At 45.0% G+C, this 72,089-nt stretch overlaps 1 protein-coding gene across 2 annotated transcripts; it reads left to right on the forward strand.

The window, feature by feature from the left end:
* The first annotated feature begins 19,154 nt into the window (after window positions 1-19,154).
* Window positions 19,155-45,440, forward strand: midn (midnolin). 2 transcript variants are annotated; one of them, XM_042056116.1, is made up of 8 exons: window positions 19,155-19,736; window positions 21,831-22,059; window positions 23,615-23,702; window positions 23,842-23,904; window positions 32,378-33,022; window positions 33,618-33,744; window positions 33,961-34,284; window positions 42,992-45,440. In XM_042056116.1, the coding sequence occupies exons 1-8, from the start codon at window positions 19,661-19,663 to the stop codon at window positions 43,252-43,254; spliced, it is 1,815 nt and encodes a 604-aa protein (XP_041912050.1). In that variant the 5' UTR covers window positions 19,155-19,660; the 3' UTR covers window positions 43,255-45,440. The 2 variants fall into 2 exon arrangements, with proteins under 2 accessions (XP_041912050.1, XP_041912051.1); XM_042056117.1 differs by lacking the exon at window positions 19,155-19,736 and adding an exon at window positions 21,286-21,489.
* The last annotated feature ends 26,649 nt before the right edge of the window (window positions 45,441-72,089 follow it).

Below are 72,089 nucleotides of genomic sequence, written 5' to 3' on the forward strand. Positions count from 1 at the left end.
AGTTGTCTTTACCGAAAAGAGGTAGTCATAAACCTCAGCTGACACTCAACAACGGCCGTCTCACCACCAGGGTACTGTACATTTTCAGTTTAGTGCTACGTGACATTTTTACTCAACTTTACTCAAACACTTCCTTACGTAAGTGTCTTCTTCGGCATGCAGTTTGCTCTGCAGGTGAGCAGCTGTAGCTTTTCAACAAGTTATGAAACATGAACAAATCTGGAGAATACAGAAGGCCCAAACATTCAGTTTCTTAGAAAACTGTACAAACTAAATGTATTATTATCTAATTGGGCAGAAAGTGAGTCATGGTGCATGTTGGCATTATTTACACACAGTCGAACTGAATGATGGCAACTTGTGAGATGTCAGATTGTGTGGGTACCTGACGCGACGCGGCTGTGTGGTTTTTGATCCATTTCACTGCACTGCCAAGGCGTGTTACGTATGCAGGTACATGGCATAAGCATGCGTGTGTGTGTGTGTGTGTGCGGTGGGAGGGGGAGACGAGATATGCCTCATAAAACCCTTTTTACGTGCGACACACAGCATCAGCGTTCGCTCAACCAGTCAGGTGGGTGAGCTGCGAGGAGCTGTGGGCAGCCTGACGCGGCGCCGCGGTCCTCCAAGTAGCTGGTGACGCATGCTTGTATTTATGTTTTGCATGAAATGCTATATTTCACCTGCTGTCACGGCGTGTCATCCCTTGTGGATATGTAACTGGATGTGTAACCAGCTCCTCCATTCCAATCTGGACTGCTTGGACAACCAGACACCTCAAGAACAGAGAATTAGCATGTAGGTGAAAGGTGATTTTCAGGGGCCACAAAATTTGTCCACTTGTCAAACTGGGCAGCACACCCCAAAATGGCTCCCTCTCACATAATATAAATGTGCAATTTAAACCCCCACCATCCTCCAGCTAAGGCTGATCAAGTGCAGCAAAATGTTTTATCTTCACATAGCGGTTTACAAATGTGCAATTGAAACCCCCAACCGACCCCCCCCCCCGCCTGAAGCTTGCCAAGTGCATCCCGAAGTGCAGGCTGAAGTGGAGGAGCCACTGGTGTGGAGAGTGGCACAGGGCCAGCTGATTGAAGTGCTGACCTTTTGGGTTCCTGCGTGTGAGGGGAGAGAGAGAGGGATGGAGGCTGCAGATTCTCAGTCAGCTGTTAGATACTGCATCTAGGCTGCGAGTGGGAGTTGGGCCTTGACACCGCAGCCTACGCCTCCCAACCCCATTTGTGTGTGTCATCCTCCTCGCAAACGGCTCCAATACACACACACACACACAAAAGCCAGCCAGCCAGCCAGCCAGCCAGGTACGACTCCACAAATAGATGTGTGGGAGATTTTCTGAGAAAATGGCAAATCCATGCGCACACACACACACACTCGCACTCACACACTTACTCTCCTCCTCGGCAGAAGGGGAGGATAATCAGCTTTGCTCTCCGAGTAAATTACACCGAATTGCTCTTCAGGTAATCACAAGTGTTGGTCTTGCACGCACCCCTGCCGGGTTTTAAATGGCATTCTTCATTGTGCCGGTCCTGCTTCAACTGAAAGCCGGGGACAGACTGTATTACTTTCTGTTGTGATACTCACAATCTCTACTTTAAACATATCTTGTTCTTATAATTTCCAACATGGCCACAATATTCCAGGCTCACCTTACACCTTACATGGAATTTTGGAATCACCCCCGACCCCACACATACGCACCATGTTGTGCAGTGCACACAAACTGTGTGTCTGTGTGTGTGTCATGCCATATCTATTTGGTAATTGGTACAAATCACCTCCCCTGTTGCTGCCTCAGACTGGGCTGCTTTTCTGGACAGACCCAAAATGTAAAATATCCTCCTCTGCTCATGTGTAGACACTTAACAATGAAGTTTGTGGTCCGTCTTCGCATTCCAAAGAGCGGAGTGCCACATTCCGGGCGGGTGAGGAGGTGGGAAGAGGCCAGGGAGGGAACAGGAGGCCGTGGGTGGCATGGGGCGTGGGTGGTGGGGGTCGGGGTTAGAGGGGATACTCAGCCGAGTTAACTTCATGCCATGACACAGTTGCACAACAGCTCTCTCTCTCTCTCTATCTTTCTTTCTCTCTCTCTTTCTCTTTCTGTCTCTCCACACTCTCTGTGGCCTGTGGTGTCAGAGACCGGCAGTGAGCCACTGGAATGACATACCATTTTCTGTGCTGTCTTTGTGATGCTGATTAAGAAAGGAGGGGGGAAAAAAGACACCCTCAAAATTCCTGCCTGATTTTTTTAAAACTAAAAAATTTCCTGAAAGAGGGCTATTGTCTACAATTAGCTAGAACAGTGAGTGGCTGCTTTGTGCCATTCAGTGTGTGGAATTACTGATGGTGAAACCTAAGGCTCTGAATCTTACCATGCTTTCTCAAAAAAAACGTATGTATACTTATTTGGAAATCTCTTCTTTAGAACATTACAAGAAGCATATACTACACTTTAACACTGAGTACTTTTGCAATATCAAAACTCACAGGGAGGCACAGCGTTTTAGATCTGCCAAGCTTCTTGGTTTTCAAGTCTTAAACCACTTAAGAACACTCAATAATACAAGTGTTGGTGAAGACACCTGGTTTGTTCAAATAGCTCTTCAAGTTTAGGCAAGAGCATCAATGATAGTATCTCTGTATAGAAACACTTGCAGATTTTTTTTTTACTTCTAAAAGCAACTTCCTGCCAAATGTAGGATGAATGTGGGATGGGTTAGGAAACCAATTATAGACATGAGGGAAGAAATCATTGACACTTTACTTTCGTCTGCTTTAGTATGATGGTTGGTTGCAGAGATCTGTCTGTACACTGTAGTTTATGCTTTAAGAGATCACAAAGGTGGCGTGGTAATATAGGCTTTGTCATGAGTTTCAGATGACCTTGGAGTATTTCTCGGTGTATGTTCCCAGTGGAACATGTTGGAAAGAGTCTACACATGACAGTCTTATTTTAACATGACCAAGGATAGCTTGGACTGCCTCTCTCGCTGCAGTGTGTGTGTGTGTGTGTGTGTGTGTGTGTGTGTGTGTGCGTGCACGCTCGCATCTCAGCAGTTTCCTAATCGCATGTCTCTGCGCTGAAGCACTTGGAAAATATGCCATCAGGCTAGTTTCCATCAAGAACAACCAAGGCTCACATAGCTTGCTTTACACGCTTCCTCCCGGGCTGGCAGGGCAGAGGGCAGATTCCAGCTCAGCCGCCGCGCACGCCTGCCCACAATTGCCCTCCCCACCTCATAGGGCTGCGGCGACACTGGCACAGGTCGATCAAAACCTTGTCATGCGGCTGCAATCATGCTTACTGGAATGCATCTCATCTTGTTTTTCATTGAGATCCTCTTCTCTCTTTTTTCATTCAGTAAGCCTGATGCGAGGGATGGGGTGGGCTGGGTGTTGAATGACAAAAACAAACTCAATGACAAAAACAAACTCGATGACAGGTTTGCAAGGTTTCAACTGATCGCACCAGTCTCTGTGGTGATGATGTACCAGTCTCAGCCTGTGGTACCACCAGTGGATTTCGGCCTGGGCTTGTGCAACCCCTCGATCAGCCATTCCCAGTGAATTATACCCCCCCGACAACCCCCAGGGGAGAGGGAACGTTCCAAAGGATTCACGGTGAAAACCGACCCTGCTCTGAGTAGCCCTCTCTTGCTCACTACTACATGCGTCACCAATGGTGCCCCCCCCCCCCCCCCCCCCACGCACGCGCCACCTCACTCCCGACCACCCACCAACTTTCCACTCACTGCAATGACAGGGAGGGTGATCCCCCTACGATCATGTCACTCTTGACTGTCGCTCTTACATATATGACCCAATGTCTAAAACGACTGAACTTGGGGCCACCGGATCTAAAGATTATACACTGAAAAAAGACTAAATGTCATCCAAAGTTTGTTGTTGGATTTGTTTAAAATGGCTCCCCTCTGTTTTGCCCTCTTTGGCCGAGTGAGACTTGCAAAGGTATGTCCAGAATGTTGACACAGATCAGGTACACCATGTGCACTTCGGAAAAGACAGTTTATACCAGTACTGGCTTCAAATAGAAGCCCAAGATTTTCCCAGGTATGATAAAAAGATGTTATTCCAGTAGTCTAAATGATTCAAAAGCTGTTATCATTGGTGTGTTACACAATTGATATTTTAGTTCGAACAACAGATAGTCTGGACTGTTGTCTTTTGAATACTAAGGAAATTCATATTCGGTAGCCTATATTGGTAGATGTCCATATTTTTGTTGGTTATCGTGTAATTGACATATGATGACGTGATGATGACCTCTTTGGACTATTGCAGACGTATGAAGACTGTAAACTATTTTAATAACTGCAGAACTAATATTAGGTGTATGAACACGTACTTTATGAAGTTAGCAGCCAGTATGTCAACTGGAGAGCAAAAATAAGCACGTCTGAGTAATTACCTGTGAAATGACAGCTGATCTTCGGTCCATATCAAATAACAGAAACAGAGTTCCTACACTGCCTTGACTAAACATAGACTTACTGTGAAATGCAATTCTTGGGAGCATGACTTATTAACTCTTCATTAAGTTTGACCTGAAAGAAAATCATTGCCATAGGCCCAAATTAAGACCTAACAGCACCTGTTATCCCACAGATGGTAACGCTGTGGAAGGGATCCAGCATTAGTCAGGGGCAGATCCATTCCACACAGCTGAGCATAGGATATTTTATACTTATACCTCATCCTCTACCCCCAGCATTATTAAGTGTGCCTGCAAAGCAGCACACTTATTGTTCTTCTAAAGTTTTCTTATTATTCCTGTAAGCCCGATTTTTGTCCAGCTCCTGCTCTGAGACCTTTTGAGATATCGCCACCGGTCCAACTCTGGAACGTCCGGCCGGAACCGGTGTAGTGTGGAAATTCAAAATGATGTCACTGACCCTTGTCATTCTTCCGCCATATTGGATTGAATAGAAAGCGAAACTAAAGTTTCACAGGTCACAAATTTGGTCCGAACTTCACGAAACTTGACGTACATGATCCTTGGACCAAGCCTCACAAAAGTTACAGAAAGGATTTTTGATTTTCAGAAGCGTTTGCCCGTCACAGACAAACGAAATCGGCGGCGAAGCTCCGAAACAGGAAGTTGTCCATATCTCAGGAACACTGTCACTTATCGATACCAAATTTTGTATATGAACTCGGGACTCCATGGGGTAGTATGGACTGACTTACAAACTGAAGTAGCAAGGAGAACATTAGCTATTTATAGCTGACGTAGTACAGTTGACAGCTTAAAAGAAGTGGCGAGGACTCCTAACGCGATGTTTTGAAATGCGTCTACTATTGTCTACAGGAGCTTCCAATCGCGAGGAAACTTGCATTGTAGGCATGACTAAGGGATGCAATAACACCACCAACAACCAAAACTAGCCTACTCATTGTCAACATGTAGGCCTACATTAAATGTAACGTTTTATGTGAATCAAATTAAAAAGTTTTCTTTGCAAACGTAGGCATAGGCATATGGTGACAGATTAATTTAATAATGCTGCTGTGTGAATCACGGTAAGCGCGAATGAAGTGGCCACTTCTTAATGGGACCCACTGTATGGAAGTGGGCTAAGTAAAATAGAGATGTTTCAAATAAGATAAGGTTTATCAGAATTCTACGATATGCCCTCTTGACAACGGCAGAGATAGAACTGGCCTTTGGCCATAGCAACCATCCATTTAGAACGATTGGCCTTCATAGCAACCAAAGATCTGAGCTGTGTTGCAATGTGAGGCACAGTATAGAAAGGTGATGAAATATACAGAGACAGGTCAAAAAATATAGTGCAATGTAGACAGTAGTATTCAGTTGATTTACAGACAGTGGTTTAGAGTAATATGAAGTATTCCTTTATTCTGAGATACATCTGAGATAGGCTACATCAATAGGCTCTCAAAACAACCCCAGGTTCACCAAACAATCCTAAACAGACATAAGGTCTTTATAGATCAAATCCATATAGATTATTTGTCAAATAAACCAGTAAAACATAATTTGTGGGATGGAATATATAACATTCACACTTATAGCTCATATTTTTTTTTTAATAAATCAGTGAAAAAGTATCCTGACAAACAAGCAGCTTTTTAATGCCTTGGTCATATTTCATAATTTCAATTCCTCTGTAGGTTACCTGATAGCCCAGTTTGAGAGGCGCAAGACGTGTGACATTATTTATTTTTGCAGCCAATCACTGCTGTCATTTTATTTTATTGATTTGATCTCAGTCATAGAAGCTAAATTCGAAGGCAGGCCAAAGGTAAAATCCAACAAACCGCATTCAACCCGCAAGCCAATAGTTGAATAGCCCTCTCCTAGAGCTTTTGAGATATTGCCACTGCTCCAACACTGAAAGGCACTGTTAGAATGCTTGGATCAAGCCAGGTTCAGCATAGCGTATGCCACTGTCTGCTCACGTTGGTGACCGGACCAGGCAAGCACACTTTCGCAGTTCCCGCCGGAAATGCAGTCTAGTTGGGGGCCAAGCAGCGAAGCTGCGAAGGTACCCATTGTGTTTCTATGTTTTTGGGGGCCAAGCAGCGAAGCTGCGAAGGCACCCATTGTGTTGTGTTTCTATGTTTTCTTATTATTACGCTTCCGCCATTGAAGTTTGTGGCCATTGAGGTCACAAATTTTGTCCGAATGACACCAAACTTAACAGATATCATCTACAGACCATGCCTCATTAATGCATTGCTTTTTGTCTTCGGAACTAAAACCATTCACGCGTAACAGCCAATCGAAGTTTGCGGCGAAGCCGCCAAACAGGAAGTGAGCTCATATCTCAGCAACCCATTCATCTATCATAACCAAACTTAATACATGGCCTCAGGACCCAATCAGGGGGAGGCTCAAGAAATCTGGTGACCTTTGACCTATAGGAAGCGCTGTAATTAAGAAACATGCCTTTTGGCCTGTAGCTGCAGTTGTGCTTAGAATTAAAACACACTAGTGGTGTCTGGTAATACTGTTGGAGATCCTTAGGCCGACCTAAGCCAACTTGTGATGTCATCGTAATTGATTCGGCCGCCATATTGGATTTAATCAAAAACACGTACAAGTTTTCGCAGGTCACAAATTTCAGCGGATCCTCACCAAAATTGGCAGAGACCATCTTCAGACCATGCCTTATCAGTGCATTGCTTTTTGGAACAATTGACAGAAGCATTCAACTGTAACAGCACATTGAAATTTGTGGCGAAGCCGCCAAACAGGAAGTGAGCTCATATCTCAGCAACCCTGCCATGTATCATAACCAAACTTACTACATGGATTCATTAGGAGGACGCTCAAAAACTTTGGTGACCTTTGACCTGTAGGGGGTGTTGCAATTATCAATATTGCATTTTGATCTGTAGTTGCTGATGTGTTTTATAGATCTTTTGTTTTTTGATGTGAAACTGAAGACAACATGTTCCATCCAGTTCATTCTAATGCGTGCGTGCGTGCAAGGGCAGGGCGGGGCGGGGCGGGGCAGGACGGGGTGGGACGGGCAGGGGTGATTAGGTGGGGGGGGGGGGGGGGGCTGGCTGGCGGTGGCAATACTCAGCCCTGTTTCAGCCCTACAAAATCAGCTATGTTTTGATGTGACACTTGTTGAAAGTGTTGCTCACAGGTGTCTGCTGAGTTCTATCTTGTCGCCGTGGCTACTCCGGCCTATTCTGCTTGGCCCCCTCATTGCTGCTTGCAGCTATATTCCTATTAGGGTAAGGCTATTTGCACCCCTGGTACAATTAGCAGTGTATGCTATTCGTACCCTGGTGCAATAAGAAGTGAATTCTATTCGTACCCCGGTGCACACAGCAATGTGTCCTATTAGTACCCCGTCTGGTACTAATATCAATGTATGCTATTCGTACCCCGGTGCACACAGCAATGTGTTCTATTAGTACCTTGTCTGGTACAAATATCAGTGTATGCTATTTGCACCCCTGTGCATTTAATCTTGCATATTGATCACACAATGTAATAATATATATATATATTTTTTTTTAAAACAAGCAACATGTTTTTTTGTTGTTACATAACAGAGTGCTCAGCTGTGTAATAGACACTCTGAATAAGGTATGCTGTTTGCATCAATGTACAATTAGAAGTGGATGCTATACGTACCCTGATGTTTATAGTACTGCATGCTATTTACACCCTGGTGCATGAACTAGCTAATTGTTGCAATCAAAACTTCAGTTTGAGAACCGATTTCTTGTTCAAATTGCGCGCCTTTTCTCCAGAGACGTTGGTACACATGCACACTCACTCTGCCAAAACGCATCACACAGGGTTCGAACCCCGGTCTCACACGTGCCAGCCCTTGCCTGTGACCACTGCACTATCTGCTTCCACAAGGAGTTAAGGTTTGCAGGTAAAATTATAGTTTATAGGCCTGAACGTCATCTTCACGAAATTTCTGTTAGCTAACAAACTGACGGTTGTATGTGTTCACTGAACAAAGATTATGAAAATAAAACACAAGTTTTCCATCTCAAGTTTAATTTGAACAGATATTAGTGCTGAAACCGTTCAGAATTCTTCACTTTCTGCTGACGAAAAAACGAATGTCGGCCATGTTTTTTGGGCACGCAAGCAACATTTTTGTTGTTATGTAACAGGGTGTGAATAGCCCAGTTGTGTGGCCAAGGCTATTCATACCAGGGGTACGAATAGACACTCCGTTCCTATTATTATTATTCCACCATGGAAGTCAATGGCAGCCCATAGAACCGTCTGGTGAAAAGTTGTAAAATGGCACACTGATTGGGGACAGTCCAATGATTAATTTCACCAAGTTTCAAGTCGGCATCTCGAGCACTCTAGCGCCACCAACAGGCCAAAGTTGGACGTGCGTTCATGCAAGTAACTTTTGACCCGTTGGCCCGATTGTCAAATATGAGGTATCGTTGGAATCCTTGGACCAAGCCAAGTTCAACGCACCCTATGACATCATTTTCCGCCATGATGGATTTTCCGCCATTTTGGATTTTGTCAAAAACCTTTAAAAAGTTTCACGCCTCACATAAATTGTTCGATTTTCATGAAACTTAGTACATACGATCTTCAGACCAAGCCGCACAAAAGTTATCCCTTTTCGTCTTCGGAACTAAAACCGTTGTCTCGTAACAGCCAATCCAAATTTGTGGCAAAGCCGCCAAACAGGAAGTGAGCTCATATCTCCGCAACCATTTCATGTATCATAACCAAAGTTAGTACGGGGACTCATATCTCCATCAGGAGGATGTTCAAAAACTTTGGTGACCTTTCACCTCTAGGGGGTGCTGCAATTACAAAAAATGTGTTTTGGCCTGTAGCTGCTGTTGTGTTTGGAATTAAAATGTACTAGTGGGGTCTGTTAGTACTGTTGGAGGTCCATAGGCTGACCCAAGCCAAATTGTGATGTCATCGTAATTGATTCGGCCGCCATATTGGATTTAATCAAAAACACCTAAAAGTTTTCACAGGTCACAAAGTTTGTCCGATTTTCACGAAACTTGGAGCAGATGATCTTCAGACCAAGCCTCAAAAAAGTTATCCCTTTTTGTCTTCAAATCTAAAACCGTTCGCCCGTAACATCCAATTAAAATTGTCGTCAAAGCCGCCAAACAGAAAGTGAAGTGATATCTCAACAAGGTTTTCTCGTGTCAAGACTAAACTTACTACATGTGCTTAGGACCCAATCAGGAGGAGGCTCAAGAAATTTGGTACATTTTGACCACAGTGTGGCGCTATAATCACAGGAAGTAGGCTCATATCTCAGCAATGCTTACACATATTGAAACCAAACTTGGTACATGGACTTGAGACCCCATCCTGAAGACGCACAATAAATTTAGAGTCTTTTACCCACTAGGGGGGCGCTATAATTACAGGAAGTAGGGTCATATCTCAGCAATGCTTTCACATATAGAAACCAAACTTGGTATATGGACTTAGGACCCCATCCTGAGGACACACAATACATTTGGTGACCTTCGTCCACTAGGGGGGCGCTAGAGATACAGGAAATTAGCTCATATCAAGAAGAGTTCAAATCCCACTTGAAGCATAAGTGTTTGAATGCTGTTGGGTTGTGGAGGTTAGCATACTAGAATAGAATGCTGTTGGGTTGTGGAGGTTAGCACACTATAACATTACAGCTACTTGTCAATATGGACTTGTAGTGCAAGGCAAGTATAACTGTATAAATATAGGCTATTTATCTTATTGACTCCAACACAGAATACTATTGGGTTGTAGAGATTAGCACACTAGAATAGAGTACTGTTAGAATACTGTTGGGTTGTGGTGGTTAGCATACTACAATAGAGTATTATTGTAGTATAGATTATGTAGTATAGTATTATGTAGTACAGTTAGAATACTGTTGGTGAAAAGACTCCCTAAGTTTATATATATATATATATATATATATATATATATATATATATATATATATATTATTATATTGTTTCTCATTTTCGAATGTACACTTAAATCTGCACAAAGTCCTTGAGGTGAAAGTGCTGTGGAGAAATTGCAGGATTGTTTGGCTCTGCCACCTAACCACGCCCAGTTTACCTGCTGGAAAACCCTGTAGCTCCGGAGCAGGGGCTCAGACCAGGATAAATTGTTTGCTCACCCTCAGTTCACTCTTTTGTTCATCTCAACCCAGCAATCCAGTGTGTCCTGCTTTGTGTGCGTCTTTAAGTTAACATAAGTCATCACTTTAATGACCCTCACTATGACTTTTGTGATGTTTATCAGTTTGTAGAGTAGCTCTGCCATCATGTGTAAAGTTAAGGTCTTTGTTTGTTGGTTTGGTGTGTTGGAGTCCCGATGATTAGATGATGTTGGTTGACTAGGGATGTCAAGTATTGTTTAGTTGTACCTTATATAGCCATATGATTTCAGTTTATTGTTGTGAGTTGGGATCTGTACTGATTTACCCAATTTCACTGATTACTCCATTTTCTGTTTGTTTCCTCTTTGATGCAGCACACATACAAGTAAAGAACAAAAGAACAGATGAATTGAAACTCAAATAAAGTTCACTTGTGCACCGAAACCTGCCATCTCCGTGTCATCACTCCATACCATTGAGCCTGCTGACCGAGGCTCTGCCTGTTCGCCACACACTCACTCTACCTCAACCCACATCGCCCCCTACAGTTCCTTCAGTTGGGTTGTGGAGGTTAGCATACTAGAATAAAATACTGTTGGGTAGTGCAGGTTAGCACACTATAACGTTACAGTTACTAGTCAGGACTTGTCGTGCAAGGCAAGTATAACTGTATAATTATAGGCTGTTCATCTTATTGACTCCAACACAGAACCCACCCCACCCCCCTTCACCTACCACCACAAATACAATTCAATTCTGTGGGAAACACTGCCTTCCATTATCAGACCCTTCATCTTATCCACGACAAATGCATAGTGCTGTAGAATAGAGTATTGTTAGAATAATATTAGGTTGTAGAGATTAGCACACTAGAATAGAGTATTGTTAGAATACTATTGGGTTGTGGAGATTAGCACACTAGAATGGGGTACTGTTAGAATACTGTTGGGTTGTGGAGGTTAGCACACTATAACGTTACAGCACAGGGTAATCCTAATTTTATGGAACTTGCATTGTAGGCATAACTAAGGGATGCAATAACACCACCAACAACCAAAACTAGCCTACTCATTGTCAACATGTACATTAAATGTAACGTTTCATGTGAATCAAATTAAAATGTTTTCTTTGCAAACGTAGGCATAGGCATATGGTGAAAGATTAATTAAGTGTGCTTGCAAAGCAGCACACTTATTAAGTGTGCTTGCAAAGCACACTTATTGTTCTTCTTAAGTTTTATTATTTTTCCCGTCTCCCTAATTTTTGTCAGCTTTAGCGCCTAGGCCCTTTGAGACAGAGACACCGTTCCAACTTTAAAACGTCCGGTCAGTACCGGTGTAAGTTGCTCTCGAAGATGACGTCAGGTGGGCGTGTCGTTCGTCCGCCATATTGGATTGAACAGAAAGCGAAACTAAATTTTCACAGGTCACAAATTTGGTCCGAACACCACAAAACTTGACGTACATTATCCTTGGACCAAGCCTCACAAAAGTTACCAGAAGGATTTTTGATTTTCGAAAGCATTTTGCCCGTCACAGCCAAACGAAATCGGCGGCGAAGCTCCGAAACAGGAAGTCGTCCATATCTCAGGAACACTGTCACATATTGATACCAAATTTTGTATTTGAACTCGGGACTCCAATGTGAGGGTGCATAAGCTAAAAAAAAATGATAAAAAGATTGTTTTCCTCAAAGCATATAGTTGACGACACAAGCAAGAAATGTCACGTTAAATACATCTGAACGCTAGGTGGCAACGTTGTATTACATTTCACATACATACGGTGACATCATTAGAATTATGTGAGCTTCACAAGTAAGGAAGGTGCAAATATTATGTAATTTATAATGGGAAATTATTGGAAATGTTATTTCTTGTTTATTCTAATTGCAAACCACACACATCCATTCGGAATCACACGTACACATTTAATACTGAAAGACTCTCATTTCGTTTTGATTTGATGTTGCCTAGCAACGCTAACCTGACCCTAGCCAGATGAATGTCGTTCCGCTTAGCTCCGCCTAGCTTCACTCACATCCATCTGGGACCTCTTCCATTGAGAGTGATTTCTCCAACCAACTTTATGGTTTAGCCAATCAGGACGCAGGGTGGGAGTTTCATAGATGTGACATAGCGTAGAAGCGACTGTGAGTCTGTTATTAGCGTCACAGGTTGGCTTCGATGTGAGTGGTTGAAGTAGCACGTCAATAGATGACGGACAAGTGGCTTATTCAATCATATGCAAGCATTTTTTGATTAGGCCCAGCCTTCTGAAGCAACACTTCAATGGATCGGTTCCAGATGGATGAGTGGAGCTAGGCAGAGCGAAATTCATCTGGCTATTGCCAGGTTATAGCAACGCAGCCTTCAAAGCAAAGATTCTAGAACAGGGCTTCAGAGAGACATGTTTTGAGTTTGTGACCAAGAACCTAAAATATCGGTTTCCATGTGTATGTGCTGGATGGTGTGCGTCCTTTATGAAAGTAAGTGTTTCATACAGTTAACGTTACAGACATAATGAGTCATGTTGTAGTGGTCAACATAAATGTGCCCCTTCTGTTATTAGAATGCTAAGCGGAGAAGCATGCTAAGCAGAGATTTAGTATCATTAATTTCTTGTGTGGCTAGCTATAGGGAGGAGATGTAGGCCTATGTTGCTAATTGGGATTTATGTTGTTCAGTAGTGTTAATTTTGTCACCTATTTTTAATTTAGTCTTAGTCTTAGTCTTGTGACGAAATGTCTTTTTTAGTCTTTGTCATATTTAGTCATTCAAATATAATTTTTGTTAGTCAAGTTTTAGTCGACTAAAAGTCTCGTCATTTTAGTCTAGTTTTAGTCAAAAGAAAACTAAAGGTATCTTAGTCTTAGTCAGTTTTAGTCAACACATTTTAGTCTTTTTTTTATAACAAATTATTTCTGATTACCATTTAAGTCAAATAGTGTTTCACACATCTCAATTTTCCAACAATATTGTGTGTCCACAGGGCTACTCGTCTGTTATAATTACTCATTCTGATTTTTTGTCAGTCAGTATGTTTACATGCACAGGTAAGTCGAGCTACAGTTATAGCTCGGCTGGGATTTGACAATAGACAGTAAAAGATTTGACTGGACCACTGTCATATTCGTAGACCAGTGTTTCTCAAAGTGTGGTCCGGGAATCACTGGTGGTCTGCAAGCTATCCCAAGTGGTCCGCGAGCAGACGTGGTAAAATATAATATAGATGAGTTGTTTGCAATATTGAACCAACTTGTATGTAAAAACAGTTCTGCAACACTGTCTATGTAAGATATGCCAGTTTAAATCATACAGTATGAATCCACACAATAAGCAAAGTGCAAAGACAATAAGCAAGGTGGTTCAGTGAGTAGGCCTATAGTGTAGACTAATTATAGGCTACTGTTGAAGTAGGTCTAATCTTTTTTTTTTTTTAGCTAGGGTTAGTTAAGTGGTCCTGAAACTGAAAAAGTGTGAAAAACACTGTCGTAGACCAAAGTATTAATGTTTTACTCCGCCTCGCTAGATGGCGATATGCGCCCAAACACAACACATTCCCCAAACAGACTCTCCATCTTAGCCATAGCTAACTTGCTAGTGAACTTTCCATATTAGCTTACTTGATAGCAAACTTTGCATCATCAGTCTAACTAGTTAAATAGTTGACATTACATGATGAACATTTTCGTAAGGACATTCTGGTGGATGTTAATTTGTATGAGAGAAGCTTCAACTTCTGGGTATGTAGCATTGTGGCATAAAGCTTAGGTAGTTAGTTTGCTAACTCTGGCAGAAATCTCCAGTGTTCTTGTTCCATGTAGTTTCGTGTTGCAGCCACAGGGTTGCAGCAACAGCACGTAGACTAGCCTACAGGAAAGCTGTTGCGTATGAACTCATTCGGAATATTTTGAAAACGTAACAGCTAGATATTCTGTCTTCTCATTTTGTAGATGAAAATGAAGAGAGATTTTATCTTAGTTTTTATTTCATGCAAAACATTTTAGTTTCGTCTTTTTTCGTCAACAATAATGCATCTTAAGATAGTCTTAGTCAGTGTTTCAGGACAATACTGCCGTCTCGTCTTAGTCATGAAAAAAAAGGTCGTTGACGAACATATTTCCTCTCGTCTCGTCTGACGAAATTAACACTATTGTTCAGCGTAATGCCATGGTCATTTGATATGAGATGCTTGCACTCGTAACTTCGTCACTTGTAACTTTAGGACTGCTATTTTTTTTACTAACAGTAATTCACGAAACACTTTAGCCCTAAAAGTAGCACCTAAGTCTGTGACAGCTTAAAAGAAGTGGCGAGGACTCCTAACGCGATGTTTTGAAATGTGTCTACTATTGTCTACAGGAGCTTCCAATCGCGAGGAAACTTGCATTGTAGGCATAACTAAGGGATGCAATAACACCACCAACAACCAAAACTAGCCTACTCATTGTCAACATGTAGGCCTACATTAAATGTAACATTTCATGTGAATCAAATTAAAAAGTTTTCTTTGCAAACGTAGGCATAGGCATATGGTGACAGATTAATTTAATAATGCTGCTGTGTAAATCACGGTAAGCGCGAATGAAGTGGCCACTTCTTAATGGGACCCACTGTATGGAAATGGGCTAAGTAAAATAGAGATGTTTCAAATAAGATAAGGTTAATCAGAATTCTACGATATGCCCGCTTGACAACGGCAGAGATAGAACTGGCCTTTGGCCATAGCAACCATCCATTTAGAACGATTGGCCTTCATAGCAACCAAAGATCTGAGCTGTATTGCAATGTGAGGCACAGTATAGAAAGATGATGAAATATACAGAGACAGGTCAAAAAATATAGTGCAATGTAGACAGTAGTATACAGTTGATTTACAGACGGTGGTTTAGAGTAATATGAAGTATTCCTTTATTCTGAGATACATCTGAGATAGGCTACATCAATAGGCTCTTAAAACAACCCCAGGCTCACAAAACAATCCCAAACAGACATAAGGTCTTTATAGAGCAAATCCATATAGATTATTTGTCAAATAAACCAGTAAAACATAATTTGTGGGATGGAATATATAACATTCACACTCATAGCTCATATTTTCTTAAATTAATCAGTGAAAAATTATCCTAACAAACAAGCAGCTTTTTAATGCCTTGGTCATATTTCATAATTTCAATTCCTCTGTAGGTTACCTAATAGCCCAGTTTGAGAGGCGCAAGACGCGTTTTGCAGCCAATCACTGCTGTCATTTTATTTTATTGATTTGATCTCAGTCATAGAAGCTAAATTCGAAGGCAGGCCTAAAGGTAAAATCCAACGAACCGCATTCAACCCGCAAGCCAATAGTTGAATAGCCCTATCCTAGAGCTTTTGAGATATTGCCACTGCTCCAACACTGAAAGGCACTGTTACAATTCCTGGATCAAGCCAGGTTCAGCATAACGTATGCCACTATCTGCTCACGTTGGTGACTGGACCAGGGCAAGCACACTTTTGCAGTTCCCGCTGGAAATGCAGTCTAGTTATATTAGTCATTGGCTATTCTTATGGTCTAGTGTAGACTAGTGTATTCTGCCCACTCCTTGTCTGGTTTTGACAGGGGTTGGTTACAAACCTAAAGGTGTTAAAGATCTCATTTGCATTGATAAAAAGGATACCTCGTTTTTAACAGCAGGGGCAACCCTCCTGTGAATCGAGCAAAGAGGAAACAAAATGTTGTGTCTGACTGGCTCCAGGGCACGGACTAAACCTGCTCATGTTCAGTGAGTCCGGCAAGCTTGTGTGGGAGACAGAGAGGGGGAGAGAGAGAGATATTCAAAGAGACAGAGAGGTACGGCAGTCTATGGGAGGAAAAGTCAGGGGGTGGATGAGGGGGAGGACAAGCTAGAGGGAGGCAGGAATTAGTCCAGTGACGTAGCCATCGAGGATGGAGAGCTATTTTAAGCGCCTGATAGGGAGCCAGGCTAGTGCGCTCTCTGCTCTGCCTACGTCACAGATGAAATCAGTCTCTCGGTTGGCCTTGGCAGAGTGGCCCATGTGACTGATAATGATTAGATTATACTGCAGTCGGCAGAGGAGCGGATACAGGTGAAATGTCAGCAGGCTGGACCGCAGCAGAGGCCGGGCTGCCCCCGCGCTAACGTCAAACCAAAGGCCCCAGTTGCGATTACATTTGCCAAACGTGGGATGCTCCTAATCTCAGGCATCACAGGATTACACCAAACTGGAGTACAGTGTGTGTGTGTGTGTGAATGAAAGATAGTTTACACACACACAAATACAGTTGTGCTCATAAGTTTACACACCCATACTAAAGTTGACTAAAAAGAGGAATAAAAAAATCATCTATTGGAAATTAATTAATGCCTTAATGAAAGAAAAAAAAAAGGAAAAAGCCAACCTTTAAGGACACCAACCTTTAAGGGTACTTTCCATAAGATCATCTCTCAATGCAAAGCAAACCAAGCTACTAGGCCAACTGAAATAAAACCATGCCAATCTTTAGCTATGCTTAAGGGTATGTGATGTGGGGCTTTTTTAATTCCAAAGGCCAATTTTATCAGGACACATAATATCCTGGATCCATGAAATAACTGGCCTTTAAAAATAAAAATCTGCCTGCCTCTATGGGAATTTAACAAAGGGGTGTGTATACTTATGGCTCCTGCATTTTAAGGAAGAACATTTATTTATTTATTATTTTATATACATTATTCATTCACAAAGAAAATGGGTGTCCTTAAAGGTTGGATTTTCCCTCGTTTTTTTTTTTTTTTTTTAAATTAAGGCATTAAGATCAATTTCCAAAAGATGTTTTTTTTTATTCCTATTTAGCATGGGTGTGTAAACTTATGAGCACAACTGTACATACATAGGTGTGCATGCAAACAGCATATTGGTGTTTGGTGTGTGTACACACCAATAAGGAAAGCATGCCTAGAAAATGTATCACCTAGCCTACACATTCAGTTAAGTCTTTTTCCAGAATCCACTTAATGCTGCCAATTCTTCCTAAAAGCCCTGGAGGCCCATAGAGTTTCATGTGAACCTGTAGGTGTGAAAACGAAATGGTTAATAATTGACAGGAAGGTCTATGTACACTGAGAGCAGGGATGGATTACTGCACGGGCCTACCGGGCCCAGGGGCCCAAGGGGTCAGGGGGCCCTGAAGCCCAAGCCTTTGCATGATATCATTGCCTCAATATAAACAAATCAGGATTTAGGCTATGAATCTGATTGAATTTAGTATTGACCATCCCCAAAATGCACCAGAATACAGGAAATCACATCAAACTAATTAATTTTTTTCTGGGGGAGGACCCCCAAACCCCCCCTCCCACATATACGACAATTAGTGGGGGGGGGGCTTAATACATCTGGGCCCAGGGGCCCAAAAGTTCATAATCCGCCCATGACAGTGCAGATGATCATCTGCCATGCCCATGCCATTCCCTTGAATACAGCCCTTGGCTGCCCATAAAATACATCAAGCCCAAGCACAACAGTCATTATCAAAGTTCTCATCAAGGCTGCTGCACTGGCAGATGTGTTTTCAGTCGGATTCCTTCATTACAAAAAAAAAAAACTCAGATCATACCATAAAAGGGTTTATTGTTTTGCTCCCAAGTGATAGGTCACTGATGTTGACTTTATATAATGTCAGTGTAATGATGAAATCTTAACGAATTCTCTTTTTGTCTTACTCAAAGAACACTAAAGTATGACAATATGTTTTGACCGAAGCAGGTGCACCAGTGGTAGATCAATAGCCGCCCACATGCACAAAGTGACACAGGTAATGATTCACTCAAGCTTCTTCACCCGCTCTGTACCCATACCCGGTTTCCTTGTGGTTGCAGTTGACTTGGACGTGACTTGCAGGTGTGTCGCACCCGTCTCTATTCTGTGATTGAAGAGGAAATTGTTACTTAGAAAACCCCAGCTGAAAGCTGCTTGTTTATGGCAGACAACATTTTAAATGTGCTGTACGTTGTTATCATGAATTTGATGGATTGGAATGCAGTTCACCCACACAGCCTCCTCCGCACGTCCCACACACGCGTTCGAAGCCGGTTGTTTACAACCCACCCACGCCGCTCCCAAGCCATATCCCCAGCCTCAAAGAGGATGGGCCTCATACACTTTTTTACAAATGGAAACGGCTGTGTGAGCTGCACTTGAACCTGAAAGCCAGACTGATTTGCGTTATGCGTAATGCGATGTGCTGTTTTGCGAATGTTACAAATCTCACGATAAAAAGATAGAATACTAGCGTGGTTCATTTTATGAACATCAAATTAATCAATAGCCTCTGCAAAGCCGTTATATATTACCTTTATGTATGCTTTTGCATGGATATGATTCCTCTCATATGGCTCAATCAAATATACGACTACCAGTAATTGTTATTATGTATGCGCTTGTTTCCAAGCAGTGTATCCGTTGCCCGGTGACTTGGATTTGTTTTTTGTTCACATGGCGTCATTGGAGTCCACACCCCTTCCAACCCAAAAGCGTATGTTTCATTTGCTGACTGTTAAGGTCGTTTGACTACGCCGCATATTTAGTCTTTTACTCCGTTTGTTATCGTTCCGCGGATCTTGACAGACAAAATGCAACATAGCCCAATCTTATGGGGCACATGTATACCTACAGTCTTTGCCAAATGTAAACAGAACCACTGAAGAAAGGTGCTGTGTAACCCGGGCAGCTGGACGTGATCTGCCACCTTAAATCAGATGCTGACCGCGCAAGAAACGTATTCTCCGCCTACTATGAAGGGAGCTTAGTTAAGAGTTGTGTCACCTACAGCTTTGCGATTAGAGTGCGTCAAAGATCCTCACGCGCGCGTCATGTTAAAGAATATGGACTAATTTGGACTTTGACCAATTGCAGTTGCGCCTGAGTTGAAGTATTGCCGAAGCACCGAAGGATTCATTGAGAGATACATCCCCGCACACATCTGTGGATATACTGTCACATTTGGATACATTTTGTTAACAGTTTAACTTATATGCCAAAACTGGCTGGACCTTGGAGAGAATCACAAACTTTGTCGCGAGGCGTTAAGGTTTTCGCAACAATTATTGGTAAGTGTCATTCATGCTCATCTTGTAATACGTATATTTAAGTATAAGTTGCCTGTAATTAGATGTATACAAGTGTGCTAATAACGTCACCCCAAACTCAAATCAGACAACAGAACTCGACAGTTCCATTATTCGTTCTTGTAGCAACATGAGTAGGCTGTAGCCGATATCCTAAATGTGTTTTTGCGTTAAACTGCGTAGGCGTTGGTAAGCCTATAGTTAGCCCACAGAACGCAACGGATTTATAAAAAAGATGTACTCAGCCACACAAGTAGAATAGCCTACGCCTACACCAAGCTATCATGCCTATTTGCTACATGCCATCATCATGTTTTACGTCATCTCGTTATCTTGTGGAGCTGAATGGCGAAACACTGAGCATCTTTATTTGTGGAACAACATAAATGATGAACGATAGGCTACGTGTTACCTGATGCCATCCTCCTTTTCCATCTGGTGATGTTTTAGGTTTTCTGAAAAACTACCGAGTGTCTCTCTGCCTACATGCTAGAGTTCAACAAGACCCTTACTTTTGACGTGGCTTTTACAGCCCACGGGTCATCCTGATTATTGTTGCATTTTAGTGTCCGACTCCGACTTCTGGGTAGAAAAGGAGTTGTGATTCCTGCCAAAATGTAACCTATTCGACCCATGTTACCAGTGAGTGACAGATCTCACCTGTCAAATGCACTGTGCGCCCTGCAGCCACTGGACGGCGGTAAAGCACCTGAGTTTGTGCAGGGGTCGTGGGTCTCTGTTGCCTACCTCCGGTGATCCTATAGTGTCACAGGAATCGTTATTATCAGTAGAACGATCGTGTCTTGTGCTTAAACAGAATGGACAGTATTGTATTCTGTAAAGTTATGTTATGTTTGAATCAGTCAGCATTTAAATAGCTGGGAATGCCTTATATCTCTACAAGATGTGGCAAAAAGTATATTCTTGCATAGGCCCTAAGAAGGGATCCAGACCATTAGGCGTACCTGGAATATCTTTATAGCAAGCTTCATAGAACTACATTTACATATTCTACACCTATATGACAAACTCTGTTATGTGCCCAGGTCTAGATTGGTTTTGTTACGATATGCTGGAATGATCAGCTAATCATACATTATTGATGTTAAAATGTGCACAACAATAACAGAAAGAACCAAAGTCAGACTAATAGAATCGCCTATCATACATTTAAAACCATACACAAAGGATATACTCAAAAGCATGCAACATTAGGCTGCATACACGATCTGCAAGAAAATAGAGAAAGATCTCCATTTGGTATGGACTTCTATTGTGATTGTAATATATTATGAATGGTTTGGAGCTGGCTTAGTGGGATGGAACTATCGTGTTTCTTGGTGTTGTCAGCCTCGCCCACTTAAATTGGATTGGTTCTTGATGGCCAAATATGGTATGTGGGGGTGGAAAGGTGGACCTTACCCTCCACGTGGGTGTGATGCTATTCCTCCTATTGGCCAGAAACGAGAGCGTCTACAAATACCCCTCCCAGGATTGGACCGAAGGCTGTACTGTAGGCGTAATCTCAGCCCTGTGGAAGTAAGATACCTTGCATCAGCATTCATTGTCGGTTTCACTGGAGCTACTTTGAGCGTGTATGCGCTACAGGGCTAAGCTGTATTAATCTTCTCAGGCTTCTGCACCTTCCAGTTCCGCCTGATGCTTTCAGCTCCGTATACTGATGAACAATAGAAACAAAGAACACATATAATGCGACATCTAATCAAGAAAGAAGGCACGTATTTTGCGCTCCTGTTTTTTTGAAGACTTAGTTCATTGTAGATACCTTTCATTGGTCTACTTGAAATTTACTGGAATTGTTACAGCGTAGCGTTTTCAGAACCTGAAACGAGGCTTGATCAAATTGCACCTAGCGGAATAACATTAGTCAACAGAAACCATCCATATTAACCTGGGAATACATTCCGAGTCTAAAGCGTATCGTCCGGGACGGGTGGCTTTAAATGTGTCCACTGAAAGATAACGGTTTCTCGCTGTGAGATTAAGACGGACGTTAGTCCAGACACTTCCATTCAACCAAACCACCAGACTCGACGTGTCTCTCCTTGAATACAGGCTATCGAATGGACCAGCATCCAAGTGCCCGGAGCTGTACCAGCCGCGGAGCTCCGTCTTGCGAGGCCGTTCCCAGTGAGCCCTCCATGAATTTGTACATCCATTCTACTACCGGCACCCGCTTCGAGCTCTCCCTTCCACTGGAGGAGACGGTAGAGGGTTTGAAGAGAAGATTGTCCCAAAGACTTAAAGTTCCTAAAGAAAGACTCGCACTGCTACACAAAGAAACGTGAGTATCCGCACGAACGAACACTGGCGCTTTAACTCACCAGAGCAGCTTCTCGTTGATGCCCTTTAAACCGACAGAATCCTTAATAGCATACTATGTGAATCAATGATGCACAGCTCATGTCCATGCATTTTAGAAATTTCGGTTGTTTTATTGTATGTGTTTTTTGTATAATAGTTAACACAGTAACTTGAACGACTGATGCGTATTAAAATGTCTGCTTGGTTGCGCGATATGGCGATATTCACAAATGCACACGCTTTCGTTTCAGTTGCTCCTTATCTGTAGTTTACGACATCCGAGTAACCTGCACTGTCACAATCTAGATATCCACTTTTTGGTAGAGATGATTGTTCTAGTCGTGGATGAAGTTATGACCGGTGAGGGGACTCTTAGCGCTTTGTGACAAATTAACATCACTGTGGATCTGATGAGTGTAATGATGAGACGTTGGCTATGCACGCACCAAGATAAGCAATCAAGGACATCTGCCTTGAGTAAAATGATATGACTCTGAGGCCAGACAAAAGCACAGATCCCATTATTAGGATATGTGATAGGCAAGGCTGTATACGAAAGCATAGCCTACTATCGCTCAGATAAAACGCACGGAGTCCGTTTGGTTTTTTTGGCCTATACCGTAGTGCTTGCACTGTTCGGAGCAGACTACTGAAGTATGCAGGTCTTCCTCCGTTGCCACGTAAGAAATCACAGAGGCAGGTCACTTCCTCACTACTCTGCCATTACTAGGAATTTGCTCAGTGACAGTTTCTTATAAACATGCAGGCCAGATGCAATGTTCCGCGTGGTTTCTAGTTGTCATTTAAAGCAGGCGGGGTGCTGTGTAAACGCTGGGAGCACCAAGGGCTGTATCCACACTGGGTACTTCCTCTTCATATTGTTTAAAAAGAATTGAAAAACGTGTTTAGTTTCGCCTCACCTTTTCACATTAACTAGCAGCGATGCATGAGAGATCGCACTGTATAGTGAAGGGTTCGTCTTTTGTCACTTGCAAATGACCCCGGCAGTCTCATTGTTTTTGTTTCAAACGGGGGCCCTTTCAAACGTCGCTCATCTAATTACCTCTAAATGACATCATCCTATAAAACCTAGAACACTGTTTAATCCTCTCTCTTTCTCTCTCTCTCTCTCTCTCAATAGCTCTCTCTAAATAGCTGCCTTTAGGCAAGGAGTTGAATCCCTTTGTTTAGTTGGGGATGGCATTTAATGAAAGTGCATGTCTTAAGTGGTTCACCCGTGGTCCAATCAAAACTGATAAGCTATTTGCTGAGGAAATGTTGAACTCTTTTGAAGCTGTCACACAGATGTGTTTTGTTTCATCCCTGCCACGATGTCAGTTTAATGTGTGTTATCAGATGTTTTGATTTATCGTGTGATTCAGATTAAGTCCAACTTCAAAGTGAAAGCTGTCACATCTGTAGTTTGACTGTATAGGAAATCTTTCACCCAAGAGTGAAGTCATTCAATTGCTGAACTGGCAGAATGTGCATTGTGATGCTTTAGTTGCTGATAAAGAAAGTATCTCCTGTCTTAGGCGGCTGAGCACAGGAAAACTCCAAGACCTGGGTATCACTGATGGGAGCAAGTTAACACTTGTCCCCACCGTCGAAGCAGGCTTAATGGTAATAATATTGATTATTTCTTTCACATCTAACACTGCCTGTAGCTATTCCACTGATGTTTCAAGAGATTTCATTACAGTTGCAGAGATACAGTGCCTTTTTTGTACCCTAACCTATCCTCTTCCTCCTCCCTCTCAAGTCTCAAGCATCCAGACCAGAGCAGTCAGTAATGCAAGCTTTGGAGAGTTTAACAGAAACTCAGGTAAGATCTTTTTTCTGTTAAACTCTACATTTTTGGCTACTTCATCTTACCAAAGTCCTTGTGATACATGACTTAAACCTGTAGTGAAATCTGCTGGGCTTGTTAGAGGGACTCACATGCACAGCCGAATGCTGAGGCCTTATTTTTTTCTTTTTGTTCTCTTGAGGAGGTGTAGTGGATGGTGATATTCCCCATAGCAGCTGCCCAGGAGTCAGTAATCACTCTGTGTGTATATTAAAGAAAAGGCCCTGGGGTCTCTTAGCATCATAGTCTGTGTGTTTTTTAAGCAAGCCTAGACAAGCCCTCAGTCAGCGACCTTTCCTTTAGATCCCCACCCCCAAGGCTTCTTCATCTGCTCTCGTGGGGGTGGATTTAGCCTGATCTGAGGAGGTGCATGTTTGGAATGGGATACATTGACCAAAAATGATTGGTTATTGTGCAGATATTCATTATGTCATAATGATGATCAATATTGGTGTTGGTAACATGTAATAACTACAGTAATTTAGTATCCATATTCGACAGTGGGAAATGCAGCTTTAGAATCATCAAAATATTACTGCGTTTTTAGTAAAATATGTGGTATTTACTGTTTGCACACTGATTCTCATGATGAAGCCTATTTTTTGTGTGTGTGTGTGTGTGCACAGTGTAATGTGTCTGTGTGTGTGTGTGTTCGTGTGTGTGTGTGAGAGATAGTGTGTGTGTCTGTGTCTGTGTGTGTGTGTAGTGTAGTGTAGTGTAAGCTAAGAGGTCTATAGCGGTGGCGCAGTAGCAAGGACAGATGAGGCAGGTTTTGTGCGTGGGGGAAGGGTTGGCAGTAAGCACGCCTCTTCCATCATGTGCTACGCCTTCTCCAGGCAGATGCAGTCAGTGTTATTTCCAGGAGAAAGAGCAAGAGAAATGCCTGCCCGCCCGCACTACCGAGCAGACGCTCCTCTCTCCCTCTCTCTCTCTCTCTCTCTTCCTCCCTCTTGTTGAGATTGACTTGTTTTGTGGAAAGGGTGTGCGAGGAAAGTGCCATGCCAATTAGATGCTACTTCTCGTGGAGGACTGCTTGATGTCACTCAAGGATACACTGGACGGTCTGAGGGGGCCTGTATTATTAGCTTCCTGGTAACTCATTTAGACGCTGGGAAGGAATGTTGTGCACCGTGGGGTGGGAAAAGCTGACCATCAGGCCCTTTCTCTAACCCTACTGAACCCAATGCTTTTATTGTCCAGGGTTGCAGAAAGATTTATCTTTAAATGCAACATTGACATTAATATAGTTGATGTTGATCCCCATTTGCGATTGGACCTTAGTTTTTTTTTTTTAAACCAAAGTCACCAGATATACGCAGACAGGCCGTGAGGTGACATTTGGGAATGTAAATCCTGATATTTCAGCTTTGTGTTAATGAATGAATCAGTCAATCAATCAGTAATCAATAATAGGCATAAAGTGCCTGACACAAGCTATTCTCATTTTCTGTGGTCAAAAGGTCCTCAGTGAAGGACCAGAGTAGGCTCAGTGCTTGAGACTACATGTCATAAACTACACCTTCCAAGCCATAGCTTCCAAGCTGGGTTCCAAGGACTAACCCAGTGATGGAACAGGGCTCTGGGATGGAGTCTATTTCAGATATCTGCGTAGCCAGATAGAGGGTGTTTTATGGAAGAGGAAGCCTGGCAATTATTGGCGTGGTGTTTTTCCCTTGTTACCTCAGCCTAACAGCCCTCTCTGGCCCATAATTTGAAGCTGCTGTGGTTTCCATGTTTCAACACAGCCCCTATTTTGCCCGTAACATCATATTCTTATACAGCAGAAGGGAGTTTATGAAAATTTTAATCACTACTTTCATTTAAGTTGACATTTTTTTTTATCTTCTTCAAACATGGGCTCATATATGTGAAGCAGCAGCATCCACTTACTCTCAGCATGGGGAAAAAAAGAGAATTCTTGTGTTTTGCTGAAAAGGAAAATCGTCTCTAGCTTTTACTGTTCCTCAAGCAGAAATAATAACTAGTGTCTCGTTCTCCTGAACCACAGAGCTAATTGGGAGAAAGGCTCACCACAAAGACGATTTACTTTTAATCCTTCGAGTAAAGATTTTTTTTTTTTGCCCTGCCATCGTTCTAATATTGTTGCATATGTGGTGCTCTAAGACTACCATGCACCTTCCTTAGCACACACACACACACACACACACACACACAGACGTATTACTTCAAATCTGCATTGGAACGAGCCTGTTCACTGCCATTGTGTCTGAACATGGACAGATGCAGATAGCTGAATCTCAACAATATAGGCAGGTCACCTCTGTCTCTTTTTCCCTCTGTCTCTGTCAGTGTCCCTCCTCCTTCTCCCCGGCACAGCCGCTCACTCCCCTCCCCCAAAGAGAGAGGCAGACTAGGGGGGAGGGGAGCCAGGCAGGCAGCTCTGCTGGGCAGGCTTTGCCACGCACAGGCATGGAGGGGCTCTGGTGAATCACACAGTCCTATTTTGTGCTATGTCTGAACTGGTGATGGGCTCATCCTTTGTGTGCCGTCGTAGCCTGAAAAACAGCCAAAGACACACACACACACACACATATATATATATATATATATATATATATATATATATATATATATATATATATATATATATATATATATATATATATATATATCGCCCTCTCTGTGTCTGTGTCTGTCTTTATCTCTCTCTTTCTTTCTCTCTTTTTCTCTCTCTCTCTGGTCAACAAAGGTTGTTCTGTTGCATTCTTCACCATCCTCTCTGGGATGTGCGCTGAGGGTGATTGTAATTGCTAGGTGGAATCATGACACTGTGAGGACCTCATCTAACAAACAGCTGTGATTTAGTTCTCAGCTTGGGTCATATGTTAATGAAGGCTGTTAGATTACTGATCGCTTGTTTCTGATTGGAGATTGTTGTTTGTCATCACAACCCTTCCATGCAGACATCTCCACTGCTGCATGGCGCTTTTATAGACCTTGTTGTTCCACAGTTGAATACTGTGATGAAGAACCATCATGAGTGTGACCTTGTTTGTAATTATTGGCTGCTGATTGCTTTTGGTATTGGCTGCTTTAATGAAGTGAGCTGTACAAGGCTGCCTTGGTCACAGGGCTGAGACACTCAAAGCGGTTTAAGGTGGAGATGTAATTGTGCTGATTATTGATGAGGAGGTAAGAGGCTTGTGTACCATGGTGTGTGTGTGTGTGTGTGTGTGTGTGTGTGTGTGTGTGTGTTTTTGTACACACAGCCCAGCTTCATTGAGTTTACACAGCCAAGCGCCTCTGTGTCGTGACAGTTGTTGTTTTTCATCCTCGCGCTTCCTTTTGTGATTCAAGTGGTAGGCATCGTGACTGGACTGAAGTGATGCGGCGAGGGGGTTGGTGTGTGTTTGTCTGTGTGTGTGTGTGTCGGCCTCTGTCCGTGTCTGTGTATGTGTGTGTGTGTGTGTGTGGAAAGTACATCTGAATGACCCTGATGTTTGACAAAGGCAGTCGTAATGAGGCTTTTCAGCAGGTGTGAATGTAATGATGGGGTGTTAACCTAAAGCCAATGGGCAGTATGGGTCATGTGGAGTGCAAAACCACAATTACCAAGTCTCCTCAGTCTTCATTGTGCGTTTCCTTCTCCTCCTACGACAGCTGGATGCATCTATTTGTGTGCTTTCCTCTGAAGTATGGAATTGGTCAGATTACAAGTGCATCTTCTTGTGCAACATGGGTGACAAAAAATATATAATTTGCAGTATTGCTTGCATGGCTGCACTGTGGTAAGGTTACTATGCATTTCTCCCCTTGAAGCGTTGTGTGTGAGCAGGCCATCGGAGCTGGGGAGAGGGCTCTCTGTTCACTTCCCCTCCTTGTCATCCATTTAAAGGATGTTCATTACTCTGAATCAAAGGTGTTGTCCTTTCGCATCGCACACCTTTTGATGATCACACGCGGCTGAGGGCATGAGTGCTGGGAAAGAAACAGCAGGTGCTGCCATCCTGTGAGCATTATTGAAGTGGATTGGCTCTTTGTAAACCCTAGGTACCTTCAAAGAGCCACACGCGCTACAGGAACCAGAGGTAATGTAGAGGGAGGGAGGTAGGGGGATATGAGTGGAGGGGGGGTTGGGAGTTCATTCAGCCTTCTGCTGATTGACACCGCACATTTTCTTTCTCTTTCTTCTCCTACCTCCTCCTCTCCTTTCCGCTCAGCTGATCTGATTTAGCGATCACGGGCCGACTCTTCCACCCATGTTGTGATGCGTGTGACTGATAGGTCCAAGGACTAATGACATCTAGGAAGATGCAAGTCATTGATCCGCCCCCCCAGCCCTCCTTCCACCCTCCACTCTTTCCAAAAGGGGCCAGAAATTGTCTTTTCCATCCTGCCTACTGTGTGTGTTCATGTACACCGTATTGATACCACCCCAAGCGAGTAGGGGTGTCACGATTCTCCAAATCCTCGATTCGATGCAATTTTCGATTTTAAAGTCACGATTCGATTCGATTTTTTATCTTTTTTTCCACACCGGTGATTTCAAAGTAGCAAGAGGGGCTTTGATTTCGGTAGGTTGATGTGTATATTTTAACTGGCTGCAGCCTAAAATTAGAGGAGTGTTGATGCTGCAGTTCAGCACGTGCATTTGTGCGTCTTGGCATACATGCTGGATGTGACATTGGGGGTGTGGCTGCATCGTCGATTCTACTTTTAAATTCGAAGTTTGAGATTTAGATGTAATTTCGAACGATTTCGATGTAAAATCGAAATCGTGACACCCTTACAAGCGAGATCAAACGCTGTTCATATCAAGGGTAATAACACGGTCTTGAGCCTTGAGCACCACCGCCTTCCTATCCGCGCCCCCTCGCCCAGCTAGCAGCCCCTCAAAAGGCCTTAAAAAGGTGAGTTTTTTTCCCTTTCTTTTTTTATTCTGATGGCACTCCTCCGTGACCCTCCCGAGCTCTTATGTTGAAATCAAGCGGCTCAGCTGTTCATGAATGTCAGCCCAACCCCTGCATGCCACGTCGCTCCACGCCACGCCACTCTACTCCTTAGTGTGCTAAGGAAGAATGCCTGCAAATGAGTTCCTTGAACCACAGGGACCCCAATAAATAAAACTGTCAGCCACTGAGATCAGAGAGGAGAGAGAGAGAGAGAGAGATAGAGAGAGAGTGAGAGGAAAAGAAGTGAGAGAGAGGGAGAGCGCGAGAAAGGGGAAAAAAAACGAGAAGCCAGAGGCATACTCTCACTGAATATTTCATCACCATCACCCACCACCATGCCTTCTCTGACACCCCACCCCCACTTACAGAGCACCCCCACCACCACCACCTCCATCGCCACAACCACCCCACCCCCCTTGTCTTCCCTTATCATATTCTCTCTTCACTGCATAGCAACTGCAGCTTGCTACAGTGTAAAATGCCACCCCGGTTCTGTACACAACAAAAACAAAATGGATGGTAGTTGTGGTGTTAGGACCTCACAGTAATAGATATACAGGCTATGAATGGATTTCCACCCTAAGGTACTGTGACCAGGCATTGCTAGTGTTCCTTAATGTTGAGCGCTTTGTGTACTTGTTTGACTGTTGTACACCTTCCGTTTGCCCTTGGTGTGTGTGTTCCGTTTGCCCCTTGGTGTGTGTGTGTGAAGGGAGTGTAGAATATGTGTCAGTGAGGCCCTGATGGAAGATTTGGGAGCAGTCTTTTTTTTCGTAGCCAAAGTTTGAGAGGTTTCTTTGTCAATGAGGCTGACAAGTACAAGCTGTCTGCGCTGACATGACCAGCAGAGATGCGGTTCCAGGAGAACAAAGAGGCATGTTTGAACAAGGACGAGCAAGCACAAGCGCAAGCCCAAGAGCCTGCCGCTTCCCCCCCCCCCCCCACACACATCATCCTTGAGGAGGGGCGTCTGACCCACTTCAGGTGTTCCAGACAGAATGTTCCCTCTCAGTGTGTCCGCATGTTTGTGTGCGTGTGTGACATGTGACGATGGCTGAGGTCACATGAGATGTGTGTGTGAAAAACATCACCAAGCCCCGACTCCCTCGCTCACGAGGAATGATGAACTTTCATGGCGATGATGTAACGAGCGACGTAGAACAAGGTCCAGAGAGGGATTCTTTTGTCTGTTTAATTTGATGGGCGTATGGTCTCTCTCTCTTTTTCTCTTTCTCTCTCTCTCTCTCTCTCTTTCTCTCTCTCCCACCCCCTTTCTTCTCCCTCTCCTCCTCATTTTCTCTCTCTGTATTTTACATAAAGAGAGGGTGTAGTGGGTGGAGTGTTGATGGATCCTTTGTGACTCAGACAGATGGAAGTGGTGGGTAAAAGTCTCCTCGGTCTCCACAGCCTCTGCGTTACAGAGCCACCCCCCCCCCTCCCCAGCCTGGTGAGACACTCTCCCTCTCGTTACTCTCACTCTCGCTGTTCCCTCACTCACTGGCTCGCTGGTGCTGGCTGCTCGCTGGTTTCTGAGGTTTTGGAGCTGAAGCTGGCCTTCTCATTATGTGGGCTGGGTGCCTGGGTGCACTGTGTGACTCACTGAGACACTTTGGCCAGACGTGACAACTCCATTTGAGGGGGGGGTTGGGGACGGGGGTGGCTGCAGGGAGGTATGGAGGTTGCTGGTTGGTTGGTGGGGAGGGGGTGACGAAGAAGCTCATCAGTGAGTCTAATGTGGAGTCAGACATGTGGGGCAGGGGGTGTTGGATGGAGGGGGGTTGTGTGTGTGTGTATGTGGGAGGGTGGGATGGAAGGGGGTTCAGTGTGTTTGAATAAATATCCTCTCAGCCTGAGCAGCTAACACCACACACTCAGGGGATGGGGGGGGGGGGGGGGGGGGGGGGGGGTGCGGGCGTTCATCACACCAGCTTGAACAAACATGCTACTGTTTCATCCATTGTGCAATGTGCAAGCCAGATTTAAGACCGCCAAGGGTGTTTTTTGTGGTTAGTGGACTGCGGAGGAGAAGAGAAGAGAAGGGAACAACACAACACAACACAACACAACACAACACAACACAACACAACACAACACAACACAACACAACACACCTAGCTACTTGTGGATAACCTACCCCGGTTGCCTTCAGCTGTCAAGCAGCCGTGATGAGCAGTGTGACAGCTGCCAGTCCACAGCGTGAGCACCTGCCCACTACCTCTGTCTTGACTCAGAAATGACCTTTCACACACGGAGTTTCCCTGCGCACCTCGGCCCCCAGTCCCATCACTGATATTATGTGGGCTTCACACAATCCAGATTGGACTGATCAGACACACTTTTACTCATTTTTACATCTAGTTGTATACAGTATACCCTATTTACTGCATATGATGGCTAAGACTGGGGAAGAGTGGGTTTTGAGGCCACGTTCAGTTTTTAGATGATATTGTGGCAAGTGGCAAGTCCTGTCTGTGCGTTCTGTCAATAAGCTTTTGGACGGTGAACGTGTAAAGGTCACCCCGAGCTTCAGAGAGCTGAAGTCGATGGGGGAAAAAAAGAAATAAGCTGGTGAGGAGGAAGAAAGCAATGGAGGGCAAAGGCTGGTGATTCAGGGAGGTTAACATCAGGTCAGCAGGCGCAAGCACACTACAAAGGCTCATGGGTAGGAAGGAAATGCCCCTGGCTGTCTCCGGTCCGCTCGGCGTTGTTTGTGTGTGTATCCACCCCACCCCATCCCATCCCCCCCCAACCCAATCTCTACTGCACAAAATTGCCTCCATGTGTAGACGAACCCTTGTTGTTGCCCTGTGCTCGCGTCAGCGTGTTTTCTCTGCGGCGGAAATGAATCGCAATTACTGGAGTGCCTTTTGCACAGCTTCCCCAGCTTTTTTTTTTTGCCTCGTGAATGCATTCCCCTTTTTTCGCCACCCGCGACAAGTGGCAACGCCAACAAAAGCGGGTCCGGGGGCTGGCTGGGAAGACGGGACAAGAGAGAAATTGTTCTTGCATGTCCTCTCCCCCCCCACACACACATACACACACACACACACACACACACACACCTCCACCCTAGCCAAGTCGAGGCAAGTCCTTTTGTCCCGCTTTGAGAGGGTCAGAGTCTCCGTGATTGGTTCCCGTTTCCATTCTGGGCACTCCTAAAATGGGCATCCTTTCCTGATCCGGCGCAGGCAGCCAGCAGAACAATCGGGTATTATGCGACGCGCGGAGCGAGTGGGCTCGCATCCTGTGCGTCTGCCTCGGCCTTACAAGCCTGGGGCCAGACAGAAGTTTGTCCTTTGTGCGAGTGCTGAATTGCTGAGCTCAGAGTCAGGCGTGGCGGCTTCAGGAGGCAACTCTGGGGTGTGTGTGTGTGTGTGTGTGTGTGTGTGTGTGTGTGTGTGTGTGTGTGTGTGTGTGTGTGTGTGTGTGTGTGTGTGTGTGTGTGTGCGTGTGTGCTTTTGTCGTGTTGTGAAATGAAAGAGTGAAGTGACAATGGGGCTGTCATGTTAAACCTCGCATCCTCTTCTTCTGTGCAGGTCAGCGACTTCCTGTCCGGCCGCTCCCCTCTGACCTTGGCCCTGCGCGTGGGCGACCATATGATGTTCGTCCAGCTGCAGTTGGCGGCGCAACACTCGGGTGGGCAGCAGCTGCAGCACCGGCACCTCATTTCCCGCGGCGGGCAGGACACCACCGCTGGGGCCAGCAGCAGCACCAACACCACCACCACTACCAGCAGCAGCAGCGGAGTCCCCCGAATCTCGCACCACCACCCCCACCCCCACCCTCACCCCCACCCCCATCCACACACCCATGCCCATCCACATGCCCATGCGCATGCCCACACCCACGCCAACGGCCATGCCCACGGTCACACCCATGCCCACTCTCACCACATCCACTCTCACCCGGCACCCCCCAGCCCACCGGCCTTCACCCCCTCTGCGCCCATGCAGTCGCCGGCCTCCATGTACCCCCACGGCCACCCGGCCTCGGCCTCCACGGGCCACTGCAGTCCTCAGGCCCATGGCCATGCCCATGCCCAGGCTCGCTCCTCTCCACTGACCCCCAGCCTCCTGCGCTCCCACCAGGCCGCCTCTGCCTCTGCCGGCTCCAGCAACCCAACCCCCACCCTAACCCCCACCCCCAGCCCAAGCTCCAGCCCTGCAGCCCCTTGCCCAGAGGTGAGCCCCTGACACCACCACACATCTCTAAACCTTCTCTTGTTCATTCAGTAGTAAATGAGTGTGGCCTACTAAGTGTTTATGTAGGTGTAATTACTTGTTTGATAATGCATTATCACACCGTGCCGGATGAATTATTTCCTTCGTGGTCGACACTACCTCACACTCCTCATGCATTAATGATAATACAAACACTTGTAGCTAATAGCTGCCGGTGGTTTATATGCTAAAGCATAGCAGGCAGTTTTCATAGGCAGAAAGCATTATTGCCTAAGGCCACCTCAATGGGTGTCCCTCTGGCCATAGCAGCATAAATGACACATTAACTTGTGCCCTTATTTACCCTGGAGACTCTTGCCTGGGGCTACTTTCTGTCCACCCTTAGCTCTGGGTTTGACCCTAACCATAGTAGTCAATCTCATCTTGTTTATGTATATACTGTATGATCAATGGTATGATCAGGTGTCTTGTGTGTGTCAGTAATCAGTAGTTATTGACTATATTAATGTTGATGGTAATGATGAGGCACTGGTAATGACTGACCACTCCCCCCCCCTCCCCTCACTCCCTCTACCTTCCCCTCTCTCTCTCTCAGGCCAACTGCACAGCGAAGAGCCCCAGCGGTAGCAGCTCTGTGGCCTCGGCGCGCTCTCGGAAGCCTGGAGCCATCATTGAGAGCTTCGTCAACCATGCTCCCGGGGTTTTCTCTGGGACATTTTCAGGTAAAGAAGACAATCTAGTTAAGCCAGCGTCACCAGTCGTCACTGCCACTGGCTGTTGTTTTTCGTTTTTTGTGTGTTGTCCCAAGATGCAAAGTAAACCATTAGCCTGAATCATCACTCAATCACCGCCTCAGGGTTAGCCACATTAGGAAGTATGTTTTTGTATGTGTCTGGTAGAGAACCGATCCCTTATGTTTGATGTTGTTCCCCTTGCAGGCACTTTGCATCCTAACTGTCAGGACAGCACTGGACGTCCCCGGCGGGACATCGGCACAATCCTGCAGATCCTCAACGACCTCCTCAGCGCCACGCGCCACTACCAGGGTATGCCCCCCTCCCTCACCCAGCTGCGCTACCAGACCCAGTGCACTCCGGGCTCGCCGTCACCCCCGCCCTCGCCCTCGCCATCGCCCACGTCACCGACCCCAGCGGTCAGCCTCGCGCCCGGCCTCTCCGCTACCTCGGTGCCCAGCGCCAGCCCGGCCAGCCTCCACCCGCTGGTGCAGTGCCAGAGCCAGATCCGCATGTGCAAGACTCCTGGTGAGTACGGTCTCCACGGTGTAGCTCTGGGGGTCCTCGTTTAAATGACGAGGAATTCAGTAACTTAATAATAACCAATCAATCAATAAGTAATCAATCAATCAATAATCAATAAGTAACTAAATATAACTTTTCAATAACTTGATAGCAAAATCTATTTGCTTATTTAATACCATGAGGAAGATCCTCCGTGGAAACATCCATGGCTCTGCTCAATGCCCCCACATGATAGCTTCAGTTCATACAGGAGACACTTCGGTCCTTGCCTGACCTTGCACTTTGCCCCTCAGTTAGATGACATGACAGGGCCCTAGATGTCTGCTGCATGCATAGAGGTGCTCCTGTTCTGTTGGCTAGAAGAGGCACAGCTGGAGCAGATTGCTTCTTGTGTGGTTACAGCCAGAGAAATAGGCGGCTGAATCAATTACTGGCATAATGGGTGCAGAGCTAGTATTATTAAAAGTTGGCATAAAATAGGCAGCCCCATCTGTTCATGGTTGAAGATATCATTTTGATCAGTTGATGGTCGTTGTCAAATTTGGTGAATTGGAGATGTGTAATCAGAAAAAGGTGCTATAAAATGGCATACAGCAATCTTACTCTTGTGGGTTCAAAGTTTTTGTTGCGTGGAAATAGGCTTGCTGCCGCTGTGCTGTGTTGAAATGGGTTTCCAGGGCACAGTCTGTGCAATGATGGCCAATTCTACTGATGAGGAGTGAGAGACATGGATTGCCGGAGACATTTATAGCGATGGCACAGGAGCTTGGAGGAAGGGTGGAGGAGGGAAATAAACGAGTGAGGCAACCAGAGAGAGATGGGGGAGGGTAGCAGAGAAAAAGAAGAGAGAGAGAGAAAGAGAGAGAGAAAGAAAGGGAGAGAAACAGAGAAAGAGAGAGAGAAAGAAAGGGGGAGAAACAGAGAAAGAGAGAGAGAAAGAAAGGGAGAGAAACAGAGAAAGAGAGAGGAGATGCCTTGGGGTATCCGGTACCACCTTCCTATTAGACTTGTTCTTTAAGGCTTCACTCGGTCGTTCTTTTGCTCGCTGTGGTTAGCTGGCTCCGGGTCTGTGTCTGCGCTCAGCTAAGGGTGTAGGCTTTCCTTTCAAAGGGCTCATAGGGGTGGGGGTGACTGTGCTAGCGGGCCTGAGTAGACAGAAAGGGGTGCAGCAGATTGATAGTGCAGATAACATTCACAGGCGTGCGTCGGGGCACTCTGGTGTCTACTGCTGCTGTTGCCGCTGTTTAGTGGGAAATTGAATCATAGGCTTGTGAGCTACTGCTGTGGCACGTTAAATGGATGATTAAAAGGTCTTTTGATATAATTTATCAAAGCCCTCGCTGATGCTTGTTCAAACAGAGCAATGGTGCTTTCCATTTTTGGGTATTCAGTCTGGCTGCGTTGCTTTATGAGTCAACTATTTTGACAAGAAGCATGAATGCATTGTTCATCCCTTCTGCTTTGTTTTGATGTGTTTCTTTTGTTTATTTATTTATTTTTGTCTAGAAAAATACACACACATACATACATATCATGTGAAAAACATCATGTGAAATGGTGCCTGTCTGTTTTCTTAACCCAGAACCCCCCCCTCCCCGCCCAGCCTACACCCCCCCCCCCCCCCCCCCCTTCTAGTCAGTGGGCCTTCCCACTCTTTCCACTCATGCTGTCCAGAACTCCACACAGCCCCGTCTGCAAAAGCCATCGAGGCGTTCCAAGCCCAGTCCAGTGCCTCAATGACTGCTTGTTTTCCTTTGGCCTTTAAATAGATAGATTTATACAAAAAACATGAGCTCTGGAAGAATGCACATTGTGCTGGGAAGGCAGTGAAGGGAATGAGTGAGTGAGAGTGAGCAAGAGAGAGAGATAGAGAAAGAGAGAGAGAGGGAAAAAAGCAGGCACACACTCACACACCAAGCGTCCATTCATAAAAGCTGTTGTTTATATCCGTCCGGCTACTGCCCACAGATTAATTGGTGCTTCCACCAGTTGGGAGATGGGGGTCGGGGGAGCTGTCCCGGGGCTCGACCGGGCCGCCAGAGTCCTGCTTTCTCGCTCGCTCTCAAGTTTACGAGTACGAGTTACGAGTAAAGTACGCCAGACCTCTCCTTTGTTTGTTGCCTCTCCTTAGCCATTAGCAGCTACAGCCTTCATTTGTGCACTTAACTTAGTTAAATGTTGGGAAAACCCACAAGGTTTTTTTTTTCTTATCAGTAGGAACACGGTGAACCTGAAAAGCTGCACAAGCTGCACATGTTTTGCAGGTTTTTTTTTTTTTTTTAAGTTGCGCGTTCAGACATTTTTTTCTTTCTTTTTTCTTCTCTCTTCTTTTCTGTCTTTCTTTTTTTTTTTTGTCTGGAAATGTCACCACGTCGGCTGTACCTACGAGGCGCCTCCACCCTTCAGCGCCCCTCCTGCGCCAGAATGGGGAGAAGAGTGGCTCAGAAAAGAAGCTCTCAATCCCAGGACACTTGAAAGCCAATGATTCCCCCTGATTTGGCAAGACCTTTGGCGATGACAAGCCCTGGCCTTTGTGCAGGGAGAGCCGGGGGTGGTTGGCTAGTGGGGCCAGCCGAAGGGGGGTGGAATGGGGTGGGGTGGGGTGGGGTGTGTGGGTTGGCTGGAGGGGGAGTCCAGGGTAAAGAGGGGCTTGAGAGAGAGGGGGGGGGGGGGGGTAATTGTTAGCTGAATTCCTGCGCTCTGTGGGATCTCCCTACACCCCCCCCCCCCCCCCACACACACACACACACACACACACACTGCTCAGTCCGGTCCTTTGTCTGCACCGTATGAACAGGCAGTCAGAAGGGGCAGCAACCCGGGCCATTGTGGAGTCAGGAGAGAGAGAGAGCAAGAGAGAGAGAGCGAGAGAGAGAGAGAGAGAGACAGCCTCCAGGCCAGGGGATTATAGGAGGCTTTTAGGCCCTCTCCCCACTGCAGCTGCCTGTTTCAACAGAGGGGGGAATGAGAACAAAAAAAGACACTCAATGAGTGGATGGACGGATGGATGGGATGGACGCTCGGGGAGGGGCGCCCGTTCATTCTCTTCCTTCCTCTCGCCTCTCCACTATCTGTCAGGCAGGGTTAGTTTAGTTTAGTTTGGGGGTGGGGGGTGGTGACCGGGTGGGGCTGGTGTTTCGAGGCAGAGTTCTAGAAAACAAGACAAGGGCTGGGAATGTTGAAATTCCTCTCGCTGCTTGCTTAATCCGCCTTTAAGCAAACTACGGCCGCGACTGCAACCACTGCTGTGTGCATTCTGTTTCCAGCTCTCTCTCTCTCTCTTGTCCCCCAGCGCCAGCTCGACGGACACCTTTGCCTGTCCCTCTTCCTCAGTGATCCGCTCTAGCTGGTTCTGAGCTCCTGGCGTCTGTGGCCTCCTGACTATGTGCCCGTAGGCCTCCCCTCCTCCCCTCCCCTCCCCTCCTGCCCGTCCCTGTCACAGCGTTACCTTGACCTGCCCAGCCGGGGCCAAGTGAATAATTCATCCCCTCGCTGTCGCTCCCCTGTCGGCGCACATGTTGTGAGTTGCTAACGGCCGGCGGCCCTTTCTCAAAGGCGTGTACCCCTTTCTCAAAGGGGTGTAAGGTGTGTGTGTGTGTGTGTGTGTGTGTGTGTGTGTGTGTTTGTTGGGGAGGGTTCTGGTGATCCGCATCAGGTGGCCTTTACTGCCTCAAATATGTAAATCAGGGGCCATTGGAGACCCAGCACTCCCCTGCAGGGCCATTGATGCCTGTTGCCTCTGTGTCAGGATGGAGATGTTGCATTGGAGTGCTTGTCTGGTTCCTCCCTTTGGCCTCTGCGAAACACAGGATCCAGATGGTGGAGGAGCACAATGGCCGCCCTGTGCTCGGTGGCCACCCTTAGCTTGTGTTTACCCTGTGGCTGCGCTGGCTCCGTTCCCAGACCTGCAGGAGCGATGCGTCGCTGCTGGGCACCAAGTGCTGCAGCAGCAGCCCTGCCCTGCCCTACCTGCCTCCATCGCGCTTTTCCAGCAGGCAGGATTACATGCTGTTAAATAGGGTAGGAGAAAACACAGGCTCTGCACAAGTGAGGTGGTGTTGGTTGCTGCTAGAGAAAGAAAAAAAGAAACATCCCTCCTGCATTAGAGGGCGAGATGTTGTTTGACAACTCGGCGGACTTTGGTTGTGGAGAAAAATCTTTAAGGCGAGCTTAGAGAGAAGCACGCGTCTGGGCTTTAGCGGCCCCCTGTGTGCGCCAGCCCCCGTGCTCCTGGAGAAACCGCTCCCATGATGTCGGCGCAAACAGCAAACCGGTCTGATCACCAGGGCTACTCAAGACAAACAAACAACACAAACAACCAGTCAGAGACGACTGTTAATTAAGCGGATCTTTAAGGGATCAATGGGGAGGGAATCTCATTTAATCTCCCTGGTAGCTGCTGCCCGGCTGTTCCTCAACTCACCCCTCCCTCTCCACCCCCCCCAGGCTTGGCCTGGCGGACATACTACTGGAGGCCGAGCTGACCGCTGCATCGATTTATTCATAAATCAGCCCGGCCGTCTCCCTACTGCTGCTTTTACCCTGGCTTAGCACCACATGGCAACCGATGTGCGCTAGGCAGCAGCTCTGCTCAGGGCCACCTTAATCTATAAAAGGCATGCTTTATTTTTCTGTTTTGTCTGGTGCCTTTTTTCGGTTTGTTGCTGTTGTTGCTGTTGATGCTTTTTCCATTCCTGGGAGAACAGCATTGACTGTTAAAGCTAATGTGGAAAACTCACTTGCTATTTGAATTCCTGGTAGTACTTGAGGGCTTTGGAGATGCTTATCACTCACCCCTCCCTCCCCTCTAACCCCCCCCTCCCTCCCCCTCCCTAACAACTGTGATTTGTGTGGTTTGCCTGCTTTTTTTGTTCCTTTGGAACCTCCGTCAGGGCACTTTATTTAGAGAGAGGATGGATGAGGGGAGGTGGAGGAGGAAGGGAGCCTAGAGCCAGGTGTATATCTTTTGCATTAATCCAACAGCTGCACTGCAGGGGAGGAGCCAGCATTGTGTTGTCCTTTCATGCTAGTCTGTGTGCAGCTTGTCAGTGCCTACGGCTGCTCGGTGCATTAGTTGGGCCATTTGAAAGAGCCGTGTGTGTGTGTTTGTCTCTGTGTGTGTGTGTGTCTGTGTGTGTGCGTGTGTGTGTGTGTGTGTGTGAGCGCTGAGGACACTGCAGCACATTGCTCGGACAGACAATGCGGTGTTCATATAGGGACTCCGGCCGGAGGGGTGGAGGACGTTTTTGTAGATTGCAGGGAGTGGTTTCTCTCTTTCTTTCTCTCTCTCTCTCTCTCTCTCTCTCTCTCTCTCTCTGTGTGCACTGGGTGTTTTCCTTGTTCATGACCTAAAGCTAATATGCACCCATTGCGCTTACACAAGCAAACACACACCCTTCTCTCTTTCCTCTTCTGCCCAGTTTTGTACAACACAATCAGGATAATGGTCAAGAGATGTGTGTGTGTGTTCTTTTTCTGTTCCTTTTCTTCTTTTAAAAATGATTGTCTTTTTTTGTTTTGAGGACCTTGGAACAATTAGGAAGGGGTGGATAGCGTTGCATGTGCTCTGCCTTTGTTCCCCCGGTAACCCCACTTCTCCTCTTTTCCTCCTCCTTCTCCTCCTCTTACGGTCCCAGCCCCCACCCAGCACATGCGTGGCCCGGCTCGCTGTCTCCCGAGACAGCCGGTGCTTCTCGTGTCAGGCCAGGCGGCTCCGCAGGAAAAGCTGCGACCGAGGACCCAGGCCAGTGCAGGCCAGCCCCTGCCGGCACAACCTGCCCGCCCGGCCGCTCAGGGCTCCAAGCTAATAATAGCCCCTGCGCAGTAAACATAGTTCCCGGAGTCCCCCCAGGCCACGGCATTCATCACGAGGGCAGGAACAGGGCTGTGACGTTAGTGCCGCTAGCAGCGTGCGCAAGAGAGAAAAAAAACACAGCAGGGAAGGTTAGGTCAGGCTAGGCTCAGCCTACTGAACATTCTGGTGAGGTGGGGGGGCTCCAGCGCCCGTGCCAGGTCACTGTTGTGGACACCTGAACCGGCTCAGGCACTCCACCGCAAACACTTAACCGAGGGCAAACACGGAAGGCAGAGCCCTAGCAGGCAGAAGGAAGATCCCGAGAGCCTGAGAGAGAGGTTCAGAAGAGGTGCTGTGTTCTGTTCTAAGCTACCCTTAGTCTTTTTTTTAAAACATCTTGTACCAGGACATTGTCTTCCATAAGAGTATAGTGTGTGGGTGGATGTGTCTGTGTGTGTACGTGTGTTTTAAAAAAATTATATTATTATTATTAAATATTATTATTATTGCACACTCCCTCCAGCTTGTGGGATGTTGTCTGCGATGGGAGACGAGGCTAGCTGGCCTAGATTCCCAGCCGTGGCTCTGTGGTGGTGGTGGTGGTGAGGATAATTCAAAGGACAGCTGAAGGAGATAACTCAGTATGCAGCGCAGGGCAGCAGTGTTAGCTACGTTAGCGTTAGCAGGAGCAGCAGCCATCCACACGTGAGGGGAAATTGTGTGTCGGAGAGAGAGAGAGAGAGAGAGAGAGAGAGACATTCCACACTGCTTCCTCCTTGCGCTATCAGGCTGCCGGCCTTGTAGCCACTCTGCTGATAGCAGTGGTGGTGGTGAGGGTGGGGGGGCTATGGGGGTTGGTTGAGAGGAAGAGAGGGAGAGGGAGAGAAGGCTGGTAGCAAACAAAGAGACCCCTCACAGAATGCAAGCGTGGCGGGAGCTGGCGAGCCCTTGGAGGCTGTGCTTTTAGTGCTGCGAGGCACGAGGCTCTGCGTCCTCCTCTGATCTCAGGCCGACTGACGTGCAGGCAGGCAGGCGCAGGGCTGACGCGAATTTTATTTTCATGTCGAGAGAGAGAGAGAGAGTGAGAGAGAGAAGAATGTCGATATGACTCATCCACAGCCTGGCAGCCCATCGTGGACACCCCATCCCCCACCACCACCACCACTATACCCGTTTCAACACCATCAGCATCAACGTTTAACACGCTCTGCCAATATTAGCATGGTTTCAGTGGTGGTAGAGCTTTCATATTCTGCAACAACAACAAAAAAAAGAAACAAAGGGGAAAAAACATAAAAGAGAGAAGAAAAAGGAGGCTAATTAGAAGGAGGAGGAGGAGGGCAGATGAAGCTCTACTGAACACAAAGCCTGATGAGAAGGGGAAGGGTCAAATTGATCGCGGGCTGCTCCACTCCCGAGTCAGCTCCCTGGCTGTCCTCTCCCTCCTCCAGCCCCTGTAAGCTCGGGGGGGGGGGGTGAAATTCCAGAGCACGTCCCTCCCAGAGCTCCACACCGAGGGGCTGCCGGAGCTCTGCAGGAGAGTGGGGTGGGGGTGGGGGGCTGCAGGGTCGAGGCAGTGGGGGTGGGTGTGTGGCTGGTGGTTCAATGGATGTGGAGCAGGAAGCTGCAGCAATAAAAGGAGAGGGAGAAGGACAGAGAGAGAGAGGAGGGAGGGAGGGAGGGAGAAAGAGAGAGAGAGAGAGAGCAAGATGGAGAAAAGGGTGTAGGGTGGGGTGATGGGGGTGGGGGACAGGCTCTGTTCGCTTACAATTTCCATTCGCTTGCATTTTCTATTGAAAGCCAATAGCAGTGTCCTCGCCTGGAGATGGATGGCTGCGCTAGAGCTAAGGTTTAATCAATAGGTCTTTTTAATTTGCCATCGATCCATGTTAAAAGCTACTGCTGCTGCTTGTGTGTTTGTGTGTGCACTGCACAGATGTGTGTGTGTTTGTGTGTGTGTGTGTGCTTGTGCGTGTGCATGTGTGTGTTCGAGTGAAGGATGGTCCTTGCTTGGGATTATTGACATTCTAGCCCTATATTTAATTATTTAATTCCTGGATAGATTCTAATGGAGCTGGCTAATAGATTGTGGTTGCCGTCTTCCTTCGAAACTGCTGAATTTATTTATAAATGAAATTAAGGTTGTATGGGAGGAGGGTGGGGGAAGAGTGGCCGGATCCTAGTGGGTGGCATAAAGGGACTCTCCCTGGAGGGTTTTGGTTCCAATAGGCACATCAACGGCTCTAAATGCAGTTAGTATTGCTTTGGTGCTTGTTATTGTTAGTGTGTGCCTTGATTTTCATTGTCTGCACAAGGGAAAGAGCAGATTGTAGTGTGCTGGTATGTTCAGTGCATGTATGTTTGCAAGGCCTTCTGAATTAACTGTGGAATTACTGTGCAGTTTTAAACTGACTGAATCTGGTAATGGAAAGTCAAGGCATAGTGTGAGATGATCAGGGTTACATCTGTGTGTGTGTGTGTGTGTGTGTGTATGTGTGTGTTTTAGCAGAGGGAGCGAGTGTTGAGAACACAGGGAATTCTTAAGCACAGCAGTGTCACAGCTCTGGTCTGTTTATTTGTCCTGCGTTTGGCCTTAGATAACACTGACCAGGCTCAGCTGCAGCCCAGCTCTGCCTCTGCCTCTGGCTCTGGCTCTCTCTCTCTCTCTCTCTCTCTCTCTCTCTCTCTCTCTCTCTCTCTCCCTCTTCCTCTGCTCTGTACTCACCCACTCATTCCTGCCCCCTCCCCCCTTTGAACACAACAAAAATATCAGTTTCACAACAAGTCACAACAGGCACCCAAAAGATTGGGGAGGCAACTAAAGATTGATGATGCTTTGAATGATGAGGAGCTGCCGGGTTCTCTTGCTGCCGTTTGTTCTAACGTTCTCTTTCTCCCTCTATTCTTGTTCCACAGGCGAGCGTATCCGTCAGACGGAGAACCGGGCGACGCGCTGCAAGGTGGAGCGCCTGCAGCTGCTCATGCAGCAGAAGCGGCTGCGCCGGAAGGCCCGGCGGGACTCGCGCGCTCCCTACCACTGGCTGCCCAACCGTAAGTCCGGCCGCAGCAACAGCAACAGCAGCATGTCCAGCGAGGGCTCCCTGGACCTGGACTTCGAGGACTCGGTGTGGAAACCTGACGTCAAGGCTGACATGAAGACGGAGTATGTTATGGCGTAGAGCGGAGGAGAGTGGAGGAAACGCGTGAGGAAAGGATGCGGAGAGGTGTTTGCTGATGAGAGGATGTGGACTTGAGGTGGCATAGAAACGACGAGGAAGAGGAGGAGATGAGGAACACTTCTCCTTGTGTCTAAAGACTTGTTTGGCACTCAAAAGTGTTTTGCTTTTGTTGACTTCTGTGGGGACATAAAAAAAGAAATAAACACAAGAATAACGTTTTGGGACAAAGACAGGACACCTGTGTTTTGAGCATACAAATGCTTGCTGTCCTAAGACGAAAAAGACGGAAAAAAAAACTAAGCATAGCAGACTTGGTGTATTTTCTTTTTGTGTCTCTTTTTTGTTTGTTTGATTGTTTGTTTTCTAGCTTTCCAAGGAGAACTCTGGATGGAGATTCAAACTGCTAAACTGGACTCTCAGTGTACTGAACAGACAAAAAAAGATGCAGGTCTCAATCCTGCTGTCGTACAGAATGGGCATTTGCAGTCTCCAGATCACCAACCAGAGTTGTGTTATTTCTTAGAGTTTTTTTTTTCCTTTTTGTTTTCATTTTCAGAACGTATTTTTTCTAAGGAAATATGTAGCATTGTTCACAAAGCATTCAGGTTTTTTCGTACAGTTGAAAGGTATTTTATTTGCACATATCTATGATTTCGTTTTGGTGGCTGGTTGGAAGCGTGGAAGGTGTGGAACGGAGCCTCCAGTGGCCACGACTTCAGAGGACAAACAGAACAGACCCAAGGAAATGCATGTTTCCCATCTAAAACAAGTGGATCTCAAAAAGAAACCCCAGCAACAGCTCATAAATAGGAACCATTTATAATTAAAGAATAATAAATAAAAGAGATAAAAGTCATGCCGAGGGTTGTAAAATCAATGCCTTTGAATATATATATAAAGAAAGAAAATCGTCTATTTTTGTTTCACTTTTTTATCTGCTGTTTTCAAAAAACAGTTTCCCAAAATGGCTTGGCTCAAGTCCTGGAAAAAAATTGATTTCTACAGTACTGTAATTTATGTTTTCTCTAGGTCACTTGTTTAACCATTCATTCATTTACTCATTGAAGAGATCATGTCCACAAATATGTCTCTTATTTCTTACTGTAAAGTCACAACCTCTGTAAACCTTGGTAGGAGTTTTTTGTCTTATTTTTAATCAGCTGAGTGGAGTGGGTGTATGTGGTTTGTATTTTGTTTGCGTGCATGTGGGTGTATGCATTTTTGTGGATGACCGAGTAAATGAACTCAAGTGTGGCCCAAAGTTTACTGTAGTTCATTATTTAGGCTCGCTCCAAAATCACTTTCACTCTTTGCTCTCAACCACTTCACTTGGTTAATGTGGACTGCAACATCATGCCATTTCTTTCCACAATCATCACATGTTCTCAAAGAGACGATCTCTGGACTGCCAAATAAAAACAGTAGTCATTTGCATTTGTCATGGGTGTATTGTAAAAGTATTCAAGAGCTGTGTGTGGATTGCATCTCCAAAGATGCAGCCAAACATACTTGCCAGTCCATGTTTAGGCCTTATAGATTCACATGCTCTCCAATTTAATTGGGAGGAAAAAAGTACACAACAACAAGGGACACAAAATTTCCAGTTTTGCGAGCTTCACTTCTATTTCTAGTGCCTCCACCCATAAATTCAAGAACATATCAAATCAGGCCCTTCACAAACTAGACATTATGCTGCTACTCGGGCTTTTGTGTTGGGGGTGGGGGGGGGGGGGGGTGTTAGAGTTTTCATTGCATGCAGAAGAGAGAATTATCTTGGACCTTTTGTAAAATTTACAGACTTGGAACAAAAAGTGTGGTGCTGCGGAGAAGATACACATGCATGACTTTGTGAAGAAAACACTGAGCTGCTTTTTTGTAGGGTAGGATTTTATTGATTAGTGATGCCATGCGAATCTGCGTCATGCTCTGTCCATCACAAACCAAATTGGAAAACTGGACTCTATGTGTGTATTTCTCACTTGCATCATTGCTGGATTATAACTCTGAGCGGTCAGTTGTTCCTCTTTGAACATGGGCAGAGAAGACTTCTTTTTGTGGTCAGCAAGTTCCACTTGTGAGAGGACATTTTTCAGCAAGACGCATGTGGACAAACAGGGAAAATAAAAGAGTATATTGGACCAGTTTTATTTTTACGCTGTTGTGGAAACTGCATTAAAAATGAGGGGGGAAATGAGGGGGAAAAAAAACGAAACCAACATTGCACTCAACAGAGTTTGCAGTTTGAGATTAGCTGGCCGAAGGTGAACCTCGTCTTTTGTTTAAGTGGCCTTATCTTTCACTAACTGAGTCGCATGGGTGGGGAATGGCGTCGGTGGGGGGACAAATTTGGGATGTCCTATTCTCTCTTTCTCTCTCTCTCTCTCTCTCTCTCTCTCTCTCTCTCTCTCTTGTGTGTGTGTGTGTTCTCTCTTCTCTCCTTCTCTGTGTTCGTCAAAACTGTTTGCATAGAGGATGTGGGCACGTCTTATTTATGTTTCTAAGAGGTGGAGTCTATATTATGTCAAGGCTTCTGTGCCTTAAAAAGTCTTGCCCTCACAGTCGATCAGAAAACAAACAGAGGAAAGCAAATGCTCACCGGCCGAAGTATTTCCACCAGGTTGCACAGAAACAGTTTCACACAAGGACTTCTAATATTGATATTGTGAGATCTGTGTCATACTCGGAATTGCTTCTCGGAGGCTTTCACAGTTGTGTTCATGTCTTTTGTTTCTATACCCCTCAGTCCCACAAAAAAAAGCAGAAGTTGTGAGTAGTGCTATAGCAACAAAGTGCCCCTAACTCTGAATGAAGAAGTCCTCAGAGGACACGAGACTACATGCACTTCCCAGCTCCTTTGGACAACAAACAACAACAACAACAACGATTTAAAAAAAATTAAATTGTATTTAATTTTTTTTTATATAAATGTATGAAATATACTCTGTGTGTGCCTCACCTGTGTGCAAATGACAAAAAGGTTTTAAAAAAGAACAGAAAAGGTTTGAGGTTTGGGGGGGGGGGGGGGTGACTCGGGGCATGGGGATGTGGGTGGGATTGAGGGTGGGAGGGGCATTTACAAAACAGTTTTATTGGTGGATTTCTGATCACATCCTTTGAGTTGCCTGTTCTTTCTTGTAGCCAACAAACGAAAAATAATAACAAGAGTCAAAATACAAAATACAATGTTTTAGCTATAGGCCGCTGTAGCACATGTGTGACTGTATTAATTTATAAAAACCAAAATGGTAACTGTGAATCCTGTATTTCTTTGTGCATTTCTTTCTCCAGTGGGACAAGGTGAGGGCATTGCATGAATATTGCAGTGTCCCATATTTTTTTGTTTGTTTTGGTGAAATATAATGGAAATAATCAATTAAAAATGAACATTGAAAATATCTAAATATATTTTTTTCTTAAGCAATACATTTCAGTGTGACTTGTGATAGGACATTTTTCTTTTTTAGGTAATAAATTTAAAACAAAACACTCCAGTGTCAGATTGTCCTGATTTCTGTGTACAACACAATCAAAGTATGAGAAAATGTCTATTAGAGCAGGACTGTTTTTCCACTCTTACCCAATGGTACCTGACAGCATCATGCATTTCATAGCAGAATATTAAATGTGTACACACCTGTATTTTGAGGTGTCAAGTCGCTACAGGTCAGGAAAAACAGAGTCATAATGGCAGGTCTGTATATGAGATCATTATGTTATGCATGAAGTGGTGCTTAAGGCATGCAATGACATGGTGGCTACCTTGACATGATGACATGACTCGATGGCTACTACACACACATACTGTACACACACACACACGTATAGCATTGCATATGCATCTCTCTGACACTGTATGGAGGTGTAGCGAGGAGAGCCATGTCCAGAGAGACTGTCAAACATACGTGTCACTCGAGGGCTGACAGATAATTGGAATGATGATTGCATGCCCCAAACTCAATGCCTACTGCAGGACCCGTTGTTCCCATAATGCTTTGTGACAGATGGGGACCTTACTGAGCAAAGACGCCAGTGGCCATTTTCCTAACTGCAATCAGGCATGGGTACCTTTTTGATGCATCATGGCCAGACAATGTTCTTGTCAGATATGTACGTAAATGCTGAAAATGAGAATTGCCAAACAGATTGGAAATAACATTCAGTTAGTCACTTCAGACTGTCTTTTTTAAGAACGTTTTTTTTGGCTCAGGAGCACATTTATGGGAGAGTAATATGAGGAAGTGACACAAATGAAACACTCCAAAGACTTCCTGAACACGAGGGGAAATGTTTGTGAGCACCAGCAGTCAGCGGTTAAAATTGTCAGCATTTCAAGTTCAACGTGTTTTCCTGACACCAAGGAAAATAAGCTTATCAACCCCAAATGGGAGGTGTGTGTGTGTGGGTGGGGGGGGGGGGGGGGGGGGGGGTGAATGTTCACAGCTTTCCTGTCTTCTCATGTCTGCTATTAAGAATCCAGCCCACAGTATGTATGGATCCAGGAGTACACATGCTCCATTGCGTTATCCTCTGCCGTGCTGTAATTGGTCTCAAAGATGGATTTGTTTCAAAATGCTGCTTTAACAGCTAGCTGAAGTAAATGTAAATTAGGAAATAAACTGGATTCATGGGTATAAAAAAGCATTTTTTTAAATCTGAAAATGGCTCAGGTTTGTATTTTTATATTCTTCCTCATCTGGGGGGAAGGGAAGTTCCTCCAGAACTGCATTCAGTTTGAAAATGTGTCTGCAAATAACTGCAGAAAGATACCACCAGAGGATCTGATCTGTCACAAAAGCTGGCACAGGTACACACACACACACACACACACACACTGGAGGTACGCAGAGGGAGAAGACAGATTGAAGATAAAGAGAGGAGGACTAGTTGGTAGGCAAGTGAGAGTGTATGTGGGCACACGCTGTTTGAAGCGCACACTCAGAGGAGAGATTTCTGATATGTGCATGCTGTGCCGCTGGGGCTCTGCCACTGACTGCCGAACGTGAATGGGAACATGAGAAGAGAGCCGGCTGAAAAGACAGCAGCAGCAGCAGAAGAAAGCTGTTTTGATGGAGAGCTTGGGAGTGAGGTTGTTATAGCTGAGGGAAGATTGGTCCAACCTTGGCAGAGCGAGAGAGATGAAAAGGATGTTGCTGTCAATAGAAATGGGATGTTGCTGTCATTAGGTAGAACTTTTTTATTGAACCCATTCCAGATAAAATATTTCTTTTTCGCACTGCTGCCGCACACACTGGGCACAGTGTGTCTGATGCAATGCAGCACTAAAATCACACCATGCTGGTGAGCATTCTCAGTTGACACTGCAAATGTGTGCCTGAGGCATTGAAAAAGTTAAGCTTTTACAGTAAGCATAGTACTGTACTGTACATCCCCCACCCGCCCTAATGCACACACTCTCTCTCACAGACACACACACACACACGCACACGCACACGCACACGCACACGCACACGCACACACACACACACACACAGACACACAGACACACGCACACAGACAGACAGACGCAGCACGAACGCACGCACGCACGTACCAAACTGCTACTCCAGCTGCTGCTGGTGGTGATTCTGTCTGCATTCTCTCTGCCCAGTACCGGCATCTTAACCTTTTGAGATGCTCGCATCATATTTCCAGTCATACTTGGACTCCAGTGAAAAGGCTTTCTCAGAAGTGGCAGGCAACCCTATTATGGGGCTGACGCACTCGGGGCGTGTGTTACTTTGCTCTATTAAGCGCTCGTCTAAAGCGAAACTAAGGGGGACGGGAACTGAGCATGGCTCTTGTCTCCGCAGGCAACCTCGCTGCACAACTCGCGCGCACAGCGAGCGTCTGGTGGTGGGAGGCAGGCGAGGTCACTTCTGTCAGACTTTCTGTCTTCACACGCAAAAAACAAAGCGGCTCTGCTGAGGAGTCTTACTCAGTTGGATGACTGAGTGACAAAAAAAAAAAAACGTTGCACATGCACTGACTCTGTGGCAGTTATGTTGTATTGTGGAGTGAGTGGTAAAATAAGTAAGAGGCGGAAGGCCGCAGTATGGGTCTTCATCAGCATTCTTCGAAATGTCATTAAGACATTGAGAGCAGAAATGAAACTTAAAATTGGGTGGGGGAGGGGGGTGAAACTGCTGATAGGCTTTTGAAAGCTGTGTGTGTGTGTGTGTGTGTGTGTGTGTGTGTGTGTGTGTGTGTGTGTGTGTGTGTGTGTGTGTGTGTGCGTGTGCGTCGTGTGTGTGTCTAGTTCCTTTACCATGCCATTTTTTTTGTTTGTTCCCCTGCACAGTTGAAAGAAAAGAATGGCGATCTGTTTAAAATATCACATGGTCTGTTATTTATACAGCTGTGAGCCGAATGAACTGTCAGTACCTTTTTAGGGGCCTAGTCTGTCTCTCTTTTTTTCTCTCTCTCTCTCTCTCTCTCTCTCTCTTTCTTTCTCTCTCTCAACCCTGCAGCTCTGTCGCTCATACACTGCGCTGGCTGCACAGTCCGGTGTGAGAAGTGTCCCATGCTGGGGCAGCTGTCCGTTTGCATCAGATCCATGCTGACCCTCGACACTGACCTTCTGGGAAGACCCTTAGAACCAAGTGGGGCCCGAACCCCCATGCCTGCAGAAGCAGCCAGCGAGTCAAGCAGGCAGGCAGACAGACAGGTAGACAGGCAGACAGACAGACAGACAGATAGGACTCTCATGGGGCTGGGCACCAGTGTCAAACAAAGAAAAAACGAACAAAAAAATACAACCTCATATTGAGTAGGTCACATTAACACACTGCCTCCGAATCTTTTGTCCATCAAAAAAAAAAAGTTTGGTTCTCTGCGTTTTGCCATATGCATGTAGTGTCAGTTCTCTGCGTTTTGCCATATGCATGTAATGTCAGTTTCCTAAGGCTGTGTTCTGAAATGTGTGTGTTCTTTCAAGGTGAGGTGAACCGTGTGTGGGCAGTGTGTTAATGTGACCACAAGGACAATTGGCATTTATTTTGCTGCTGTGTGTTCTTGCTGATGCCTGCACGCGAGGTCACGAGGTCCCCCACACCACTATGCTCAAGCACCTGTGGCTTGTGTTGTGACACATTGTGGTCACACTCCTGCTCAAACTGGCGCAGGCCTTTGTTCTCTCCCATGGACGCCATGTCTTTCTAGTAAAAGTCAAAAAGTTGTCATGCATTTGCGTAACCGCAGGCCAGTGACCTTTTGAATTTGCGCTCCTGCGCTCTCAGGTCTTGCCCCCCGCTCCCCACGCCTGCATCATCAGTGGCTAAAGGCCCTTGTCTACAAATGTGCAACCCATGCACTTGGTGGCCTAGAAACTAATAGCAAGCATTGTGCCTGTGCGAGTGCGTGTGTGGGGACTTGGGTGCCTCTACTCTGTTACCGTACTGGTCATGAAAACGGGCCTTACCTTAATGAATGCACACAGAAACATGCAAAATCCCATGCATGTGAAAATACGGCATGTGCACACACACACACACACGCATGCACATACACACACACGCATGCACACTCACACACACTAACACACACTCACACAAACGCGCGCGCGCACACACACTCACACACACACACGCATGGGCACACACCTCACACTCACTCACTCACTCACTCACTCACACAAACACTCCCATACAGTCATACATGCAGATACCCACTCATGCATGTACACATATGAACATACAGACACATTACTGACACACACAAATGTGCACACAAACACACATACACTAAATGACTCATATGCATGCATGTGCTAACATTCTCACACTTACATGTTGGCTTGTTGACTAATCTCCAGTCAGTTGTATTTTGTGTCATAGCTCATAGAACATGTTTCTGAGATATATGATATATGATAAAAGGGGATTGGAATACCAGCAGAGAACTCCGCTCTGTGAGCCTGGTATTAGGTGCGGGAGGAAGAACGGTGCTCCTCAGCGTCTTTTCTTTCCCAGAACCACGCTTTCTCCCTCCATAACTTATGGCATGTCATTACTGCAGGGAAAGACAGCTGAGGCTACTGATACACTCCCCCCGCACCGGATGAAATGTGTGTGTGTGTGCGTGTGTGCATGTGTGTGTGTGTATCTGTCTGTTCTTCCCTTCCCTTTCTGACACCAAAGAAGGGCTATAACACATTCCCCCGAACGTGCAAAACTGTCTAGAAGAGTTGAACGTTAAGAACTATTTATTTAGCTCTCTTCTTTACTATGCTTTCTCCAGACAGTTTAGAAGATGAACTAATATGCATTCCAATGTTTATTTCTTATATTACACAACTGTTGCCACGATTACAAGTTTTATTTGATGCTCATTGCTTCTTTATTACACAAATATAGCCTATAGAGGGTTTAAATCATAATAAAAAAAAAAACTTCTATGCTCCAAACCAATGCAGTAAATCAAACAACCGGTGAGCGGGTGTACATCGTGTGTGTGTGTGTTTGTGTGTGTGTGCTCTGTGTCTCCCTTGAGTCACGTTGTGGTGACAGGATTGCTGCTGCACAAAGGCTGTAGCACTCAAAGGGTTTGTCTCAATGGAAAAATTGATGAGCCCACGCACACCCAACCCTTGGCCTGCAGAGGCCCGGTGTTCTTTCTGCACTAACCACAGCGCAAGAGCAAAAATACACATGCAGGCATGTAATGACACAATCCCTGTCTACACGACAGGATCTCTTGGTCCAAGGAATAGCATTCACAAGACACACACACACACATGCACGCACACACGCACACACACACACACACACACACACACACACACACACACACACTGTCATTTCACCATAAAACCGTTGCTGTTGCTGCGTCATATACAACTACACAGCTATGCATGCAAGAGTAATTTCTCAACAAAATGTATGTCAAGAGTTCCTGTACAGTATGTAAATGGCTTTGATAGCGTGTGAAGGGAGGCAGATGAATACACAGTATACGAGGGAAATGATGTGTATTCCTCAGAAACTCCTGGTCTCTTCTCAAGAACTCCTTTTGCATATTATTTGCGCACGCTCCAATCCCAGCTGAAAGCGAGCCTGTTTGGCAGTGGGAAAACCCTCTTGCTCGCTCTCTGTGCACGAGAGCCCTTTTATGGCATTGTAAACATATCTCTGTAACCCCCGCCGAAGTGCACAAAAATGAATGAATACAGGAAGCCGTACTCTGGCAGGAAGTGGGGACGGCTGCTATGGTAACAAACTGAAACCATAAGCCCTGGTCTAGGCAGAGCAACTCTCTCTCTCTCTCTCTCTCTCTCTCTCTCTCTCTCTCTCTTGACGTCATTTCGAGTACAGAGATAGAGAGGGAAGGACCAGCTGCTGGGAGCACATAAAATAAACAAAGAGGAGGATGAACTTTCAAAATGCTTTGCAGGGAAACATAAGAGCATGGGCAAATGTTTTCTGAGGAATAGACTTCTAAGAAAATCTTTTTCTTGCCAAATGCATCTATCGAATTTCAGTGCCACAGTATTTGTGTCTGCTGCTTCTGAAATGCCAATGCCAGTATTTGAAATTGCTATCGATGTAAAAGAACACTTGAGTGAAACTGAACTGAACTGTGGCAACTGGCAAGTTTATATTTGTCCACATGGTCAAAGAATGACAGACTTACAGTATTGTCAAGTACTTTTTACAACATTTAAAACAACAGATAGCCTACTACATATTATCAACAAATCAAATCATTATGAAATAGTCAGTGGTAAGTATCAAAATAAAGTGGATATTCAAAATGTCAGTGGAAGAGTAGCCTAGAAATCTAGACGCACCCTAGCGGCAGCGAATTACATTTGCTGCCAGGGCTAGGCTAGCAACTCTCCATTGGCTTGTGAGCTTGAAAAATTAAACTTCTATCAGGCCAATCAAATCGTCTATGAGTCGTGTGAGTTGCAACGGGTTGGCTTGAATTCCCTGCTACTTGAAAACAAATAAGATCATGTTGCTGTTGGCGAACAGTGTGACACGAGTTAAGCTTTTATTAAGTTGGCAAAAGTTTGAACTAGCCAACTAGCTCCGCTGGTGGGAAACACATGGGACTCATAGCGCTGTCCTATTGCGTGCAGAGGGAATTTGAAAGACAACCGATTATCCCGCCCCTCGGACTGAGCACTGTGAACGGTGAGTGCCCAGACCCTACATTTTAATGTGGGTCTGGCTCGTCAGGCTAGTGGAAGAGAAAACTGGCAGAAAAATCAAGAACTGTTACTGTAAAAAGGAAGTAAAGTTGTACTTCTACCTTTTCATAGTTCAGATTCAGAATGAGGATGAAACTGCATTCCACTATGCTTTAAAATGTTGTATAACATAGAAATATGACAGAAATAGCATAGCAATCGTATGTTGTTAGTGATTAATGATTACACACATCTAGTATTTTTCCATGGAGGAAGGAGTGCTAACATCTGTGAAGTTTAAGATCTGTAAAGTTGAAGCTAATCTAATCTCATCTATTGTCCAACGGATCATGAATAACCAGCGCTGTGTAGTTGATGGCTAATTATTAGCCAGCCAATCTGTACCACTTTACCCTGGTGACTTAACTGGACACATTGGACGCAAAGCTACTGAGGCTGACCGGTGTGTGTGTGGGGAGAGGGATTAAACGGTCAAACTGGGCATTGGGGTCAAGGTGGTGATGGTGGTGGTGAGGTGTCACAGAGGCCAGGTGTGGGGGTGGGGGGTTAAGGGGAACCAGAAAAAGGCTCAGGCCTATGTTTAAACCACTCAAACTGAGCTACTCCTGCAAATGTGTGTGTGAGTGTGTGTGTGTGTGTGTGTGTGTATGTGTGTGTGTCTGCTTGGCCACCTGCGTGTCTGCTTGTGCACTTCCGCCGTCAGAAGGCCAGACAAGTGCCCCTGTTCCTCCCTTCCTCCGCTGTCCCCTTCCAGAGATCACACGCGCATATGAAGGACAGTGGGCAGGTGCGGAAGGTGACACAAGTGTCCTCTGAGGACTTGATCTCTTGTCCAGCACTGCAAACCCCCAAAACAAACTCAGCCAGACGCTCGGTGAGTAACCTCTCGCCCCGCCAAATGGCCTAGGCAGTGACAGCGTCCGCACAGGCTTCTCGGTATGGGCCGGCAATAAACACACATCTCTTCCAGCAAAATTATTTCATGTGTTCTTTGGCTGCAAGAAGTTTCATGCTCATAAATGTTTATTGCAGGTTATATAAATGTTTGAGTCTGCTTGTCAAACACGGGTAAGTTTTCATCTCTCTGTGGCCAGTCACTTACTTGCCTTGTGTCACACATCCAGGGCTCCACGTATAAGCTTTCAGGAGGACGACCTTTTCAAACTGTACACCCGCAACACTATTTACACTTTCAGTTCAACATTTAGAATCAGATGTTAGTTTCAAATGTCAGCTTTGCTTCAACTGGCTATGGTGTAATTAATTAAAAATCCTGGAATATTGTCCTCATAACAATAATGACGAGAGCTTTTGGAGTGGGTGTGAGAATCAATAGGGGTTTTGTGAAAGGGGCAGGTGCAAAATAGTGTGGAGGTCCTGTGGATATGGATGTCTATGGTTCCAGTGACGGATGAGGTGCCAGCCTCTGTGCTGTGGAGGCTCTAGGGAATCAGTGTGTATTGGCGTGCTCTGCAGCGAAGCTTTCTGCTCCATCGATCACAGGCATCAATTAGATAGGCTCAAATAAATGTGCCCTTAACCTCTACAGCCTGAGCCAAGCTTCACTCCTGAAGCAGTTCAGTGCTGCCTGTCTGAGAGATGAAAAAAAAAAAAAAACGACAAAACAACCTCCTCTGAGGAAACGTGAGTCTTTTTCGTTTTTTTTTTTCTTTTCTTTTCTCCTGCTGACCGCAAAATGTCTCTCAGACATAGGCACACTTAGTTATCAAATGACTAGGCAAAAAGGTCTTCAAAAAAGAGAGAAAACACTGAAAAAAGTACCTTTGAAGAAAAACAACGTTTGAGTTTTTTTTTTAAGATCCTTTCTGAGAAGCAGCCCTCTATAGAATTACAGAAAAACATTGGCTGAGAGGAGTGTTGTCCTCCTGGCAGAGAGATTAGCACTTCCTCAACATCAAAAACAAACCAAGATCACATGTAGGCACATCACATTCTCTTGTCACATGTAGGCCCTTCATTAAAATGCTTTGTAAATATATACATTTTTGGTAACACTTTACTTGACGGGTGAGTTCATAACACATTCATAGCAGCTGTCATAAACTGCACATAAAGCATTCATGACTGTTTCATGAGACATGACTCAACATTCATACCAAACCTTTCATGAATGTGGAAGACAGAACGACGACAACTTGTCAAAATAAAAGTCCAACAATCGCAAAGCAGCATTGTCGTTTTTGTTCCAAACCTCTTACCTGATCACTGAGTTAGTGTTAATTTTGTCACCTATTTTTAATTTAGTCTTAGTCTTAGTCTTGTGACGAAATGTCTTTTTTAGTCTTTGTCATATTTAGTCATTCAAATATAATTTTTGTTAGTCAAGTTTTAGTCGACTAAAAGTCTCGTCATTTTAGTCTAGTTTTAGTCAAAAGAAAACTAAAGGTATCTTAGTCTTAGTCAGTTTTAGTCAACACATTTTAGTCTTTTTTTTATAACAAATTATTTCTGATTACCATTTAAGTCAAATAGTGTTTCACACATCTCAATTTTCCAACAATATTGTGTGTCCACAGGGCTACTCGTCTGTTATAATTACTCATTCTGATTTTTTGTCAGTCAGTATGTTTACATGCACAGGTAAGTCGAGCTACAGTTATAGCTCGGCTGGGATTTGACAATAGACAGTAAAAGATTTGACTGGACCTCTGTCATATTCGTAGACCAGTGTTTCTCAAAGTGTGGTCCGGGAATCACTGGTGGTCTGCAAGCTATCCCAAGTGGTCCGCGAGCAGACGTGGTAAAATATAATATAGATGAGTTGTTTGCAATATTGAACCAACTTGTATGTAAAAACAGTTCTGCAACACTGTCTATGTAAGATATGCCAGTTTAAATCATACAGTATGAATCCACACAATAAGCAAAGTGCAAAGACAAAAAGCAAGGTGGTTCAGTGAGTAGGCCTATAGTGTAGACTAATTATAGGCTACTGTTGAAGTAGGTCTAATCTTTTTTTTTTTTTAGCTAGGGTTAGTTAAGTGGTCCTGAAACTGAAAAAGTGTGAAAAACACTGTCGTAGACCAAAGTATTAATGTTTTACTCCGCCTCGCTAGATGGCGATATGCGCCCAAACACAACACATTCCCCAAACAGACTCTCCATCTTAGCCATAGCTAACTTGCTAGCGAACTTTCCATATTAGCTTACTTGATAGCAAACTTTGCATCATCAGTCTAACTAGTTAAATAGTTGACATTACATGATGAACATTTTCGTAAGGACATTCTGGTGGATGTTAATTTGTATGAGAGAAGCTTCAACTTCTGGGTATGTAGCATTGTGGCATAAAGCTTAGGTAGTTAGTTTGCTAACTCTGGCAGAAATCTCCAGTGTTCTTGTTCCATGTAGTTTCGTGTTGCAGCCACAGGGTTGCAGCAACAGCACGTAGACTAGCCTACAGGAAAGCTGTTGCGTATGAACTCATTCGGAATATTTTGAAAACGTAACAGCTAGATATTCTGTCTTCTCATTTTGTAGATGAAAATGAAGAGAGATTTTATCTTAGTTTTTATTTCATGCAAAACATTTTAGTTTCGTCTTTTTTCGTCAACAATAATGCATCTTAAGATAGTCTTAGTCAGTGTTTCAGGACAATACTGCCGTCTCGTCATCGTCTCGTCTTAGTCATGAAAAAAAAGGTCGTTGACGAACATATTTCCTCTCGTCTCGTCTGACGAAATTAACACTACACTGAGTCAATGGGCTACTCCAGTGCCAAAAAGACAGAACATGGTCAAGCAAATAATTTTTGTTTCATAAAAATGTATTTGTTTTATGATGTAACCTTTGCAGATAATTTCTCATCTTTTGCTACTGGGAATGTTGAACCGTTCCAGGTTACATAAATACGGGTCAGCTGAATGTAGGCTAGTTTACCTCCCAGTGTTAAACTCAATGATTACGAATACTTCACAACTTGTATAGTAAAGTGACATTCGATGTAGACTTCATAAGATATTCATGAAATATTTACAAAGGCTGGAGAGATTAAATGAATGGTATCCAGGTTACACAAATACTGGTCAATCTGATTGTCTGAACGTAGGCTAGTTTACCTTTGCGATGTTTAGACTTTTATTTTGACAAGTTGTCGTCGTTCTGTTTTCCACATTCATGAAAGGTTTGGTATGAATGTTGAGACATGTCTCATGAAACAGTCATGAATGCTTTATGTGCAGTTTATGACAGCTGCTATGAATGTGTTATGAACTCACCCGTCAAGTAAAGTGTTACCAATTTTTTTAATACTAACAGAATACTGGACACATTTTCATATTGGACACATAATTGGCAAGATTTTATTTCCTGTTCAAATAGATTAGATAGGCTACATTATGCTAACAATGCAACTGTCATATATGTACAGTGTGAGTAGTTATAAGTATACAAGTATGTCAAGACCACCCATTAACAACCCTGATATCACAGAGTGAGGAATATGCTTATTTTCTTCTCTCATTGCATGAGTTGTTCCACTGCTTTTTCAAGATAAGAGCCACGAGTAGCTGACAAATTTGCCAAGGAAGAGCAGGAAACTGCCTGCCTGAGTCCCAAGGAATGAGGCAGACACCGCCAAGATAAATGCAGTGGTTAGCCGTGGTGGTGGTGGGGCAGTCGCTGCAACCTCTTGAAGCTAATGATAGGAAAGTCAGCATGATCACCCTGACTGGACTTGATAAACTAGAACTGCAGCACCCCTGCCTGCCTTTCTGCCTGCATGTCTGCCCTTCTGCCTGCCATCTCCCCAACCCCCTCTACTCCCACTCCCACCCTCCCTCCTGCTCTCCATTACAGTCTCCGGGCAAACAATGCCCCCTCTCAGCCCTCCCCATGCTAATCAGTAGGATTTACTCTGCAGCCGTCCGCAGATCGCCAAGCGTCTCACACCCCCTTTGGGTCGATCTAGGTCGAATTCAATTTGTACGATATTATGTATTGATCTGGATGCGTTGGCCTCCATCAGTCTGGGCAATCCTTGACCCGATTGTGCTATTCTCTTGATCGCGAGAGGCCGCAGTCTTTTAGTTTGTACTCCAGGCAAATAGGCTACGATCAAAAGCACAGATGCCAGTCAATGAGAACTGCTTTGTTCTGGTGAACAAAAAGAGATTTTTTTTGTTTTGTTTCGTTGCCTTAGAAAAAAAAAAGCTTTCTCTCCCAACTAAATGAGAAAAACATGTTTTGCTGCTGAAAAGACTGACCTTATTACAGTTTCATTGATTAATGCATTTTTATGATGGATTTGGAGATAGGCAGACCTCCCACACTAACATTTGAGTATCACAGAATGCCATTTAGCCAGCCAGCAGGTCCTAAATCTGCACAATCAATAGTCTCCCCCAAGGCTCTCCATCATACGAGCAAGTAAATAATTCAAATGAGATAGTTAGACCCTTTGAAATGTAAAATGGGAATTTTTCTCATTGTGAATTAGTTTCACTATTTACAGTCTAGCCATTTACTGCCGCCTCCAGCAACAGGAAAGGCTCCATAAATCCAAAGGTTGGATCAATTAAGTGCTGACAGGATAAATTGAGATTTGCAGTTGTTTTATTACTCTCCCCCATTACATTAACATTAAATATTCAGCGACTCCAAATCAAGCTGCTATGAAACTCAAGCTGCCACCAAAGAAATGCTTGGTCTAGTAAAGATAGACCTTCTAAAATCAAAGAGGGGTTTCCTCACTTTGGACCCAACCAAGGAACTAAAATGGGAAGTGCCTCAGAAATTTGGCACAGACAAAGTGTACTCACTGAATTCAAATGAGCACAAGAGCTACGCACTACAATGAGCCGACGACATCAGGACCCAACTCGCCCTGGTCATTTGAATACAAAATGCCAGGAGAGGACCTCATCTCCAATGCATCATTGTGTCAAAACACCCTGGTGCACAAACAATGAACCAGATGCTAAAAGTACACATGATTCCTATTTTAAAAGTCCTGGTGGCGGCTCGCGATTGAAGACAGGAAGTTCTGTCCTCGATGCGGCGTGGCAGCCAGACAGACATGCCCTGCTGAGTCACAAAGGACCTGGGGCTAGAGGGATCCCTTTGGAGAGGCCCCATTATGAACATTTCCATGCTTATCTTAATGGCAGCAGCTCTGATGGTGGTGGTGCCTGTGTGTGCAGAGGTGGGATTCCCTGGGCCTGCCTGCCCTCCACTTCCTCACCCAGCTGGGAGCCACAGGCCACCTGGCAGAGACAGGAAACCGCAGTAAACCTGCACCTCTGTTCTCTGACTCACGCAACCCCTACTGCTTGGTCTTTTTACATACTGTATGTTCAGTGTGTGTGTATATGTGTGTGTGTGTGTGTATATCTCTCTCTCTCTCTTTCTGTCTCTGTGAAAGTGTGCGTGTCTGTGTGTATCTGCCATTGGTGGTATGGCTAACAGGAATTTTATATGACTGTTTGGTTTTTCCACTTCCACCTTCTTTTTTGGTCCTAGATTCCACTCCCTGTTGCTGTTAGCTCAACTAGCGTGCTTTTTTTAACGGTCTGATTTGACAGAATGGACTTCACTTCCTTCCTCCACCGTTCGTTGTGTATAACCTCTGTGTGCTATGGTGAATGTCAGGAATCACCGCCCAAGCCTGGACTGCCTCAGTTAGCTATGCTAACATAAACCAGAGACAACATGAGGGTGGGGTGGGGTGGTGTGGGGGGGGATAATAGACCACTGCTGGGTTTTCTGTCGGGTACATGGGGGAGGAGAAGGGGAGGCTCAACTCTGACCCTTTTCCTTATTGTTTTAAAGAGGCATCACCTCCTCAGAGCAAGATGGATGGGATTCTAAGCTCATTACGCTTGAGCCAGAAGTGGTTTTAATCTCGGTTTGCGGGGCTAATCTGGACTGCTTTGTTTACAGAAAGAGGAACAGGGGTGCCAAACGCAAGTCTGCGTTTGTTGTACTTTATGATTAACCAAACACCAGTCAGGTCTGCGTCGTGATATGGTGACATGCTGTACTTTTCCAGAACTGACCGGCCTGTTTGACTAGTTGCTGTAGCAGAACAAAGAACAATGAAGACTGATCTCCTTTAAAAAAGATTACAAAATAAGTGGTGCTCCAGACAACCTAGTCAGACTACAGACATGCCTTTTTGGCCTTAATGATAATCCACCTAAAGCCAAAAGACAACACTGCAGGCTAGTGATCTCATAGCTGGAACTCATTATTCAAAGACAGTGTTTAACGCCAGAAATATGAATGAATGAAGAAAAAAAGGCTAATTGGCCCACAGACCAGCCGGCTCTGAGCTGGCCCTGGCCAAGATCTATCTCCTGGGCCAAATCAGAACTACGCAAGCGACGGATTCGAACCAGTTCTGAAACAGAGTCTGTCAGAGTCTGTATTTAGGGAGTAGTTGTCTTATGCGAGTCTGTCTGTGGATGTCATGCCCCCTGTTGAGAGAATATAGGAAGTGATGGCAGTCCCACCCTCTCTTTCCCTCACCCCAACCTAAATACCCACCCCACCCTACCCTGTAGCTCACCCCAATTCAGACGTCACCTGCACCTTTTGCCCTCTATCAGACGGCCCTCATTGATCCTTACTGATTGATCCTAGATCCCGTCCATCTGTTCGACGCCTGTGTCCACAACAAGCAGGGTGGAGAAGGAGAGAGACAGAGAGAGAAAGAGAGTGTGGGGAGAGAGAGAGACAGACAGAGCGAGAGAAGGAGAGGGAGGGAGAGAGGGCGAGAGATAGGGGAAGGGTTGTCTGGCATGGACAGCTGGCCCTGATAGCTAATCTGCTTCTGTGGGCTTTTTTGTAAAACATGAACTGGGCAACCAGATACCATGAATTAATAAATAAACAATTATACTACACAGGGCCTCCTGTTCAGGCTGAAACAAAAAGACATTTGGAGCCTGTGGGGTATTCATGCTCCGAGGAGCCGAGGGGCCCCCAGCCTGGTGGAACAGGCCATGGAAATGGTACACTTTAGACAAATAGCTGTAATCTCACGTCCCTGGTGTGGCCTATTGATCCAGAGTCTTGGGTTTGATCCGCCATTGTGCGCCTGAGAATGTTTTGTGTCTCACGGTTAGTTATTTTTTGAGTGCATAAGGTGATTCAAAGGGGATGGTCTTAACTATGGATTCTCATCTCATTCGACCTGAGACCTCAAGCTGTTCGCCTCCTCACACAGACACACACGTACACAAACACACACATGCACACACACACGTGCGCGCACACACACACACTGTAGTCATCCACGTGTCGACCCAGTACGCTCGGTGCCTGGGGGGGTGTCCAGGTTGTTGTGGAAGAGGCTTTATTGTTGCAGATTTGGGAGCCTGTCAGGGGGGTGATGTATGGCTGGGCAGATGCGGGGGGAGGGACTGGGAACGGAGGCCGCCGAGGGGGGTAGAGGTGAGCTTCTGGACAGGCTGGGTGTTTGTGTGTGTGTGTGTGTGTGTGTGAATGTGAGTGCTGTGTGCATGCACGTGTGTGAATGCGTGTGTGCATGTGTGCATGTGTGTGTGTGTGTGTGTGTGTGTGTGTGAGCAGGCATGCCAGCAATGTGATGATTATCAGGGGGAAGACACAGGGGCTGTCTGTTCTGCTTCGGGCCCCGCCCGAGCCAGGGGCATGGGGCTGGCTCCCAAAACAGGTGTGCAGACAGGTGAGGAGGGAGGGAGGGACGGAGGGAGAGAGGGGAGCAGACAGGGCAGGTTGGGGAATGTCAAGGCAAGGAAAACAACCGGAGGAGAGAAAGAGCGGGTGGGAGCGAGAGAAAGAGAGAGAGAGAGAGAAAGAGGGATGGATAGAGAAAGAAAGAAAGGTTGGAATAGAGAGAGAGAGAGAGAGATTGGAAGAGAGAAAGAGAGAGGGTGGGATAAAACAACAGAGGATATGGGTCTCCTGACAGCCCCCATGTGTGTGTTGCAGGTACTGGAACAGGAGGTCAGGACAGGTGGAGGGGAGCGTATGTGTGTGAGTCTATGTGTGGGTGTGTGCATGTGTGTGTGTATGTGTAGTTAGTGTGTGTGTGTGTGTGTGTGTGTGTGTGTGTGTGTGTGTGTGGGTGGGTATAGCATGTGGGTGCATTTGGCTGCATGCTGGTGGCTTGACCCCTCGACCAGCTGTGTGAGCGATAGAGCTGTTGCTCAGCAGAAATACTTTTTTTTTGGACTTCCAGCGCCATATTTTCCACTGAAGTCCGGCAGGGATTAATGTAAATCTGTCCATATTATATGCAAAGTAATTTGTTCAGCCACTAAACAGACCTCATGACAGAGCCGGTCATCTGACTTGATTGATTTAATTCCATTTAGCCATCTCAACCTTTAGCCTCATAGCTCGTCCTTTATAAAAATTTAATAAACCATTTCCTCCTTTAGTCTTTATATTTATCTAACACACACACACACACACACACTCTCAGGCTACATCTACATTATGTCGGATACAAATGTATCCGACACACTTTTGTTATGATTCGCCCTCCCTTCTACATTAGACCATCGTATCAGCGTATCCGAAGTGGAGCAATTTGGATCCGCTGGAGAGCCCGAACTCATTTTGTTCCGCAGCCGTATGGACTGTGGACTGTGTGTCTGTAGTGAGTTGCGGAACCATCTGAAAAGAGATGATGCACAAGCCCATGTTCCCTTCCCTGATTCGTTGTTCTTGTTTCACGTGATGATGGCCATGCTGCTTTTCAAAAAGTATTTTTCATTTGACAGCCATACGGATTATATGCAATTTAAAGACGCTGTAGGTATTATATAGCCTACTGTAACAGTGTATGTGACAAATCCCACTTGATCATTATAGCACGGTGTAGGCTATGTTACCATCACATGAGGTAGGCTATTTTATTCATTTAAGCTACCTGGGTTTCTGTGTAAACTGGAGTATGCCTATTCCACTGCAATAGCGATCAATAGGCGCATGTAAAGAAGCAATCAAAGAAAAACATATCTAAAAGTTTATTTTGTTGTTCTTTATACAATCACTAAAACAACTCATGTGAAAAGAATGTGGGCATGATGATAGCCAGTGGCTGTTGACATGCAAACAAGCCCATACGATGGAGTGAGAGCAATAACTTCTGACAAAGTAATATGTTCGTGCAGCACAGTCACATGAAAATCGCAATCAACCCAATTATCCTACAGATTATAACAGCCTACTATGCAATAGCCTAGCTGACCGGGGTAGCCTACATTGTAGCCTACATCCAAGTCGCAGCATGCTCACTGAAAACAGGGTTGTGCATACTATATGTTTAAAAAGATGTAGCCTATGAACAGTGGGACTATATGCGTCCATACATAGCCTATCCTTCTGAGAAGCTAACTTTATTTGTTAGCTTCAACTTAATTTGAATTCCTATAAAGTAGCATGCAGGCTGTCTATTGCACCCAGGCAGTAAACCAATTGGCATACATTGCTCATTTCCCCCCAGTTTTCAGATTTTATCTGATGGTTATTTATTCCCTTGTACCCATAGTTATTAGCTGTGGTTTGTCATGATTTTCAAGAATCAGAATCAGCATTTTAATGCAGGTTTTTAAGGCTTCCCAAACTGATACAGTGTTTGTGGACGCCGATCGGACTTGATCCGAAAACCCGTGTAGAAACTGATTCGGTGTAGTGTAGCTGGGTCCTCATTCTCTCTCTCTCTCTCTCTCTCTCTCTCTCTCTCTCACACACACACACACACACACACACACACACACACACACAATCTCCAAATAAAAAAAAAAATACTTTTTACAGTCACCCACATCCCACATTCTTATTTTTAATAAATTCTAACAATAGGTGGTTGCTCGCTTGCCTGCCTGCTGTGCCTGTTCACTCGCCCACTCTCCCTGACAGTCTTTGAGGGGGTTCCTGCGTGTTGCACTTCTATTAGTGGCTAGGATGACCTTTGCTGACAGCAGAGCCGTGGGCGTAGGGGGACTCGGCAGCAGACGGGGGAAGTGGCCGGACTGCACCTCAATGGCGTCCTTCTGTGCTGAGAAACGACCGCAGAAATGCTAAAACTGAAGACAAAATGGACATCTTCAATAGTGTCCTGTGTCCGTGATTCAAATGTGTGGCCTTTCACATGGAAGTGAGACTGTATCACATGTAAGTCAGAAATAGACCATACCCTGTGGTAAAAATGCCTCCGCAGAAAACCATGGTTTTCTCTCTAAATGTGAAGAGTGCTGGTGTGAGTGTCTGGTGTGTGTGTTGTTTGTGTGTGTGTGTGTGTGTGTGTGTGTGTGTGTGGAATGTCAGACAAAAGGAGCAAAACAAGGTTTATATAAGGTTGAATGGGCTTTCATTATAAGCCAGCTAGATCTAGATGAAGTCTGAACAAACACCTTTACCACAGGGACCTGTCCGCTGTTGTGTTTGGCCTCCTTGAAATGAAGATGGATATCAAGCAGGTGACCGACAGAATGAAATGAGGAAAAAGCAGGAAAATGTCATTAATTCTTAATCCGCTCTCAGTGAGGTTTTGTGTGTGGGGGTTTGAAGGTGGGCATGTGTGTTTGTATGTGCATGAATGTATATGGTTGCAAGTGAATGTCTGTGTGTGTGTGTGTGTGTGTACATGTGCTTACAAGTCTGTTTTTGTTCAAGTGTTTTGGTGTCTGTGTGTGCATGAGTATGTCTTATGTATGAAGTGTAATGTGTATGCTAATTCTAATGTGTATGCACATGTACACATATATGTTGCATATGTCGCATATGTATGTGTATTTAAGTCTCCTTTTCCACTGCCGGTGGACTGTTTTCTGAGACGAGGGAGGCGGCGCTGTGCGGCTTGGCCTTCTTTTGGCATTGCAAGCCAAGCCCTGATGAATGGCTTTCAGGAGGAACCGCAGAGGCACAATTAAGATTCCATCAGGATAAAGATAATGGTGAATTATTTACATTAACGAGCCGGCCTCAGTGTGGCTGCCCGCTCGCCTCAACAGCACGCAGCTGCGACCGCCACCGCCTCAGATGGACCGAGGTAGCCCCTCCTGTGAATGCGAGCCAACCTTTTGAATTAATCAGACAGTTGGGGTGGTGCAGTCGATGGGTGGGGGCCGGTGGGTGGAGGGGTTGAGGGAGAAACAGAGAGAGGGTGTAGGCCACAAGATCTGTTATGACTGGGATTCTCAAGTGTTTACTGGAAGGCAAGAAGAAAATGTTCCTGATATTGTTTTTTTCTTTCTTTAGGTTGCATAATGTTTTTTTTTCTTCTGCATGGCCTAACATGAAATATGTAGAGAGAGCTGTCAATTTGGCACAGCGGTTATTCTGACACAGCGGTTGCTTAATTCAGCGCAAATGAGATTTGGCTCTTGTCCGGATCCAAGTGTCCTTCAACAGGAGGCTTAGACGCTAGGGTCAGGCAGGGTTGAGGTCTGGTTTTCACCGCCCTGACCCTATTCTGACAGGCTCTTGTTATTTGGAGCGACTCTCACAGCAACAACTGCATATTCATCAAACTCTTGTAATCAGCTCTGTTTGTAGGGTGGACATGCAAACATTTACATGCTTCCTCACCATTCAAGGGGACAGTGTGCTTCTTGTTTGGACTTGAATGCTTGAATGTTTGTTGGCAGGATTTAAACAATCGGCCATGTTTTTTTTTTTTTCCACTGCATTACAATGAGGAGCTTAATGTGGAACAGTGCTCTCAAGAGAATGTTACAGATGTAATTTGACAGATAGCATTGTTCTAATTCATGACAAATGTGTGTGTTTATTTGAGCACGCTCCAAGCACACTCCTCTAAATGTTTTTCGACTGTACCGATGTTTACATTCAGACAATCTGGCCTTTTGATGGAAAATTACGTGCCGCTTATTCGAGTGAGTACAAATTACATTTTTGTTGGAACAGACGCTAAGCCTCTCCAGCAAAAGCCAGAATTTTTATAAGCCCCTGAGAGTGTGTGTGTGTGTAACCATCAATTTCTCCACACCCTCCCAGCCAGTCATCAAATTAGGGATGCATTTTTCTTTGACGGATCCCTCAAGGATCCATTAAAACTTTCAGTCCTTGGCTGTACGGATATACGAGCAAAGACCAACATGTCGACATAGCGCCTAATATTTCAGCACTAATCATGCAGCCTTGTCAGAGGTGATCAGGGCCGATGACATCTGGCAACCGCGAGAACCTGATAGCTTGACCCTCGTCATTTAGCATTAACGAGAGGTGTTGCTAGGTTTCGCCCGTGGGTTAATTACCATATTAATTAGCCTCCTTCTTGGCCGGTGACATGCAAGCTAGAATGTCAATGTGGCATCATTGTGGGTGCCAAGGACACACAATTAGAGCAAATAATTGTTGTTTGAAAATATCTCTCCCTCATTTCCACCCCCACTCTTTCCCTGTCATCTGTTTCCCCCTCTCCTCCCTCTCCCTCTCTCTCTCCCTCTCTCTTTCTCGAGGTGACTCATCCTTAATTTTCCACGTCTTATCAAATGTTTGGTCACAGTGCCTATCTTGCAGAGGAAGTTGGATGCCAAACACCGCCCCCAACACACAAACACACGCACCTCCCCATCAGACCCACCCACCCACCCACCCAAACAAGACCCAGCAGGAAGTGTGCTTCTGGGGAGTTGGAAGTTGCCACATTTCACTTGGACTATTTTCAAACCCACAGTGTTGAACAGAGACCTCGCCTCTCCTCTCCTCTCCTCTCCCTTCCTCTCCCCACCTCTCTCGTCTCCTTTCCTGAAATGCTTTAAGCATTTAAAGAGGCTTTGGAAGACCGAGCTGCAAATCCACATAGGCGACTCGGATGCGGCTTATCAGAGAGTCCCCAGCAGCCGTGAGGACTCTCAGAGCCCCTGTGAGACACTGCAGGGGCCACGGGACATCTTATGGGATTCAACTGACTGGGGCTTGCAAGGATGGAAGACTGCATTGCAATATGTTGCCCGTCTCTCAGCAAGACCGTCTCTAACTCGCACCTGCTCCCAGAGGTACAGTGTGTGTCCCTAAGAAGGGGGCAAGGGGCCGAATGTGCCACAGTGTCAGCTGTAGGCTGTACCACTCGTAGGCCTGGTGACTTGTTATACAAACTGTGGGCCACAGGCCAACACAGGGCTCAGAGCTACGGAGAGATTACACACACACACACACAAACACACACACACACACTCGCAGACAGACAGACAGTGATTGAGAGAGGGCTTGATGTACAAAGACAGTGCTAATATCGAGTTTTTCTAGGCGCAGAAAGCGAACGCTGTGCCTTGCCATATTGTGCGGAAATTACAACGCTTTCACTTCATTATGTAAGCAGCATTCATCAGTGCACCCATCGTGCGGTCCCCATAGCTGAACGGTACAATTCAACCACAAGCGCAGTTGAATGGAGTTAACCAATGGCAACATTAAAAAGAATAAAAAGTTTAGCGATTATACATGATAATAAGATCTCAACAAGCAGCGACATACAGAGCAGTAGTTCTACTCCAATTTAAAAAAAAAATACTCAAAGTATTTACTGCACATGTCAGATGACAGACTTAGCCTCATACCCTAGTTTAGCTGACTGGGAAGTGGATGACGTGAAAGGTTGTTTTGACATAGTACATTGAAGAAAAACTGGTGCTCTAAATACTGATTACTTTACTGAACACCATCCGATCATTGCCTAAGGGTAGGCCTATAAACAGATTATATACTCTAGCTTGACCCTTTCAATCTGATTTCAATCAGATTTTTGGTTGAAATGTCCAGAACCAATGCAGATACTTGGAAATTAAAATGAATCAGATATTAGAGTTTTTGGTTACACTTTACTTGACAGTGTCGACATAAGAGTGACATGACACTGTCATGAACGTGTCATAAACAAGTCATAAACGTTTATGACATTAACGCTTCTGTTATTAAGTGACATTCGTTTTTTGTCATAACAAGTTAGGGTTAGGATTAGGGTTAGGTTGTTATGGTAAGGATTAGGGTTGGGGTTAGGATTAAGGTTTAGAGATTAGGATTAGGGTTAGGTTTCATGTGTCATGACTAGGCTGGGCGATATGGCTGAAAACTGTATCACGATATAAGTATTTCATATCAGTCGATATCGATAATTATTATTATTTTTTTAAATCTATTTCAGATAAGGACCAGAAGAGGGGAAAAGTTCAATTTAAACACTTTATTTTAAACTTAACCTTCCTCTGATTTTAATCACCTCAGTTATCAATCAAAGCAAACAGGGAAAAGAAATAGCAACACAATCTTGAAAAACACTCAAATAAATAAATGTACACAAGTCTGAATGAAAAGCAGCACTGGTTGAAGCCTGAAAATATTGTACCGTAATTTCCAGACTATAAGTCGCACCGGAGTATAAGTCGCACCAGTCAAAAAATGTGTCATGAAGAGGAAAAAAACATATATATAAATATATATATGTTGCACCTGAGTCACAGGACTAGCCAAACTATGAAAAAAAGTGTGACTTATAGTCCGGAAAATACGGTACTTTGCTAGTTTATCATATACTGGTTAGACTGTTCAGTTTCCCCACGTGTGTTTACGTTTCAAATGAATACCTTTTCTTCTTGGGACAGGCCCGTTTGAGTCTTGGAAAGTACTTTTCCATTTGCATCGGGATTGAGATGATTAGAATTTAGCAGTCAATTTGAATGCAACAGTTTTGAACAAATTCGTGCAGCTTGCTAATGATGCTAACCGGATTTAATAGCAATTTAGCCAGTCGTCTTGCACGATTGTGAATGTTTGGATTACGTGCATGCTAAGGAGGGATGCGCCTGTTGGGAGGGAGAGAGAGAGAGAGTGTGCACGGAGCAAGGACTCATAGAGTCTGTGTTGAGGTAGGCCTACTATCGCCTACTCTGGTAGAGTTGCACATAGCTACAATGCAAAATATATTTAGCCTATATTTATTTATGAACAACGTAAGGAGGTGTGTGTTGCTTTTAATTATCGAATGTTCTATCGAACATATTTTTTATTGATATTGATTATGTCTATTGCGATACATATCGCTATCGTTTTATCGCCCAGCCCTAGTCATGATGTGTTCATAACAGTGTCATGTCACTCTTATGTATAAGTATAGCATATACTCTTTTGATCCCTTGAGGGAAATTTGGTCTCTGCATTTATCCCAATCCGTGAATTAGTGAAACACACAGTGAGGTGAAGCACACACTAATCCCGGCGCAGTGAGCTGTCTGCAACAACAGCGGCGCTCGGGGAGCAGTGAGGGGTTAGATGCCTTGCTCAAGGGCACTTCAGCCGTGCCTACTGGTCGAGGTTCGAACTGGCAACCCTCGCAACCTCGGCAACCCTCCGAAGCAACAAGTCCGAAGCTAACCAGTAGGCCACCGCTGCCCCAAATGTCACTGTCAAGTAAAGTGTTTTTTTTTTTATATTTGTTTGTCCGCAAGTTACCATTACAGTTTTTGCCCATTGCTTACACACTAAAATTGAATGCTTAGACCAAAGCCTCAATAACTAATCTTTTTGTGGCATAATTTAAACACTGTGTAACCATAGCTTAAACACATTTCCTGCTTTGCATATTGTTTGCAATTCAACACACTTATTGCGAAACACTACACACAATTTCTTAGACACTTTGTTCAAAAGTGAAATCTCCTGTTATCATTAAGAAAACACTTCTATTCAAAATGCAAGCACATCTGGTAATTGGTAAAACTCACACACATAGGCTACCTGAAATACTTCCAGAGAAAACCGAACACTAATCAGTCTAAGGCTTAGCATTACAAATAGACTTCAGGTAATATTGTTTACCTGTTCAAGTGTGTGAGTACCCGTTTACAGTTCTGTATTTGCCCCTTTACTCCCCATTTCTAAAACCTATCAAAGAATTATTTTCAGTGGGCCAATGAAAAGTATATGACCACCAACCACATACCTGCATGCCTCTTTTGCAAGCAATGGAAGGGGAATGCAGAGACATTGAGGTGGGGTCAGTTCAAGGGTGCATATGCATGGCACACAAGGTGATATTTTCCCCGTTGCCTAGCCCGAGAGGACATCACCTGCGATGTCAACGAGGGCTTGTGGCCAGATCTGTGGGGTATTCCAGAAAGCAGGTTTACTGGCTTAACTGGGTAAACCAGAGTTAGCGGTAAACCTGGGATTTCAGTTCCACAACGCTCAAATATGATCAGGCTATGTAAGTAACTATGGTAACATAGGCTCTGAAGTTAACTGGGTATGTAAACCCAGAGTAAACGGTAAACCTGGGATTTCAGTTCCAGAAAGCTCAAAAATGATCAGGCAATGTAAGTAACTATGGTAACATAGGCTCTGAACTTAACCTGGTAGGGGGTAGGTTTTGTTCAGGTTATGTTCAATTATGTTCGGTTATTTCAGTGCATGTTCAACCAGGCCGCTATTTTTACACTTGTCACACAATGACGTTTCATTTTGAAGAAGGTCCGATTGACAAAGAAGCACAAAATCATGTAATATTTATCCATGGAATTAGCCGTGAGAGGGCGATAAGGCCACGACATCACATGATAGCCCATCCTTTCTTTTCCAAACGAGTTTTTCAAGAGCGCTATAGTTTTTCCGCTGAATCCTAAATTTGGCTACTTGAAAAGCATTCTCGACTCCATCCCTACATTAAGCTACGCATGGATTAGAATAGAATAAATAAATATTAGCTAGCCAACACCATAGTGGACATTTGCCTTTGGCTCACCAGACATCGGATGGACAAAAAACATCTCAGACACACTGAAGATATAATTACAGTGCAGTAGGCTACAAAAAAGGGAAAACATAGAAAATGAATAAATAAGTTTAAGACTAGGCCTACAGCTCAGCCATGCGTGTTGTCACTAGTTTGGTTAAGAATGCCGATGGCATTTGGGATAAAATAGTTTTTCAATAGGCTACACTTTTTGCCTCTCTCCAAATTATGTGCATCGATGATCGCTCACCGACTGCGAGTTTTTGTAACGTGGAGACGCAGAGCATATCGGCAAGCTGTCGGTCGGTGCGTAAAGTTTGCCTTGCGCTAAAGCAGTTCCTGCGCAACTTCATTCGTTTTCCTGGAGACAAACCCACAAGGATCATTAAAGTGTAGTTCCACCAACTGGCAGGTCAGCATCAGTTATTCAATTTTCGAAATGTGCACCAAAATGTGTCCAATAGGCTACCCATGCCTTCCAACATTCACCCTTCCGATGATGGAGCGCAAAAGTTTAACTTGGCCCAAAGCTGCAGAACCCGCGTTAAAATAGAAAATTACATTTGGGATTCTCAAAGAATTCTATGGCCCACTAAATCTGTGACAAGGTAGGCTAGTTTAAGAAAGCATCATTCAAAGCAGTCAATACAATACGTGATGTCTAGTGAATTATTTAATTGTGCTTTTGACATTAAATAGGCTATCCTAAACGTACGCATTTACACGGTCAGTTAGGCTATTCTCTGCCAAGCAAGGTCTCGGACGCAGGCGCTTAAGTAGGCCTATTGCTCTTTTTTTTTGTTATTACAGTTCTCTCCTCCTCGTAAGCCTCGACTACTCCGCCTCTGAAAAATACGGAGCTCTTCGTTTCGCCGGTTTCACTCATGGTTTCGACTCTCAATAGATGATGCTTTTATAAGTTCGCCGTGAACGCGCACAACTAGGTTATCTAACACAGGGTTGATTGAACTAACTGGTAAC

Source organism: Alosa sapidissima, chromosome 12 (genome assembly GCF_018492685.1).
Source record: "Alosa sapidissima isolate fAloSap1 chromosome 12, fAloSap1.pri, whole genome shotgun sequence".
Classification (NCBI taxonomy): domain Eukaryota; kingdom Metazoa; phylum Chordata; class Actinopteri; order Clupeiformes; family Clupeidae; genus Alosa; species Alosa sapidissima.

Coding starts and splice junctions, on each gene's coding strand:
- midn (XM_042056116.1), top strand. CDS start 19,661: ATGCCAAAACTGGCTGGACCTTGGAGAGAATCACAAACTTTGTCGCGA. Junction 22,060..23,614: donor GCACTGCTACACAAAGAAAC/GTGAGTATCCGC, acceptor CTCCTGTCTTAG/GCGGCTGAGCACAGGAAAAC. Junction 23,703..23,841: donor CCGTCGAAGCAGGCTTAATG/GTAATAATATTG, acceptor CTCCCTCTCAAG/TCTCAAGCATCCAGACCAGA.